Source organism: Rhinoraja longicauda, chromosome 39 (assembly GCF_053455715.1).
Source record: "Rhinoraja longicauda isolate Sanriku21f chromosome 39, sRhiLon1.1, whole genome shotgun sequence".
Classification (NCBI taxonomy): Eukaryota; Metazoa; Chordata; class Chondrichthyes; order Rajiformes; family Arhynchobatidae; genus Rhinoraja; species Rhinoraja longicauda.
Window position 1 is genome coordinate 4,018,980 of NC_135991.1, and position 72,089 is coordinate 4,091,068.

A 72,089-nucleotide genomic window follows, 5' to 3' on the forward strand; every position below is an offset into this window, starting at 1 on the left:
AACACTGACATTTCTGTCCGGGGCCTCCTCCATTGACAGAGTGAGGACCAGCGCAAATTGGAGTAACAGCACCTCATAGTTCGCTTGGGTAGTTTGCACACTAGCGGTATGAACATTGACTTATCTCACTTCAAGAAGCCCTTGCTTGCCCTATCTCTCCATTCCCTTCCCCTTCCCAGTTCTCCGACCCGTCATACTGTCTCCGACTACATTTTATCTCTGTCCCTCCCATTCCCCTGACATTAATCTGATGAAAGTTCTCGGCCCGAAATGTCACGCATTCCTTCTCTCTGGAAATGCTACCTGTCCCGCTGAGTAACTCCAGCATTTTGTGTCTATCTACGGCCATAAAATATGGGCGACTCCTGAATTTCTCCATAAGTATTGTAACATGAATGGTGTCCAAATTGTGTCCAAATTGCTTCCCTACTGACATTCAAGTCACTTACCCTACTTCGTTTCCAAAGGATTGGTTGAATGTTCACCAGTTCACAAGTTAACACATTATAGTAGAATGAGACCATCCACTCCGCCATTCAATATTGGCTTATCTCTGCCTCCGAATCCCATTTTCCGGCCATCTCTCCATAACCCTTGATATCGGTTCCAATCAATAATTTGTCTATTTCTGCTACAGGAATAACCACTAACTTGGCCTCCACAGCCTTCAGTGGAAAATAATTCCACAGTGGCCCCGCCCTTTCCACATCCACTGCATCTATGCCTTTCATTATTCTGCAAGACTCAATGAAGCCCCTCAAATTTCTAAACTCCAGCGGGTAGAGGGCCAGTGCTGTCAAAAGCACATCATATGCTAATCCATTCGTTCCAGGAATCATAGTTGTAAATCTCCCATGGACCTTCTCCTGAGCCAGCACATCTTTCCTCTGATGTGGTGAAATTTGCTTACAGTACTCCCAATGCGCCCTAACCATTGCCGTGCAGCCCCTCAGCAGTGTTGCGGCATCTCTAGTGGAAAATATTTTTTTATATTTTGAAAACGTTTTCTTTGACATATTAACACATTCCATTCCGTTCAATGCCTTTACACTGTGGAGAACCAGACAATATAATTTGAGTTTAGTTTAGCTTAGTGATACAGCACGGAAACAGGCATCAAGTACACGCCGACCATTGTTTAACTGTTCACACGAGTTATCCCTCTTTCCAATCTACTCTCCACACAGAGGAGGCAGTTTATAAAGAACAATTAACCTACTAATCCTTTGGGATGCCGGAGGAACCGCGAGTCGGAGGAAAACCTCCTTAGTCGCAGCGACATAGATTTTAGAAGATAGCTGCATTTCAAAAGTTTGCCTGAAAGCGGCCACGGTGAAATGTAAACTGAGTTGCTGTCTAGAATTTGCAATGGGAATATTTATCCTTGTAACATTCGATATGGATCGTTCATCCCCCTCAGAATACGTCTCTCCCTGCCTGGCCTACACAGGACTTTGGCCTGACCCCATTCGTTTGGTCTGAAATGCCTTCTGGATTGCCAGCGGAAGCGTATGACTTCCAGAATGTTTACCATTAATTTCTGCGGGTCACCGAGGATGGGATCTCATCTCTCATTGTCCTTCCTCTTGCCAGTTCAGCTAGAAGTCACTAACCGCTGAAATGCAGTCGCCTATTTGACTTTAAACATGATTGACCACATCGAATTTAACTGCATGTTGACAATTTTGAGCACTGGTGTTATAACGCGTTCTTCTCAAGAGTTCCATCTTTCAAAAGGTTCAATGGTAGCTTATTTATCATTTATGCGGAGGTACAGTGAAATTCATTTTTATGAATTATACATTTCAGGACAAGTATCACGATACATACGCACTGAGATACATTTCAAATAAGCATCGCAGATACAGTACCAGTGTATTGAAGTAGTACACTGAGACACGATACACATTCGGGAGTTTGGCGCCATTTTAAATTCCCAGTTGTTGTATGTACAGGCTTCTTGACCTGACCATGAAGGCCATTGTTGGTGCCTTCAACAAATGGCCTCCAGAGACACCACTCGATATCCCGTATTACAACTCCAAATCGTCTTCATAATTCAACTTATTTTAGGGCAATGTTGCCGATCCATGTCCTCCATCATTGGTCAGAGGTCTTTCTTTTCTTTTCACATCTTTTTATTACATTTCAAAAAATGATAAGCATAATAGTGACATTGATACATAGGGATCAGGATTACATTAACAACAAGTGTAACCTAAATATAAATCCAGTTTTAAAATACAAAATCCAGTCTCTATGTAATTATAGATAAGTTGATCATCAAAAGTTACAGAAAGGTGTTGATCAGCTGGCCAAGTCGACTGGGGAATGGTTTAGGGAATTTAATGCAGATAAATGCGAGGTTTAGCGCTTTGGCAATATGAATCTGGATAGTATTTTTGTACAGGGCATGACAGGACCCTGGGGGAGTGTTATAGAGCAGAAGAATCTAGGAATGCAGATGCATAGCTTCCTGAAAGTGGAGTCACAGATATACAGCGTGGTCAAAACGCTTTCTAGACATCTGCCTTCATCAATCAGACTATTGAGAAGAGAAGTTGTGTTATGATATTGCTGTTATACAACACGTTGTTGGGAAATTGTGCTCAGCTTTCTTTACTCTCCCAAAGGAAGGGTGTTGTTAGGATGGAACGAGTGCAATGTGGATTTTCGGTGATGCTGGCAGGACTTCTGGGCCTGAGCTTTAATGGGAAGTTAGACAGGCCAGCTCTTTATTCATTGTGACGCAGGGGGCTCGAAAGTGTTTGGAAAATGTGTACAAAATCATGAGAGTGAATGATAGGGTGAATGCACAGAGTCGTTTATCCAGAATAGGGGAATTAATACCCAGAGAACATGAGTTTAAGGTGAGAAGGGAAAGATTAGGGTGGTTAATTGTAAGAGTAGTGCAAGAGTCGATAGGTCAGATAGGTACGATAACCGCATTTCAAATACTTTTGGATGTGCAGGTGTATAGGAAACATTTAGATGGTTATGGGGCAATCGCGTGCAGGTGGACACCCAAAGCTGGTGTAACTCTGGAGGGGAAGGAATGGGTGCGAGTTGGGTCAAGACCCCTTTTCAAACTGACGTCATCGAAGAGGGATATATATATAGATAAGGAAGTGTGAAGGTGTGAAAACAGGTTAAAGGGAATGTGGATCAAGGAAATGTAGAATAGATCTTCGTTAGCTGGGAGAACGCAACAACATCGCAAACAGAGATAAAAATGTAGTTGGAGATAGGAAGACTGGTCGAAACACTGAGAAGGGGAGGGTTAGAGTGAGAGGGAAAGCAATGGTTACTTGAATTTAGAGAAGTCAATGTTCTTACCGCTGGGGTAGAGCCAAATATGAGGTGTTGTTCGTCCAATTTGCGCTAGGCCTCACTCTGACAATGGAGCGGGCCCAGGACAGAACGGTCAGTGCAGGAATGGGAGGGAGAGTTAATGCGTTTAGTAACCGTGAGATCAGGTCGGTTTAGGCGGACAGTGCGGAGGTGTTCAAAGAAACGATGACCGAGCGTGCGCTTGGTCTCGTCGATATTTATGAGTGTTTAGGCGGAATGAGCATTATGTAAATGGGTTATATTGAATGTCTCGTTGCCCACGGCTTCCTGGAGTGAATAAATGAAATAATGTCGAAACACACAGAGACACAATATTTCGCTTCAGCTTCACAATACCTCATTCTGACTCGATGCGCCTGCCACTACATACGCGCATTAGTTCTGACACGTGCATGTATCCTACCAGAGTGGAGCAACGTTTGAGGACCTTCGTCTGTGCGAACAAGATGCCAAGTTAAACTAATCTCGTCTCCCAGGAGATTTTCTGTATCCCTTAATTCTTCGTATATCCATTTGCCCATCACAATGTCCCTATGATATCTGATTCCGCCACTACCACCGCTGGCAGCGAGTCCCAGGCACATCTCCTTTAAACATTGCCCCTCTTGTCTCCAAGCGACGCCATTTAGTCCTTGACATTTCCTTCCGGGCGAAAGGAAGATTCTGACTGTCTATCATTTGCATGGTTCTGCAATGTAGCACCTATGCAAGTTATATAGAAACATAGAGTTCTACCAGGGATCATCTCCTGAACTCCTGAGTAAAACATCCACATTTATCCAAACTCTACTTATAAATAATAACCTCCAATGCAGGCAGCATTCTGGAAAACCTCTTCAGGACCCGCTCCAGAGACTCCTTATTCCATCTTTAATAGGGTGACAAGAACTGCGCACAATACTCAAAATTCGGCATAATCAAAGTATTATAAAGCTGCAGAATGATTTGCTCATTCTTCTACCTGTCATGGGAAAACCGTTCTAAATTCTAAAGTGTTGAAATAAAGGCAGAAGTTTATCAGGTCATGTGATCCGTGCATAGTTAGACCATTCGGCCCATCAAGTCTATTCCTCCATTCAATCATACCTGCTCTACCTCTCCCTCCTAACCCCATTCTCGTGCCTTCTCCCCATAACCCCTGACTCCCGTACTAATCATGAATCTATCTATCTATTTAAGTACGAGCGTTCTCAATTCCATATCAACATGTCGCCACAATGAACAATCTAATGTGCCTTTTCTGCACGGTTCGTGTATGTTGGGGCCCATCAGAACCTGGAAGGGATTGATGGCTGCGGGAATTGGTCATTACATGGCCGATGAAAATCGGATGTGGTGACGCAGTGAACGATGCCGGTCGAGCTGGCGCCAGAATTGCGACTGCAGCATTTATGCTGGTTGGTCAGAGATCGCAGAGGATACGCCGCCTGTTGAACATGCAGACGATAGGTGGCTCCAGGACAGATGCGGCGAATATCCGGGACAGAAATATGCACCTCATATATTGTAACTGCCTTTTGGTTTCGCATAGGACACGACTTTATTAATGAACCGAAACAACGAGGTGACAGGATATTTTACAGCGCTTTTCATCTGCTCCCGAAACTTGGACTGGGTGAGCACGTAAATAACAGTGTTCGTGCAGCAGCTAATATTCTTTAGCAAAGACCCAACTTGGTGAAAAATGTATTCATAATCGTTCCAATGTGTGTCTGTGAACTGAAAATAGAATAACTCCACACCGTTAGTCAACCACAGAAGGACGAAGCTGCCGGATAGCGTGAAGCAAAACTATTGACCTCCGCCTGCTCTCCATCACCGGGTCACTGCAGTTCTCGCCTTTGCTCCGACCTCTCAGTCCTTAACGGACCCGACTGGCTACTAAAATGTGCCGGACTGTCAGAGCGTTGAGAAGCAGGATTACCACGAAAGGGATGAGAGGAGTTTAAATCCTGTCGAAGTAGTTCAATCCCATCCAACCAGGCTCCGTATGATAAATCGGTTTATAGTAACAGAACCACGATACGTTATCGATCATCTGTCCCGCCTGAAATGCAAAGGAGAATGGAACATTTTTCAGACAGGACAGAATGACGGTGGTCGCGAGAACCGCAGCTGCTCTTTGCCGGGTGCAATATTTTGTTTTCAACTTCTGCCAACAAATAGCGACATAACGGTCGAAGGTGAAAGTGACGGTGAACCAAACGGAACAGTCCGTGGAGGCACGACGCAGCAGACGGCGTAGAATGCACACGGCGGTGAGGTCCAGGATATTCACCGGGAAGTAGTGATGGTGGATCTGGCGTAATATGACCACAGCGACAATCACTAACAGATCCGCTGCTGCCATGGCCACCAGGTAGCGAGTCGTGCAGGTGGAGAGACCACATTTTCCACGCGACAGGATCACGATCGCCATTAAATTGACTAGAAGGTATAAAAAGACAAGGCATATGGGAATAACTGTACCATATTCTGGCGGAAGACACAAAATGCTAGAGTAACTCAAGGGAACAGGCAGCATCTGTGGCGAGATGGGGGACGATTCCAGTCGAGACCCTTGTTCAGATCGATGTCAGGGGATTGGGCGGGAGAGTGATAGAATGATGTCGGAGACCAAGACTGGTGGAAGAACTGGGAAGCGGGAGGGGATGGAGGGAGAGGAACAACAAGGGCTATTTGAAATATATTACGGTTCTTTTTTCCCATCCAGTAATAAATTGCACAGTTGGTTGCCACTCAGTGGCGCCATAAATGATATTGTGAAAGGGTCTGCACCTATCCAGAATCTAGAGAATAGAAGCTAGAAAGGAACAGCGAAGAAACATGCCTTTCGCCGACAATGTGTGAGCCGAAGAACAATATTCCAGATGTGGGCTCACCAGGGCCCTATACAACTGCAGAAGGAGCTCTACTCCTGTACTCAAATCTTGTCGTTTTGAAGGCCCACATGCCTTTAGCTTTCTTCACTGCGTGTTGTACCTGCAGGCTTACTTTCACAGAGTTCCTTAATAGAAAGGAACACCGAAACTCTTGGAAGTTCCTTAAACACCACTATCCTATCCGCCTCGCCCATGAATCCTGGCAAAGCATTCTAGGAGACTCAGGTCCTTTGGAGTGCAGGGGCCACTCCTAAGGACCTTCTTCAACACGGTGGTGGCATCGGCCATTTTCTATGGAGTGGTCTGCTGGAGCAGCAGCATCTCAGCGGCGGAAGGGTAGAGACTCGACAAGCTGGTCAGGAAGGCCAGCTCTGTCCTGGGTTGCCCCCTCGACGGTGCAGGTGGTGGGAGAGAGGAGGATGATGGCAAAACTAACATCGCTGCTGGACAACGACTCCCACCCAATGCAGGACACTGTCACTGCACTGAGTAGCTCCTTCAGTGACAGAATCCTTCACCCCAAGTGCGTGAAGGAGAGATATAGGAGGTTCTTCCTTCCCGCTGCTATGAGACTGCACAACCAGCACTGCTTTCAGCAGACGAGTCAACAATAACAGCTAAGAACACAGAAAACTGATGACAATTTATGTATCTTTTATTTATAATGAATGATCTCTTGCTCTCTTGCTATCCATTTTGCTGCTGTAACACTCTAAATTTCCCCGGTGTGGGAAAAATAAAGGAATATATTATTATTCTTAGACAACAACAGTCTCTGTGCAAAAATATACTTCAAACGTTGTCCCGCTTACCTTAAAGCAATATCTACACCTTAATCAATGTGCACATTCTCCATGCCTGTCACAATGTCGTATCCCACTATCTTGTTCCACAGAAAAAACAGTCCAGGACTATTCAACGTCTCCTAAAAGCTGGTACCCTCCCGTAATGTAGGTGCGCTCACATTTATCCCACAATCTGCAAGTTTCCAACAGTCACCCCGTAATTCTCACCTTCTCCTAATTTTACTCTCCCATCACCTGCGTCTCATTCGCATTTTATCACGCCTTTCCCCTCCCTCTGTCCCCTTAGCCCTTCTCCTTTAAATGGTGGCGCTCTCATCTTAATGTTGTGCAGTCTAGTTGTTGATATTACAACCTTGGGTGGGAAATTCTGCCTATCCACTTTATCTGTGCCTGTCATCATTATGTACTCCCATCAGGTCTCCCCTCCCCGTCACTTCCGACACAACAATCCAATTTATTTGTCCATTTTCTCGTGAAAGAGAATTCCTTCTATTGGACAGAATTCTGGTAAACCGCCTCTGCACCATCTCCATTCTGCACCTCTTTCCCACACGAGGGGGACCAGAACTGCATAAAATACTCCAAAGTTTGAGGATGTTCTATTGCCATTCAGTTATGTAAAATCTAGATTTTTCTTTAATGTGCGCGTTACACAAATGTTTTTTATTTTATTTATTTTTTATTTTTAAATTTTTTGAAAAGCATATGTACAAATAGAAATAAAAAACACATTTGTTACAGAGTTCTTACATAGCTTCAATTTAAAAAAATTTAAAGAGAGAAAGTAAAAATTTAAAAAAACTATAAACTATTGGGAAGAGAGAATAAGAGGATTAAAAAAAAAAGATATAACCATAAAAATTAAAGGGAGACAATAACCACAGTTGTACATCCAACCCCTAACTCAAGTTTCAACTTTTAATTTAAAATGTTTATTTTAGTCCTGTGCCAAACCCATTTACTTTTCTAAAAATTCAATAAATGGAGACCATATTTTAAAAAATAACTCAGGTTTGTCAATTAAGGCAAATCTTATTTTTTCCAAATGCAGGGTCTCTGTCATTTCCGTAGTCCACATTTTAATTGTGGCGTTTATTGGTTTTTCCAAAATTTAAGTATTATTTTTTTCGCAGTTATTAGACTGTAATCAAGAAAATGTACCTGACTTGTTGTAAAATTTGCAGTATGTTCTGATAATCCTAATATAATTAATTTTGGATCCATATCCAATATTTTGTTAATAACTTTAGAAACTATTTTAAAAATCTCCAACCAGAAGTTTTGCATTTTTATACAAGTTACGAAAATATGAGTTAAATTAGCTTCTTGAAATTGACATTTATCACAAATAGGAGAGATGCTAGGAAAAATCCTATTTAATTTCGTCTTCGAATAATGTAATCTATGTATTATTTTAAATTGTATTAAGGAATGTCTAGTATTTAATGAACATTGGTGTATATGTTGTAAACTTTCATCCCATATATCTTGCATTATGAGTTGATTCAATTCGTCCTCCCATACTCGTCTATAAGATTCTGATGACGGAATGTCAGTGTCAAGGAGAGTATTATAAATAAAGGATATTAATTTATTTGAATTATAATGTCGATTCAGGCATACATCAAGTGTTTCTGGACCTCTAAACTTATATTCTTGCATGTGTAATTTTACATAATCTCTAAGTTGTAAATATCTAAAATAATTATTGACATGTAATCCGTACTTCTGCTGTAAATCCTGAAAAGAAAGAAAAGTTCCCTTATGATAAAGATCTCCCACCCTTTTAATTCCATAACCTTTCCATTGAGCAAATCCTCTATCTAAGACAGACGGTTTAAAAGAAGGGTTATTCGCAATAGGAAGGAAAACAGATAATTTACTCCATTTTAACGTAGGATTTAATTGTTTCCAGGTACGGATAACACTGTGTATAATGGGATTACCTCCATATGTTTTTTTATTTAAATTTATTGGAGCGAAGAGGATCGCACCAATATCAAATGGTAAACAATCCTCTTTCTCCATCTTTAACCAATCCGGTTGTTGATCAGAATCATCCAACCAGCAGGTTATATTTTTAATATTAACCGCCCAATAATAAAATAAGAAGTTAGGTAAGGCAATTCCTGCATTGGTTTTAGACTTACATAGATGTCTTTTATTTATTCTATGAGTCTTGTAGTCCCAAATAAAATTAGTAACAATTGAATCAATTTAAAAAAAAAACTTTTTTGGAAGATAGATCGGAATTGCTTGAAATAAGTATAGTAGCTGTGGAAGAAAGATCATCTTTATAGCATTACTACGACCAACTAATGATATAGGAAGTGTTTTCCAAAATTGGATATTTCTGTGTAATTTAGTGAGTAAAGGAGGAAATTTTAATTTAAATAAAGAAGTATATTTCCTAGTCACGTAAATTCCAAGATATTTAAACTTTTCATAGGCAATTTTAAAAGGAAATTGTTGAAGTATGGCCGGATTATGCTCCATTATTGGCATAATTTCACTTTTGTACCAGTTAATTCTATAACCTGAAAATGAACCAAATTGAGTTATGAGATTTAATAAATTCGGAATGCTAATTTCTGGCTTTGTAATATATATTAATACATCATCCGCATATAAAGAAATTTTATTGGTTGTATGTTTAGTGTTATAGCCATGAATATCTGAATTTGATCTAATACTCTCAGCAAGTGGTTCTATAATAAGGATAAACAGAAGCGGTGATAGTGGACATCCTTGTCTACAACCCCTAGATAAATGAAATTTGGATGACAGCATTTGATTAGTTAATATTCTAGCTGTTGGGGATGTATATAAAAGTTTCACCCATGAACAAAAATTTTCACCTAATTGAAATTTTTCCATCACTGAGAAAATATAGGGCCATTCTACTTGATCAAATGCTTTTTCAGCATCTAGCGAGATGATTGCTAAGTCTTCGTTTAATAGTCTGTTTGAATAAATTATATTGAACAAGCGTCTCAAGTTGAAAAATTAATATCGTTTGGCTATAAAGCCTGATTGATCGGGGTGTATCAATTTATCTATAACTAGACTTAATCTATGAGCTAAGATTTTCGCTAATATCTTCTGATCAGTATTTAAAAGAGCTATCGCTCTGTACGAACCAGGGTCTTCAGAATCCTTATCTTTTTTAGGAATGAGGATTATTGTTGATTCAGTCAGAGTTTGCGGTAATCTCTGATGTTCAAAGGCGTGACTATATACAGTTTGCAAACGTGGAGAGATCAAATCACTAATTTTTTTATAAAATTCATTATTTAAGCCATCAGGGCCAGGAGTCTTCCCATTTTTCATGGATTTAATGGTCTCTTCAACGTCTTTCATAGTTATTTCTGCGCCCAGTGAATTTCTATCACTCACATTCAAACCAGGAAGGTTACATTCCTGCAAAAGGTTTTGCATCTGCGCAGAGCTATCTGTTATTTTTGATGAATATAATCTATCTATATACTATTAAAACTCAGATCTTGTGTAAATTTTTGAGAATGACCTGAACCGTACGTAACATCGATTGCGGAAAAAAGGCGGACCGTAGCGCGACGGTTTTCGCACCGCCTCAATCGCCAATCTCGCGCTCGCTCGGCCGTGATATTTTCATTTACTTTGGTCGCGTGATTTTTAAGTTACAGAGGTTTTAAAGCGCTGCCCCCCCCTTTTCAGGGGGGCGCTGCAGTGCAGATTTGGTCTTCAGCTTGTGACGGCTACATTGTTTCGAACATTGTTTCGAAAGTTTCCAGGATTGTTTTAAAGTGCTGTTTTTTGTTATTGCAAGTCAAGTCAAGTCAAGTCAATTATATTTGTATAGCACAAATTATATTTGTATAGCACATTTAAAAACAACCCACGTTGACCAAAGTGCTGCACATCTGATTAGGAAATATAGTGGTCACTTGACATACACAGATCAGGAGGACGGGTCCAACGGGTAAGAGTGGGGCTGGGGGAGGAGAGAATGGGGGGTGTGGGGACGGGCCCAACGGGCCCGCTTTGAACGGGCACACTTGTTCTAGTATACTATTAAAACTCAGATCTTGTGAATATGTTTGTATCGGGGTTTCATTATGTATCAGTGATTTCGGCAAAACGGTAAACCGTCGCGCCACGGTTTTTGCACCGCCTTGATCACCAACCTCCCGTCTGACCGGCCGCGATATTTTCATTTCATTTGGTCGCATGTTTTTAAAGTTACAGTGGTTTTAAAGCACTGCCCCCCCTGATTTCTCGATTTTTTGACAGAAGGGGGGCGCTGCGGTGCAGATTAATCTTCATTGTGATGTCACAATGCCCCTGTGAGATGAGCTCGAGCTGACCCCCCTTCCCCCCCCCTTCAGCGTGTGATGTCACAATGGATAAGCAGCTGCTATTGGGTGTGTACTCTTTACAAATTTACATCTTTTTATTTTTAACCTTTTTTTTCCAAGGTCTTCAGCTTGTGACGTCACAATGCTTGTGTGAGATGGGTTCAACATTGTTGCGAAAAGCAGCTGATTGTTTTTTAAAGTTGTGTTTTTTATTGCAAGTCAATAGACAATAGACAATAGACAATAGGTGCAGGAGTAGGCCATTCAGCCCTTCGAGCCAGCACCGCCATTCAATGCGATCATGGCTGATCACTATCAATCAGTACCCCGTTCCTGCCTTCTCCCCATACCCCCTCACTCCGCTATCCTTAAGAGCTCTATCCAGCTCTCTCTTGAAAGCATCCAACGAACTGGCCTCCACTGCCTTCTGAGTCACTTAACATACACAGATCAGCATGGGGCCCCTATGCTCGTGGGCCACCGGGGCAAGTGTTTCGAAAAAAGAAAGGGGAGGTCCCCCTTCCCCCCTCAACCCCTTCCTCCCCACTCCATCCCCACTCCCTCCCCCCCTCCTCCCCAACTCCCTCCCCATCCCTCCCCACCTCCCTCACCCCTCGGGGACGGGCCCAACGGGGAAAGAGGGGTACTGGGAAAAGGGGAGGTCCCCCTCCCTCCCCCTTCCCTCCCCCCTTCCCCCTCCCTCCCCCCACCATCCCCGCCTCCCGGTTACAATGGAAACCCTACGAGGACGGGCCCAACGGGGAAAGAGGGCTACTGGGAAAATGGGAGGTCCCCCTCCCTCCCCCTTCCCCCCTCCCTCCCCCCTCCCTCCACCTCCCCCCATTTCCCCCTTCACCCCTCCCCTCCCCCCTTCCCTCCCCTCCTCCCTCCACACCTCCCTCCCTCCCCCACCCTCCCCGCCTCCCGGTTACAATGGAAACCCTACGAGGACGGGCCCAACGGGGAAGAGGGGTACTGGGAAAACGGGTGGTCCCCCTCCCTCCCCCCTTCCCCCTCCTTCCCCCCTCCCTACCCCTCCCTCCCCTCTCCCTCCCCCCTCCCCCCCTTCCCCCCCTCCCCCTCCCCCTTCCCTCCCCCCTCCACACCTCCCTCCTTCCTTCCCTCCCTCCCCTCCTCCCGGTTACAATGTAAACCCTACGAGGACGGGCCCAACGGAGAAAGAGGGGTACTGGGAAAAGGGGTCCCCCTCCCTCCGCCCTTCCCCTCCCCCTCCCTCCCCCCTCCCTCCCCCTCCCCCTCTCTCCCTCCCCCCCTCCCCCCCTTCCCCCCTCCCCTCCCCCTCCCCTCCCTCCCTCCCCCTCCGCTCCTCCCTCCACACCTCCCTCCTCCCTCCCTCCCCCTTCCCTCCCTCCCCTCCTCCCGGTTACAATGGAAACCCTACGATACGTGCCCAACGGGGAAAGAGGGGTACTGGGAAAAGGGGAGGTCCCCCTCCCTCCCCCTTCCACCCTCCCTCCCTCCCCCCTTCCCCCCACCCCTCCCCCTCTCCCTCCCCCCTCCCTCCCCCTTCCCCCCTTCCCCCCTCCTCCTCCCCTCCCCCCCTCCCTCCCCTCCCCTCCTCCCTCCACACCTCCCTCCTCCCTCCCTCCCCCCTCCCTCCCTGCCTCACGGTTACAATGGAAACCCTACGAGGACGGGCCCAACGGGGAAAGGGGTGTGCTGGGGAAAGGGGGGGGAGAGTAAGAGTGTATCTGGGGGAGAGAGAATGGGGGGGGTCTGAGAATGGGGACTGGGGAGGGGGACAACAGGGGGCTGGGTGGTTTGGGAAAGAAGAGTACTGGGAAAAGGGGAGGTCCCCCTCCCTCCCCACTCTCCTCCCTCCCTCATCCCTCCCTCCCTCCCGTCCCAGCAGCGCTGACCGCCGGGAGGTGTAGTCGCCGTCGCCTCTCCCGTTGTTTGATTTCATTTATAACAAAGACATTTATTTAAAATGAGGAATGTGATTTTCATTAAGTTTGATTTTATTTATTTTAAAAAAGCTGATGCACTATAGATAAGTTTATTTCCTTTTCAAAAAAGAACGCTGTTTATTTTAAAGTAAAATAGACCCTCCCTCCCACCCCCCTCCCTCCCCTCTCCCTCCCCATCCCCCTCCCCCCCTTCCCCCTCCTCTCCCCCCTCCACTCCACACTCCCCTCCCCCCCTCCCTCCCCATTCCCTCCCTCCCATCCTCCCGGTTACAATGGAAACCCTACGAGGACGGGCCCAACGGACACACCGGCCGCGATATTTTCATATAATTTGTTCGTATGTTTTTTAAGTTACAGAGGTTTTAAAGCACTGCCCCCCCTGATTTATCGATTTTTTGACAGAAGGGGGGCGCTGCGGTGCGGATTAATCTTCATTGTGATGTCACAATGCCCCTGTGAGATGAACTCGAGCTGACCCCCCTTCCCCCCCCCCCCCCCGCGGTATTCAGCGTGTGATGTCACAATGGACAAGCAGCTGCTATTGGGTGTCTGCTCTTTACAAATTTACATTTTTTTATGAGAAGCACTTGGTCAAGTCAAGTCAATTTTATTTGTAAAGCACATTTAAAAACAACCCACGTTGACCAAAGTGCTGTACATCTGATTAGGTACTAAGGAAAAAACATGAAACATACAATGGCAAGCAAACAGTTCACAGCACCTCCTCAATGAGCCTCAAACGCTAGGGAGTAGAAATGGGTTTTGAGCCTGGACTTAAAGGAGAGGAAGGAGGTGGCAGTTCTGATGGGGAGAGAGATGCTGTTCCACAGTCTAGAAGCTGCAACCGTAAAAGCTCGATCACCCCTGAGCTCGGTCCCCCATCCACGAAGGGGGACTGGGGAGGGGGACGACAGGGGTCGTTGCGGAGGGGGCTTGGTGGTGGGGGAAAGAGGAGTACTGGGAAAAGGGAAGGTCCCCCTTCCCTCCTCAACCCCTTCATCCCCCCTCCTTCCCACCTCCATCCCCACTCCCTCAACCCCTCCTCCCCCTCCCTCCCCAACTCCCTCCCCCCTCCCTCCACACCTCCCTCACCGCTCCCCCCTAACTCCCCCCTCCCTCCTTCCCTCCATCCCTCCCTCCCCCAATCCCTCCCCCCTCCCTCCACCTTCCATCCCTCTCCCCCTCCCCCCTCCTTCCACCCTCCCTCCCCCCTCCCGGTTACAATGGAAATCCTACGGGGACGGGCCCAAAGGGGAAAGAGGGGTACTGGGAAAAGGGGAGATCCCCCTCCCTCCCCCCTCCCTCCCCCTCCCCTACCCCCCTCCCTCCCCTCTCCCTCCCCCTCCCCCCCTTCCCCCTCCCTCCCCCTTCCCACCCTCCCCTCCTCCCGGTTACAATGGAAACCCTACGAGGACGGGCCCAACGGGGAAAGAGGGGTATTGGAAAAAGGGGAGGTCCCCCTCCCTCCCCCTCCCCTCCTCCCTCCACACCTCCCTCCTACCTCCCTCCCCTTCCCTCCCTCCACTCCTCCCGGTTACAATGGAAACCCTACGAGGACGGGCCCAACGGGGAAAGAGGGGTACTGGGAAAAGGGGAGGTTCCCCCTCCCTCCCCCCTTCCCCCCTCCCCTCCCCCTCCCTCCCCCCTCCCCTACCCCCCTCCCTCCCCTCTCCCTCCCCCCTCTCCCTCCCCCTCCCCTCTCCTCCCTCCCCTCTCCCTCCCCCTCCCCCCTTTCCCCCTCCCTCCCCCTCCCCTCCTCCCTCCCTCCCCCTTCCCTCCCCCCACCCTCCTCCTTCCCTCCCCCCCACTCCCCTCCCGGTTACAAAGGAAACCCTACGAGGACGGGCCCAACGGGGAAAGAGGAGTACTGGGAAAAGGGGAGGTCCCCCTCCCTCCCCCCTTCCCCTTCCCCCTTCCCCCTCCCTCCCCCCTCCCTCCCCCTCCCCCCCTACCCCCTCCCTCCCCTCTCCCTCCCCCTTCCCCCCCTTCCCCCCTCCCCCTCCCCCCCTCCCATCCTCCCTCCACACCTCCCTCCTCCCTCCCTCCCCCTTCCCTCCCTCCCCTCCTCCCGGTTACAATGGAAACCCTACGAGGACGGGCCCAACGGGCACACTTGTGCTAGTGACTGATAAAATTGCAAAAATCTCTGATTAATATCCTTAGGAAATTTAAGCAAATCTCCATTTTCTGATCTAATTTTATGAATTGTAGAATCATCTTCTAATTTACAGAGTTGACGTGGTAGCAATTTCTGTGGTTTATCTCCAAATTCAAAATGATTTTGTTTAGTATATTGAAAAAGCCTTAAAATATGAGCTGAGAGAATATAATTTAACTTATATTTGAGAGGTGCAATTTTATTATGTATTTCAATAGAGGGAGCGATGGCATTTGTTATGTCTAACTGTTTTATCTGACTTTCTAGGTCATGTTGTTCAGCCCGCTTCTTCTTGTTTTGAGACGCTTGAAAAGCAATAATACATCCTCTCACAAACGCTTTAAATGTTTCCCAAAGCAGGGACGCAGATGTTTCAGGGAGGTCATTTGCGTAAAAAAAAGTTTCAAATTGCGATTTAAGATAGTCATAACATGCTTTTTCATTTAAGATTTGCGGATTAAATCTCCAATTAGTCTGTTTCCCCGTTACTCCTTGGAGTTTTACCCTAAATGTTAAAGGGGCATGATCGGAAATAATAATATTATGATATTTTGAATTATACGTATAAGGAATAAGTTTGGAGTCCACCAAGAAATAGTCAATTCTTGAGTAAGTTACACAAAAATTAACAAAGTTTAAAACAAATTATATGAATTCAATTCGGCGGCCAAAGCCCCAAATAGTTTACGCAGCTCACAGGATGACAATGTGCCGCAGCCACCAACAACAAGGAATAATGTGTTTACTCGTCCACTTTCCTGTCAGGAAAAGCATATGCTCGGGGATTAGGTGAGTTGCAAACCGGGACACTGAACAGCACTGATTCTCAGTGGGGGCTTGCGGTGCAACAAGGCAAGACAGGTAGTAAGAGTCCCAAAGAAGGCATATTTCAAAGACGAGGGTGCATAGCTTTAACGTGAGGGTGGTAACATTTAAATGACAATTCGAGGAGGGGAGCATGCTTCTTTCGCAGAGAATAGTTGGTGCCTGGTACCTGAGTGAGTGCGTGAGTGAGAAAGCAATTAGGAAAAGGGGAGATGCAACGTGACCTGGGTGTCATGGTGCACCAGTCATTGAAAGGAAGCGTGCAGGTGCAGCAGGCAGTGAAGAAAGCGAATGGAATGTTGGCATTCATAGCAAGAGGATTTGAGTATAGGAGCAGGGAGGTTGTGCTGCCGTTGTACAGGGCCTTGGTGAGACCGCACCTGGAGTATTGTGTACAGTTTTGGTCTCCTAATCTGAGGAAAGACATTCCAGTCTTAGAGGGAGTACAGAGAAGGTTCACCGGATTGATCCCTGGGATGGCAGGTCTTTCATATGAAGAAAGGCTGGATAGACTGGGCTTGTACTCGCTGGAATTCAGAAGACTGAGGGGGGATCTTATTGAAACATATAAAATTCAAGGGGTTGGAGAGGCTAGATGCGGGAAGATTGTTCCCGATGTTGGGGAAGTCCAGAACCAGGGGTCACAGCTTAAGGATAAGCGGGAAGTCTTTTAGAACCGAGATGATAAAACATTTCTTCACACAGAGAGTGGTGAGTCTGTGGAATTCTCTGCCACAGAAGGTAGTTGAGGCCAGTTCATTGGCTATATTTAAGATGGAGTTAGATGTGGCCCTTGTGGCTAAAGGGATCAGGGGGTATGGAGAGAAGGCACGTACAGGTTACTGAGCTGGATGATCAGCCATGATCATATTGAATGGCGGTGCAGGCTCGAAGGGCCGAATGGGCTACTCCTGCACCTATTTTCTATGTTTCTATGTTTCTATACGACAAGGGGTATTAGTAAACTTTTAGATGGGCAAATGAATCAACAGAACATGGAGGGATATAGATCACATGGTGGCAGAGCAGATCAATTTAACCGTCTCACATATATTGTAAACCTAGGGAATCCACCTTTTTACAGTTCCATCTTCTAAACAGTGGTGGACATTGAACAAAGCGCCGGAACGAAGGGAGGCTGACAGTGCCTCTTGTAAACCGTTCATTCATGAACAATACGGCAGATTATTATGTAAATGGTGTCAGGTTAGGTAAAGGATAGGTTCAACGAGACTTGGATGCCCTTGTACATCAGTCACTGAAAGTAAGCATACAGGCACAACAGGCAGTGAGGAAAGCAAATGGCACGTTGGCCTTCATAGCGAGTGGATTTCAGTATAGAAGCAAGGAGGTCCTACTGCAGATGTAGGGCCGTGACGAGAGCATAACTCGAGTATTATGTGCAGTTTTTGTCTCCGAATTCGAAGAAGGACATTCTTCCCATTGAAGAAGTTCAAGGTAAGTTCATCAGGTTAAATCACGGGATGGCGGGATGATGAAATAATGGATCGATTGTGTTTGTATTCACTGGAACTTAGAAGGATGAGAGGGTTCATGCGGAAATATAAAATTCTTAGGACAGGCTAGACGCAGGAACGTGTTCCCTATGTTGGGGTGTCCAGAACCAGGAGTCACAAATTAGGAATAAGGCGTCGGCCGTATGGACTGGGATGAAGGACATCGTTTTCACCCACAGAGTTTTGAGCCTGTGGAATTCTCTGCCACACAAGGCAATGGATACTAATTCACTGGATGTATTCAAATGAGAGTTACATATAGCTATTAGTGCTAACGGAATCAAGGAATATGGGGAGAAAGCATCAATGGGATATTGAATTTGGATGATCATCCATGATCATATTGAATGTCGGTGTGGCTCGAATTGCCGAATGGCCTATTTTCGATGTTTCTATTTTTCTATGTTTCTCTGCCACAAGGTGAACAACGCCATCTCTTACAGGGAGTGGGCACATTTGAAATGTCGCCGTCACTTACCGGGTACTCCAATTATCGCAATGATCAGGTACAGTATCTTCTCCACGCTATAATATCTCTCCCGCATTGTCTGTGCCAAACGGAGTGCGCACCCGGGTTGAGGTGTTTCACACTATGCCCTCATACTTCAGGAAACGGGGCTTCCCCTAATCCATTATAGATGAGGATCTCAATAGGGTCTCTTCTACATCCGGCAGCTCCGCTCTTGCTCCCCGTCCTGCCATTCGTAATAAGGACAGAATCCCCCTCGTTCTCACCTTCCACCCCAACAGCCAGCGTATCCAACAAATCATCCGCCATCATTTCCGTCACCTACAACGGGACCCCACCACTGGCCATATCTTCCCATCCCCTCCCCTTTCTGCGTTCCGCAGAGACCAATCCCTCCGTAACTCCCTGGTCCACTCGTCCCTTCCTACCCAAACCACACAACCCCGGGCTCCTTCCCCTGCAACCGCACGAGATGCAACACCTGTCCCTTTACCTCCCCCCTCAACTCCATCCAAGGACCCAAACAGTCTTTCCAGATATGACAGAGGTTCACCTGCACCTCCTCCAACCTCACCTATTGCATCTGCTGCTCCAGATGTCAACTTATTTACATCGGCGAAACCAAACGGAGGCTCGGCGATCGCTTCGCTGAACACCTGCGCTCAGTCAGCATTAACCAATCTGATCTCCCGGTGGCTGAGCACTTCTACTCCCCCTCCCATTCCCAGTCTGACCTTTCTGTCATGGGCCTCCTCCAGCGCCATAGTGAGTCCCACCAGAAATTGTAGGGACAGCACCTCATATTTCGCCTGGGCTGCTTGCAGCCCAGTGGTATGAACATTGACTTCTCCAACTTTAGATAGTTCCTCTGTCCCTCTCTTCCCCTCCCCGTTCCCAGATCTCCCACTGTCCTCTTGTCTCCACCTACATCCTTCCTTTGTCCCGCCCGCCTTGACATCAGTCTGAAGAAGGGTCTCGACCCGAAACGTCGCCCATTCCTTCTCTCCTGAGATGCTGCCTGAACTGCTGAGTTACCCCAGCATTTTGTGAATAAATACCTTCAATTTGTACCAGCATCTGCAGTTATTTTCTTACAAAATGAATTAAACATCAGATCACATTCCCAAGTGGAAATTATGTGCAGATGAAACACACGGTACTGTAGTGTGCGAAAAGAGATAGACATTCCCCAATCAATCAGTTTGGTTTGCCCACCTGCTGGCATGTCATGCATAATCTTTTCTTTCACTGGAGAACACAAACAAAAGTGTTTCGCTTTGCCTCGGTAGAATTGACAATATAACGATAGCCAAACTTCACCCGGCTTGTGTAAAGTGGGAATTATAATCAAGTGTACTTCATCCCGGTTACAATAAAATACAATACAATACAATATATTTTATTGTCATTGTACAAGTACAACGAGAATTTTGAATGTTGCTTCCATATCTATGTTATCAAACATATAAATAAATCACGGCGAAAATGAAAATAACATGGGGGGGAGGGGGAACAAGGTAAAGTGGAAAAAAAGTTTCAAGCAGGGGTCAGTTGTGCCAGATGACCGTGGGGGCAGAGACAGATCATGGGGGGTCTCAGCACGTCCGATTCAGAGCAGCTATAGCTCGAGGGATAAAGATGTTTCTTAGTCCGGAGGTGCGTGTGTAGAAGGCTTTGTAACGTCTGCCGGATGGAAGTAGTTCAAACAGACGATGGCATGGGTGTGTGGAGTCTTTGTAGATGCTGGTGGCTTTCCTGAGGCAATGTGCCTTGTAGATGTCCTCCAGGGCTGGCAGCTGTGTCCCAATGATCCTCTGTGCTCTGCAGACGACCTGCTGAAGATCTCCTGTCTGCTGCCGTGCAGCTGAGATACCACCCATAGATGCCGTATGTCAGTATGCTCTCTGTGGTGCAACGGTAGAAAGTCATCAGTAGCTGTTGTGGCAGACCGACCGTTTTTAGCGTTCTCAGGGAAAAAAAGCCGTTGCTGTGCATTTTTTTTACTAATGCAGCAGTGTTGGTGGACCATGTGATGTCCTCTGAAATGTGTGTGCCCAGATACCTGAAGACCCTCAGGTTCCCATTACACATTGTTCCTCCCATCTAATGCTGAAGATAGACACAACATTCTGGCGGAACTCAGGGGTTCAGGCAGCATCTCGGGGGGAAATGAATCGGAGACGTTTCGGATCGGAACTTTTACTTAGAATGATTGTCGGAAGGGATTGGAAGCACGAAAATAAAAGCAGAACAAATCAGGGCCGACGGCAGAAAAGGAGATAGACACAAAATGTTAGCGTAACTCAGCGGGACACGCAACATCTCTGGATAGAAGGAATGGGTGAAGTTTCTTCACAAGAAGTGTCGCGGCCTGAAAATTCACAAATCCCTTCTATTCAGAGATGACGCTTGTCCCGCTGAATTACTCCAACACTTTTCCTCTAACTTCAGTGTAAACCAGCATCTGCATTCCTTCCTACAGCAGTCAATAAGTTTCCCTGATTGGCCGAATTTTGACTCCAGCCAGATGTGAGCCCAAGTGGGATATATATTTGTAATCTTTGGAACTGGTTGTCGGATTTTAGTGAAGGATGTGGGTGGGGGGGGGGGGTGAGGAGTGATGGACGCCCGAGGGCAGGGGGAAGGGAGGTGTTTGTAGATTAGCTGGGAGAAATAAACGTTCATCCCACTGTGCTATAAGATACCCCAGCTAAATATGAGGGGCTGTGCCTGCAATTAGCGTGCTGCCTCAATTTGGTAATGGAAGAGGCGCAAGACAGAAAGTCAGAAGGGGATGGGGAAAGGGAGCTAATGTGCGCAGCCAACCGGGAGATTAAGTAGGCCTTTTTCAGACCGAGCTCACGTGTGTCGGGGAATGGTCCACGACTATACGCTGTGCCATAGACGCTGGAGATATACACTAAAGACTGGAGGAACTCAGGGGCAAAGGCAGCATTTCTGGAGAAAGATGAGGAAGACAATACATGAGCGCGAAGACAATGCATGATTACAATTACAGGGTATAGATACCACATGCTGCACCGCCGCTCCAGCGACCGTCAGAACCGTGTCTTTATCCTCAAAACACTCACGAAACATATCGGCGAGGGATATGTCGGGAATGATCTACCGCCAGAATCATCATGAGAGCTGCCTGCGGGACCCCGCTGCCCACCGAGCGGCCTCGGCCCCCGCGCCGACTGCGGCCCCGCCACGCCTCACCGCCCGCTCCGAAACCTCGGAGGGGTCTCGTCAACGTCTGCTGCTCGACGGGCCGCGCGAACCCGACCTCCCGCTCCCTCCCACCTCCACCTCCATCTCCTCCGCGTGGAATCGGAGCCGGGAGCCGGAGCCCAACCTCTCTGCTCCTTGCCCGCGGCTCCAGGGCGGCGACGGCAGCAGCGGGCATGAGTACAGCCCAAGCCCGAGCTCGAGTCGGCAGCCGACTGACAGTCAGAACAAGCCGCCATACAACAAGCCGTGAACGGCAACCTCCACCCCGGCAACTCCCTGGAAGCGAGTCCGCGGCAGAGCGCACCCGACCAGCTGGAGGGCGGGCTGGAGCAGCCGCCCACTACAACCATAACTACTACTGCTACTGCACTACCCAACGGCGAGACGGCCAAGCCCAAGAAATTGGCCATCGCGGACTACATCGGTTGGAGGGTATCCTACATCAGGGACGGCAATTACTCCGATTCCGAGGATGAACGAGAGGAGCGAAGCCGGAGGCCGAACTCAAGACGGAGCCAGTCTGGGAAATTCTTGGCCATGTCGGGCACGGTTGGTAGCAGACATTCGCCATATCCACAGCAACAGTGTGTGTCTGAACACGTCTATAATCAAAAGAAGCGTGGCGCAGTGCACAGAGCAATCAAAATGAACTGGATGTGGGAAGTCTTCCCAACGTTAAACAACATCGAAAATTCTTTGGGTTCCAAAAGCAAAGCCAAAGGATGTTATTAGGTGGACACCTAAATATACGAATTTTAAAATAAAAAAGTAATCAGATAAATCATATATTATTGGAGACTAATTTAGATTTCCTTTTGTGCATCAGAAACTTGGCTTAATTATAATTCTCTATCCTCTGCTCTAACAGTTCCGGGTTATGACATGTACAGGAAGGACCGAACTAGTGCGAAAGGAGGCGGTGTTATGATGAACTAATGCGAAAGGGGGTGGTGTTATGATTCACGTGAGAAGCACCTTCCGTTGTAATCAGATTCAATGAGAAAATACAATAGACAATAGACAATAGACAATAGGTGCAGGAGGAGGCCATTCAGCCCTTCGAGCCAGCACCGTCATTCAATGCGATCATGGCTGATCACTCTCAATCAGTACCCCGTTCCTGCCTTCTCCCCATACCCCCTCGCTCCGCTATCCTTAAGAGCTCTATCCAGCTCTCTCTTGAAAGCATCCAACGAACTGGCCTCCACTGCCTTCTGAGGCAGAGAATTCCACACCTTCACCACTCTCTGACTGAAAAAGTTCTTCCACATCTCCGTTCTAAATGGCCTACCCCTTATTCTTAAACTGTGGCCCCTTGTTCTGGACTCCCCCAACATTGGGAACATGTTCCCTGCCTCTAATGTGTCCAATACCCTAATACCCAATACCCTAATTATCTTATATGTTTCAATAAGGACGCCCGTTGGCTGAGCAGAAAAGTAAGTGCTAATTACAGTTGAACAGGCAGTTTAAAAAGAGCGCCAAGAGGAAGCTAGTAGTCAATCTGAAAAGTCCGGGAGCAGAGCAAGGACGCCCGTTGGCTGAGCAGAAAAGTAAGTGCTAATTACAGTTGAACAGGCAGTTTAAAAAGAGCGCCAAGAGGAAGCTAGTAGTCAATTTGAAAAGTCCGGGAGCAGAGCAAGGACGCCCGTTGGCTGAGCAGAAATGTAAGTGCTAATTACAATTGAACAGGCAGTTTAAAAAGAGCGCCAAGAGGAAGCTAGTAGTCAATTTGAAAAGTCCGGGAGCAGAGCAAGGACGCCCGTTGGCTGAGCAGAAAAGTAAGTGCTAATTACAGTTGAACAGGCAGTTTAAAAAGAGCGCCAAGAGGAAGCTAGTAGTCAATTCGAAAAGTCCGGGAGCAGAGCAAGGACGCCCGTTGGCTGAGCAGAAAAGTAAGTGCTAACTACAGTTGAACAGGCAGTTTAAAAAGAGCGCCAAGAGGAAGCTAGTAGTCAATTTGAAAAGTCCGGGAGCAGAGCAAGGACGCTGAGAAGAAAAGTAAGTGCTATTTTAAGTGAGAAGTCAGGTCAATTGGACAATCAGGCAATTTAATTGGTGATATAAGCAAGACTTGCAAAAGGGTGCAGCCCTGTTCAGGTGCAGCCCAGTGAGGGAAGTGCCCAGTGAGAAAAGTGCGAGTCTTTGGCTGCGAGTCTTCGGCGAGGAGGCTGAGGTGAGGAGGATACAATTGTTTTAAGCCAGAGCTGGTTATAGGCACAAGGTGATGGCGGAAAAGTTGGTGCAGTGTGTTTCCTGCAGGATGTGGGAAGACAGGGACGTCGCTGGAGCTTCTGGGAGCTACACCTGCAAGAACTGTGTCCAGGTGCAGCTCCTGAAGGGATGTGTGGTGGAGTTGGAGAGGCAGTTGGATGACCTCAGGGCCATCAGGGAATGCGAGAGTTTCCTCGACAGGACCTATTGTGAGGCTGTCACGCCAAGGGTCCAGGTCGAGCGAAGGTGGGAGACTGTTTCAGGGGGGAGTGGACGAGGACTACAGGAGACCCCAGTGGCTGTGCCTATTGCAAATAGGTATACCCTCTTGGGAACTGTCGGGGCAGAAGACGTTTCCAGTCCGAGTGGCGGACCTGTTGGCAAGGATACTCGACAGGGGAGACCGAAGTCTGGAAGAGCCGTAGTGGTCGGTGACTCCATAGTCCGAGGGACGGACAGAAGATTCTGTGGCAGCAGGAGGGACTTGAGGATGGTCTGTTGCCTCCCTGGTGCCAGGGTTCAGCACATCACAGACCGGCTTCAGAAAATCCTAGTGAGGGAAGGCGATCAACCGAAGTCGTTGTGCACGTGGGCACGAATGACGTCGGGCGGAAGAGGAAGGAGGTGCTACAGCGGGAGTTAAGAGAGTTGGGAAAAACACTGAGAAGTAGGACGTCGAAGGTGGTTATCTCTGGACTGCTACCGGTACCTCGTGCTGGTGAGGCCAGGAACAGAGAGATAGAGGGTATGAATTTATGGCTGAGGGACTGGTGCAGAGAGCAGCGATTTAGATTTCTGGACCACTGGGATCTCTTCTGGGCTAGGGGTGACTTGTACAAAAGGGACGGGTTGCATCTTAATAGCAGGGGGACAAACATTCTGGCAGGCAGGTTTGCTAGTGTGACACCTGTGGCTTTAAACTAAGTAGTGGGGGGGGGGGGGAGGGGTTAACAAATTGTGAATATGAAGATGAGGTAAAATGGAATACAGGAGATATTGCAAAAGACTCTCGGAAGAATGGGAACAGAAGTTCTAGAGGGGAAAAGAAATTAAGGGCAGGGCCAATTGTGACCGATCTGCGAGGGAGGTAAATACAGAAGTTAAAGTGTTGTACTTAAATGCGCGTAGTATAAAAAATAAAGTGGATGAGCTTGAGGCTCAGTTAGTCATGGGCAAGTATGATGTTGTAGGGATCACTGAGACATGGCTACAAGAGGACCAGGGCTGGGAACTGAATATTCAGGGGTACACAACGTATAGAAAAGACAGACAGGTGGGCAGAGGGGGTGGGGTTGCTCTGATGGTAAGGAATGATATTCATTCCCTTGCAAGGGGTGACATAGAATCAGGAGATGTTGAATCAGTATGGATAGAAATGAGAAATTGTAAGGATAAAAATACCCTAATGGGAGTTATCTATAGGCCCCCAAACAGTAGCCTCGACATAGGGTGCAAGTTGAATCAGGAGATAAAATTGGCGTGTCAAAAATGTAATGCTACGGTGGTTATGGGAGATTTCAACATGTAGGTAGACTGGGAAAATCAGGTTGGAAATGGACCCCAGGAAAGAGAGTTTGTAGAGTGCCTTCGAGATGGATTCTTAGAACAGCTTGTGCTGGAGCCTACCAGGGAGAAGGCAATTCTGGATTTAGTGTTGTGTAATGATCCTGATCTGATAAGGGGACTAGAGGTAAAAGAGCCATTAGGAGGCAGTGATCACAACATGATAAGTTTTACTCTGCAAATGGAAAGGCAGAAGGGAAAATCGGAAGTGTCGGTATTACAGTATAGCAAAGGGGATTACAGAGGCATGAGGCGGGAGCTGGCCAAAATTGACTGGAAGGAGGCCCTAGCAGGGAAGACGGTAGAACAGCAATGGCAGGTATTCCTGGGAGTAATGCAGAGGTTGCAGGATTAATTTATTCCAAAGAGGTGGAAAGACTCTAAGGGGAGTAAGAGACATCTGTGTCTGACAAGGGAAGTCAGGGACAGCATAAAAATTAAGGAGAGGAAGTATAACATAGCAAAGAAGAGTGGGAAGGCAGAGGATTGGGACTCTTTTAAAGAGCAACAAAAGTTAACTAAAAAGGCAATACGGGGAGAAAAGATGAGGTACGAGGGTAAACTAGCCAATAATATAAAGGAGGATAGCAAAAGATTTTTTAGGTACGTGAAGAGGAAAAAAATAGTCAAGGCAAATGTGGGTCCCTTGAAGACAGAAGCAGGGGGATTTATTTTTGGGAACAAAGAAATGGCAGACGAGTTAAACCGTTACTTTGGATCTGTCTTCACTGAGGAAGATACACACAATCTCCCAAATGTTCTAGGGGCCGGAGAACCTAGGGTGATGGAGGAACTGAAGGAAATCCACATTAGGCAGGAAATGGATTTGGTAGACTGATGGGACTGAAGGCTGATAAATCCCCAGGGCCTGATGGTCTGCATCCCAGAGTACTTAAGGAGGTGGCTCTAGAAATAGTGGAAGCATTGGAGATCATTTTTCAATGTTCTATAGATTCAGGATCAGTTCCTGTGGATTGGAGGATAGCAAATGTTATCCCACTTTTTAAGAAAGGAGGGAGAGAGAAAACGGGTAATTATAGAATTCAAAACTACATTCAAAACTCCGCTGCCCGTCTACTCACACGCACCTCGATCCGTGACCATATCACCCCCGTCCTTTATAAACTCCACTGGCTCCCCATCCCCCAGAGAATCCAGTACAAAATCCTCCTCATAACCTACAAAGCCCTCCATAACCTGGCCCCATCCTACCTGACCGACCTCCTCCACAGGCACACTCCCACCTGCACCCTCCGCTCTGCCGCTGCCAATCTCCTATCCCCCCACATCCGGACTAAACTCAGATCCTGGGGGGACAGGGCTTTCTCCATCGCTGCTCCCACCCTATGGAACTCACTACCCCAAACCGTTAGAGACTCCCCCACACTCACCACATTCAAAACATTGCTGAAGTCTCACCTGTTCAGTACTGCCTTCAACCACTGAAGGTCACCTCACCTTCTGTCTCCTTTATCTGTTCATTTATTTATTTACTTATTTATCTATTTATTCATTTCCCTATGTTCTCAAAATCTCTGTAAAGCGTCTTTGAGTATATGAAAAGCGCTATATAAATAAAATGTATTATTATTATTATTATTATAGACCAGTTAGTCTGACATCAGTGGTGGGGAAGATGCTGGAGTCAATTATAAAAGACGAAATTGCTGAGCATTTGGATAGCAGTAACGGGATCATTCCGAGTCAGCATGGATTTACGAAGGGGAAATCATGCTTGACAAATCTACTGGGATTTTTTGAGGATGTAACTAGGAAAATTGACAAGGGAGAGTCAGTGGATGTGGTGTACCTCGACTTTCAGAAAGCCTTCGACAAGGTCCCACATAGGAGATTAGTGGGCAAAATTAGGGCACATGGTATTGGGGGTAGGGTACTGACATGGATAGGAAATTGGTTGACAGACAGAAAGCAAAGAGTGGGGATAAATGGGTCCCTTTCGGAATGGCAGGCAGTGACCAGTGGGGTACCGCAAGGTTCCGTGCTGGGACCCCAGCTATTTACGATATGCATTAATGACTTAGACGAAGGGATTAAAAGTACCATTAGCAAATTTGCAGATGATACTAAGTTGGGGGGTAGTGTGAATTGTGAGGAAGATGCAATAAGGCTGCAGGGTGACTTGGACAGGTTGTGTGAGTGGGCGGATACATGGCAGATGCAGTTTAATGTAGATAAGTGTAAGGTTATTCACTTTGGAAGTAAGAATAGAAAGGCAGATTATTATCTGAATGGTGTCAAGTTAGGAGGAGGGGGAGTTCAACGAGATCTGGGTGTCCTAGTGCATCAGTCATTGAAAGGAAGCATGCAGGTACAGCAGGCAGTGAAGAAAGCCAATGGAATGTTGGCCTTCGTAACAAGAGGAGTTGAGTATAGGAGCAAAGAGGTCCTTCTACAGTTGTACCGGGCCCTGGTGAGACCGCACCTGGAGTACTGTGTGCAGTTTTGGTCTCCAAATTTGAGGAAGGATATTCTTGCTATGGAGGGCGTGCAGCGTAGGTTCACTAGGTAAATTCCCGGAATGTCAGGATTGTCGTATGTTGAAAGGCTGGAGCGATTGGGCTTGTATACACTGGAATTTAGAAGGATGAGGGGGGATCTTATTGACACATATAAGATAATTAGGGGATTGGACACATTAGAGGCAGATAACATGTTCCCAATGTTGGGGGAGTCCAGAACAAGGGGCCACAGTTTAAGAATAAGGGGTAGGCCATTTAGAACGGAGATGAGGAAGAACTTGTTCAGTCAGAGAGTGGTGAAGGTGTGGAATTCTCTGCCTCAGAAGGCAGTGGAGGCCATTTCGTTGGATGCTTTCAAGAGAGAGCTGGATAGAGCTCTTAAGGATAGCGGAGTGAGGGGTTATGGGGAGAAGGCAGGAACGGGGTACTGATTGAGAGTGATCAGCCATGATCGCATTGAATGGCGGTGCTGGCTCGAAGGGCTGAATGGCCTACTCCTGCACCTATTGTCTATTGTATATTGTCTATTGTCATCCTTCCAAATTCCAGTGTATTCAAGCCCAATCGCTCCAGCCTTTCTACATACGACAGTCCCGCCATTCCGGGAATCAACCTAGTGAACCTACGCTGCACGCCCTCCATAGCAAGAATATCCTTCCTCAAATTTGGAGACCAAAACTGCACACAGTACTCCAGGTGCGGTCTCACCAGGGCCCGGTACAACTGTAGAAGGACCTCTTTGCTCCTATACTCAACTCCTCTTGTTACGAAGGCCAACATTCCATTGGCTTTCTTCACTGCCTGCTGTACCTGCATGCGTACTTTCATTGACTGATGCACTAGGACACCTAGATCTTGAATGTGTAGGCTTAAATATGCGTACAGTTTTGGTCTCCTAATCTGAGGAAAGACATTCTTGCCATAGAGGGAGTACAGAGAAGGTTCGCCAGATTGATTCCTGGGATGGCACGACTTTCATATGAAGAAAGACTGGATAGACTCGGCTTGTACTCGCTGGAATTTAGAAGATTGAGCGGGGGATCTTATAGAAACTTACAAAATTCTTAAGGGGTTGGACAGGCTAGATGCAGGAAGATTGTTCCCGATGTTGGGGAAGTCCAGAACAAGGGGCCACAGTTTAAGGATGAAGGAAAAGTCTTTTAGGACCGAGTTGAGAAAGTTTTTTTTTCACACAGAGAGTGGGGAATCTGTGAAATTCTCTGCCACAGAAGGTAGTTGAGGCCAGTTCATTGGCTATATTTAAGAGGGAGTTAGATGTGGCCCTTGTGGCTAAAGGGACCAGGGGGTATTGAGAGAAGGCAGGTACAGGATACTGAGTTGCATGATCAGCCATGATCATATTGAATGGCGGTGCAGGCTCGAAGGGCCGAATGGCCTACTCCTGCACCTATTTTCTATGTTTCTATGTTTCTATGATTCTATCGCCTCAGTTGTCCGATACACGTATAGTCATTTACCGGCTACCGTCTTCAAACGTGAGCTTCTTTGATAAATTTAAGAAGGTGCTACATTAATGTGATTTCAAGAAAGAGTTCATTGTAATGGGTGACAAGTCCTCAAGGAAAAAGCACAAGCAATTTACTAATGGTTTTAATTTGGCTCAAATGGTTAAAGGTCCAACACGAATAACAAACAGCACCACGACACAAATTGATCTAATATTTAGTAGTAGACCTGAAAGGAGTACAAAATCAAATATCATGATAACTGGGCTGTCAGACCACAATATGGCGAGCATATCAAGAAAATTAACACGCAGGCGGTTTCGCACTCTTTCCGGCAAAAAGGATTTATTTTGGCATCCCAAAAAACAAGCAAGCGGACTTCAAAGTAGCCATAAAAAAACATAAACTACGATGATCTACTCCTTGAAAATTATTTAGTAATAACTAGCCAAACTTTTACTGAAAATTTACCATCTTCAACCAATGAATTTTCAATTAAAATGAAACGTATTAATGAGAAACAGACTCTCCCTTGGTTGAACGAAAACGTCCACAAAATAATGAAGGAGCGGGACAATTCTTTAAAAAGAGACATAAAATCAAAACGGTCCTATAATAGGCACACACTTACAATGCTAACAAACAGGGTAATAAGAGAACTGAGAAAAGCAAAGGCGGACATCTTCATTACAATCATTGAAAACTCTCACGGCAACTCAAAAGCTATATGGAGTCAGATTAAAAAAACTAACTGGTCAAAATAATACCATGACAAAGACAATTGAATTAAACGTCAATGATACAATCATACAGAGTCCGGCTGATGTGGCACAGACCCTCAATCAATATTTTGTTGAATCAGTGACCACCATAGCCCAGAGTTTCCCAGTTCAACAAAGTATTGCATGTACTAGGTCAGGGAGAATGGTCGGCGTGGACTGGTAGGGCCTGACAGGCCTGTTTCCATGCTGTAGTTGTTATATGTTATATATGTTATATGTACTGTCAATACTAGTGAGCCAGCACAAGTACAAACACAGGTATCTGAGACAGTGGTTTCAAAAATAGTCGCATCTCTCAAGTCCTCAAGGGCTAAGGTCGTGTATGATGTGGACACACTCATGCTGAAAGAGATCAATTCCTCAACAGTTAACTCACTAATACATATCATTAATGCTTCATTGGTTCAAATGAGGTTTCCCAACACATGGAAGCCGGCTGTTGTGGCCCTCCTACTCAAAGACGGTGACCCTCTTCTGACCTCCAACTACAGGCCCATCAGTATCTTACCCATAGTGTCAAAGGTACTTGAAAAACTTGCTGCCAAACAAATCACTGACCATCTCAACTATAGCCCCTTCCCACTGCATCCAATGCAATTTGGATTCAGGGCTAATCACTCATGTTACATTGTAGAAAAAAGTTAAGGCATCAATGGACAAAGGCAGAATAGTGGGGGCCTTGTTCCTGGATTTACGGAAAGCAAGATATTCTCATCTCAGGAGAGAGACTGAAAGTTGTACCGGACAAGTCAAAAACTTGACTTGACTTGACTTGGAATACAAATATCTAGGAGTACACATAGACTCAAACCTCATTTTCAAAACCAGCATAAAAAAGGTTTGCAATACAGTAAAGTTCAGTTTGGCGAATTTCAGGTTTACCAGAAACTTCCTATCTACCGCGGCAGCTAAGATATACTTCCACTCAATGGTTCTCTCCCACATCACCTATTTTCTGATAAGTTGGTCTAATACAACCTTAAAACCACTGGAATGATTATTTAAACAAGTACTTAAAACTTCGGACAAGAAGCCATTCAGTTTTCATCATTGCCACATTCTAAAGAAATATAATCTGCTCAGCTGGGAAAACCTCATCAAATACAAAAATGCCTGCTTGGTTTATATGATTCTGCATAGGTTTAGCTCCTCTTCCTCTGTCTGGTTTAATCAACTTCAAATCTACTGTACACAGAACTACTGGAAGTGCAGTTCGGGGGGACTGCACTATCCCATTCAGGAAAACTCCATTTAGCCAGGCTGTCTTTTCGTTCAGAGCATCACATCAATGGAATTCAGTACCACAATCAGTTAGAGATTCCCCATCATATTATTCATTTAAGCATAACGTCAAGAAATGGCGTATTGATAACCAACAACGTGAACACTGATGCTAGTTTTATCCAACTTGAATGTGACTTATAAAATTTAAACTTAAAAAATGTAAACTTTAAGTTAAGACTGTACTGTCACTGTATTTTTACATCTGCTGGTTGGGTTTTGTCTGCTCATTTTAATTAACTATATTGTTTTTTATGATAATGTACTACGTTTTAAACTATTGTACATATGTTATTGTATTTCTTTTCTAGTATGCCTAACAACATAACGCTAAGGGACTGTCGATGAAAACTAGTTTATCGGCTAACTCGAGTACATTTACATTTGTTTAAATGTCAATTAATGTACATTGTCCCTTTTACAAATAAATTATTCATATTATTAAAAAGAAGAGGTATAGGTGACGTTTCGGGTCGGGACCATTCTTCAGACAGAGAGTCAAAGGAGGGGAAAACTGGAGGTATGAAGTGGAGCAAAGATCAAAAGAATGAAAGGTATGACGCGAACAAATCAAGGCCAGCAAAGATGATCAAATATAGTAGGAGCCCACAATGGTCCTGGACGACGTGACAACGAGAGGGGTGCGAACAGTGAAACTAAGCAGGACGACTCATATAAATATACCTGTCCAAATGTCTCAAAAATCTTGTGACACTACGCACCTCAACGTCCTTCTCGGGCAGTTTGTCCCATTTACCCACCACCCTTTGTGTGAAAATGTTGCCCCTCAGCTTCCTACAAACCCTTTCACTCTCATCTTAACCCTATGTTCTCTGGTTCTTGAATCCTCTACTCTGGGTAAAAGACTCTGTGCATGTACCCTGCTTATTCTCCTCTTGATCTTATATACTCCAGCAACAGCGCCCCTCGTCCTCCTGATCTCCAAGGAATAACGTCAGAGCCTGCTCGACCTCGCCTTACAGCCCAGGTCCTCGAATCCTGGCACGGTCCTCGTAAAATAATTTGGAAGTGTACTTTCTTGTTTGGATCTCTCCCAACAGTGGAAACAGTGGTAAATTCGGTCATTGGTTCTTCTCAAGTGCAGAAAATATAGTTCCACCTGCAGAAGACGCTAGTAACAGAATTATTACTCCCTCCTATTAGTGAGTCTAATAATTCCCTCCAACACCATTTTAAAATTTGTTCATTAAGGGGAGCAAAACCGCACAGCACTCCAGCCGTGATGACACCAGTGCACTGCTAGGTTGGAACATCTTACCATTTGCGGTAAATCTACGTCTAACATTTACAATACACATGTTGGGGGAAATATGTGTTGTAATCTACGACCTTCTATGCAGCACATAGTTTTGAACATCTGTCAGCAACAGCTTCCTCAGCCTCACAGACAAAAGCAAATATGTTTTCCTGTCAATTGACATAAAATTGGCCAAAGTAGACCAACCTACAGGTCGAATAGACCGACTTATGTTTGCTGTCGAGCAGTTAACAACTAGAGTCAACCAGCTCCTGGTACACCTCGCACCGCCGCCAATTCCTCCTTTCTCCGCTGATGCGTATCCGTCTCCGACCACGTACAGCCGTATCTAGCCCATTCCGAAACCAGTTCTTCATACCCCGCAGCGGTACCATGGCGATCCTTCTCCCTGCAGTTCAATCCCACACCAGTGCACTTTGGTTTTTGATCATCAGCGCTGAACAGTCCAAAGTAGCCTAGGCCATCTCCCCGCTGTCAGGACATGCTTCAGCCTGGAGTACAGCTGCCTGGGAGAGAGAGAGAGCTAGACTTCTGCCAGGACATTGCCCGGTTTTTGGCACCAGCTGAGAAAGATTTTCGATTTTTGATCGGAAGAGAGGCAGCCCAGAGGATGCTTCATCCCCGCCAGGGGGTACGCTCTGTTGCCGATTACGCTAGTGCTTTTCCACCACTGCTTTAGCGAGCGGTTGGTGTGATACCGCTCCGCTCAGTATCTTCACCCATGGCCTCAGTAAGAACCTGAAGGGTCAGTTGGCCTCTCGGGATCTTCCCTTGTATCTGGACGCGCTGATTGAGTTAACAATCCGCAACGATAGCCGGCTTCGAGAGCGAAAGCGAGACAAGCTATCAGCACCTCTCAAACAGTGTTCTTACCCATCACACCCCTCTCGGCAAAGTGAGCCGCTTGTCTCACGTCCCGCCGGAAGATGACGTCCCACGTAACCGGGTCCCGATCCAGTGAAGGGGGAGCCTATGCATATTGGCCGCAACAGTCTGAACGAGGCCGAGCGCCAGAGATTCATGCGGGAGAGGTGTTGTCCTTACTGTGGAGGTCGCAGACACTTCATCGCTACTGGCCCGGTAAATGGCAACGCTCCCCAGAAAGAGATGGATTGTGGGTGAGGAAGGATCATTTCTCTCCTCTTTGCTGCTTTGGAGACACACTATTGAAACTATTCTCTGATTGTCTCGGGGATATCACTGTTGCTCGGGAATTTCTGATTGGCACCGCTAAAGTAGAGGAGCCCCTCCAAACCAATGCACTTAATAGACCAATTGGGATGTATTCACTCTCTACTCTCCCTCGAGAACTTTGTGTGAATGGAAACCACCGGGAGAGCATTCAGTTGCTCCTGCTAAATTCACCTCATGTGCTTGTCGTTCTGGGTCGGCCTTGGCTGACTACTCACAACCCTACCGTTAACTGGTCCACTGGCAATATCTCCACTTGGGGGAGGATTGTCACGTTAATTGTCTTCACTCCGCTTGTCTTCCCCTCACCTCTGTGTCTGTTCCTCTCAGTAACAATCCTGACCTGTCCCAAGTACCATCCGAGTGTCATGACCTGAAAGAGGTCTTCTGTGAGTTCCGAGCCAGCTCTTTACCTCCTCACCGCCCCAATGATTGTGCCATTGACTTACTATCCGCTACTTCTCCGCGACAAGTCGGATTTCACAGGTGGACACGAAGATGTTGTCCATTTCATAATTCGTCTTAGTCGGAGAGAGGCGGCGAAAGCAGAAGTCACAGTAGTGCATCTTTTGGTCCATGGAGGAGCTTTGGGAAAGCACCGCCCGAACTTCAACGCCCGAACCACCACCACAAACTGACGGGCCGGTCAAGAAATGAATCATTCCCTCCTCCTTGATGTTCAACTGCCCAAACATATTACTATATTCAACACTGGTCTCATTATACACTGTACTATTGACAACGCAGGTAGATATATAAATAATCGATGTCGTTGTTCTTGATGAATGTAAATGCGAATTAGTACCTCCCCTACGACTCCTGTCTCTAAGTATATTTTATATCTTGATTGATCCTGCCTTCTCAGTGGATAACTTCTTGCTTTTAATGTACGTATAAAAATCCATGTGACTTTATTTTATCCAACTTACTGCAGCACTTCTTCACCCTATCAGTCTTTTGCGAAACATGCGTGTCATTTTATGCTTTTATTTTATTTAAACTTCCCAATTCTCATATACGCTTCCTTTTATTTTTTAAACAATTTTTTCACTCTCCTATTCATCCTGTCCACTTATAGAGTCATTCTTACCCACCCCCCCCCCCCCCCCACCTTAGTTGAACACGACTGTTCTAGTCTCTGGTCGGTTGCTCCTTGAACGAATCCCTCACATATGATGTGAATTTCCACAATACGCAACGTTTACTCTCCTTAGCGACTGCCTGATCTAACTTACATACATTTATTATTTTACCGGAGGTTCAGATTGATTCTTATTGATAACTCACATGACATTTGTACATGCTTCTTCCTGATATCTGGAAATATGTCGACGCAAATGTCTCCGCCATTTTCACCACCTCCAACGGGATCCCACAACTACCCCCAACTTCCCATCTCCACCTCTTTCCGCTTTCCGCAGAGACCGTTCCGTCCGCAACTCTGTGGACATCTCGTCCCTTCCAATCCAAACCACCCCTTCCCCACGTACTTTCCTTTGCAACCACAGGAGATGCAACGCATGTTCCTATATCTCCCTCCTTGACTACGTCCGAGAATCCCGACAGTCTTTTCAGGTAAGGCAGAAGTTCACTTGCACATCCTCCAAACTCATCTATTATATCCACTGCTCTAGCTGTGGTCTCCTGTACATCGGCAAGACTAAGGGCCGCCTCGGCGTTCGTTTCGCTGTACACCTCCGCTCATTCCGCCCAAACCTTACTGAGATCCCGGTTTCTCAACACTTTTACCCCCTTTCCCATTCCCACACTGACCATTCTGTCCTGGACCTCGTCCATTATCAGAGTGATGCCCAGCGCAAATTGGAGGAACAGCTCTTCATATTTCGCTTGGGTAGTTTGCACCCCAGCGGTATGAACATTGACTTCTACAACTTCAATTTGCCCTTGCTTGCCCTAAATCCCCATTCCCTCCCCCTTCCCAGTTCACTAACTCTCATACTGTCTCAGACTACATTTTATCTCTGTACCGCCCACTCTCATGACATTAGTCTGATGAAGGTTCTCGGCCCGAAATGTCACCCATTCCTTCTCTCTAGAGATGCTACATGTCCCGCTGAGTTATTCCAGCATTTTATGTCTATCTACGGCTATAAGGTATGGACCACTCCTGTTTTTCTCCTTAACTATTGTAATATGAATTGTGTTCCAAACTGCTTCCCTACTGACACACAATTACATACCCCACCTCGTTTCCTAAGAATTAGTCGAATGGTCAGAAGATCACAAGTTAACAAATTAAAGTACAATTAGGCCCTTCGGCCCATCGAGTCCTCTCCGCAATTCAATCATGACTTATCTCTCCCTCATAATCTCATTTTGCGGCCATCTCCCAATAACCTTTGATAAATGTTCCGATGAATAATTTGTCTATCTCTGCTTTAGTAATATCCACTAACTTGGCCTCCACAGCCGTTCATTATTCTGTAAGTCTCAATGAAGCCCCCCCCCCCCACCTCAATCTTCTAAACTACAGCGATTTGAGGGCCAGTGCTCATCATTTGCCAATCCACTCATTCCTGGCATCATACTTATAAACCTTCTCTGGACCATCTCCAGAGTCAGCACATCCTTCCTCGTGTATGGGGAAATTTGCTCACAGTACTCCAAATGCGCCCTAACCATTGCCGTGTAGACCCTTAGCAGTGTTGCGCCATATCTAGTAGGAAATAATGTTTCTCTTTTGAGGACGCTTTCCTTGACATATTTAGCACATTCCGTTCCGTTCAATGCCTTTGCAACTTGGAGAACCAGTGAATATTATTTTCGTTTAGTTTAGTTTAGCTTAGAGATACAACACGGAATCAGGCTCTGCGGCCCATTCAGTACACGCCGACCATTCTTTAACTATTCGCACCATTTATCCCTCTTTCATATTCACTCCCTATACATTAGCGGCAGTTTACAGAGATCAAATAACCGAGTAATCCTTTGGGATGCGTGAGGAACCGCGAGCCGGAGGAAAACCTCCCTTGTCGCAGCGACAGAGATTTTAAAAGATCGCTGCATTTTAAAAGATTGCCTGACAACGGCCACTGTGAAATGTAAAATGAGTTGCTTTCTAGAATTTGGAATGACAACATCTCTCCTTGCAACATTCAATCTGGATCGTTCATCTCCATCAGAAGACGTCTCGTGCTGTCTGACCTACCCGGGACTTCGGCCTGACCCCGTGCCTTCTGACTTGCGGGATGTTTACTATTACTTTATGCGAGACACAGATGAATCTGTCTCTGTCACTGTTCTTCCTCTTACCGGTTCAGCTAGAAGTCAAAAACCGCTCAAATACGGGTCGCCTATTTGACTTTAAATATGATTGGCCGTATCGACGTTAACTGAGCTCTCGATTGCATGTGGACAATTTCGAGTACTGATGTAGTAACGCGTTCTTCTCAACAGTTCCACGTTTCAAAGGTTCAATGGTAGTTTATTTGTCACTTGTACCGAGGTACAGTGAAATTCATTTTTATGAATTGTACACTTCAGAACAAGAATCACTATACATAGGCACTGAGATACATCTCAGAGAAGCATCGCAGGTGCAGTACAAGTGTATTGCAGTAGTACACTGAGACACTATACACGTTCCGGTGTTTGGCGCCATTTTTAAGTCCCAGTTGTTGTAAGTACAGGGTTCATGAAGGCCATCGCGCCTTGTTTTTGCCTTCAACAAACGGCCTCCATAGACACCACTCGATATCCCGTATTTCCACTCCAAATCCACTCCGGAATTCACCTTATTCCACAGCAATGTTCTGCATCATTGGTCAGAGGTATTTTCCTTGGAGATTATTGCCCTACCTCCAGTGAGATATAATCCATTTTCCTTGAGACCCTGGCAAGTTATGTGTTAATTCCCATCCATCTGTAGGTACAGTGAAATTCGTTTTTATGAATTATACATCTCAGAACAAGTATACATACGCAATGAGATACATTGCAGATTACCATCGCAGGTACAGTACAAATCTATGCACATTCGCGCCTTTAAGTCCCAGTTGTTGTAAGTACAGGGTTCTTGACATGACCATGAAAGCCATGGCGCGTTGTTTTTGCCTTCAACAAACGGCCTCCATGGACACCACTCGATATCCCGTATTCCAATTACAAATGCAATCCGTAATTCAACTTATTTCAAAGCAATGTTGCCGATCCATGTCCTCCATCATTGGTCAGAGGTCGTTTCCTTGGAGATTCTTGGCCAACCTCCAGTGAGATGTAACCCCTTGTCCTTAAGACTCTTGCAAGTTACGTGTTAATTCCCAACCATCTGTCGACCTAAACCGAGAATGGTGAAAGCAGAGAATGTAGAAAGAAATGAAAAGGGAGTTGCAGTACCATTGACATCGTCAGGTCGAGAAGCACCGGTGAAGGGGAGGGCACGATTTATCGACGTTTGGGATACGGATTACGTGTGAAGAGGAAAGATGGCAAAAACTCTTGGGCAGTTTTGCTTGCCCCAATACACGAATTAAGTGACGGCTGTTGACGAGGTTTACCAGAATGTTTCCTCATCATATGCTAATCGTATACCAATCATTCCAGGGGTCATTCTCGTAAACGTCATCTGGACCCTCTCCAACGCTAACACATTATTGCTTCAATATGGGGCCGAAAACTGCGCCAAATACACCAAACGCCGCCTCGCCAGTGCTTTATCGCATCCATGATTTTATAGTCTCCTCATTTTGAATTAAATGCTTGCATTGCGTTTGCCTTTCTTCCTAACCGACTCGATTTGTAAATCAACTTTTTGGGAAGAGCGCCCCAGCAGTCCAAAGAAACACTGCACCTCCGATTTCCGAATTCTCTCCCCATTTAGAAAATAATCTATGCCTTAATCCGAAGACCCAAATACGCGACTCCACACTTTGCTACGCTGTATTGTATTTGCAACTTCATTGCCACTCTTCCTATCTGTCCAAGTTCTTCTACAGAGTACCTGCTTTCTCTACAGTACCTGTCCCTCCATCTATCTTCGTATTACTTGCAAGTTTAGCCACGAAGTCTTCGATTCTCCCATCCAAATGATTGATATACAGCCTGAAAAGTAGCGGCCCAGCACGGACCCCTGTGGAACACCACTAGCATCTGGCGGCCAAACAGAAAGAGCCCACTTTAAAGCCACTATTTGCCTTCTCCACCATTCAAACTGCTCTCCATGCTAATATCTTCGCTCTAATACCATGGACACTCATCTTCTACCGCAGCCTCCGTGCGGGATCAAAGGCCATCTCAAAATTCATGTAAATATGCACTGACTCTCCTTTTCTATCCTGCTATTTAATTCCGCAAATAATTGCAACAGGTTCGTCGGACAAGATCTCCCATTCACATAACCAGCCAAACCTTTGACTATTTTATCACGAGCTTCGAAGTACTCAGAAACCTCATCCTTTATAATTAGCTCGAAAATCTTACCAGCCATTGAAATCAGGATAACCGACCCATAGTTTCCACTCATCTGCTTTGCACCCTTCTTGAACAGCGGGGTGATATTTGCAATGGGCCAATTGTCTGGAACCACTCCTGACTCGAGTGATTCTTGAAAAATCACTACTGATGCCTCCATTATCTCAAAAGACACCTCTTTGAGAATCATGGCGTGAAATCCATCTTGTCCAGGTGACCTATCCATCTTCAAACCTTTCACGTTGCCGAGCACCTCTTCTTTAGTAATAACCACTCCACTAACTCCTGAATCTCGCAATTCACGAACGTTGCTGGTATCTTCCACTGTGCAGACTAATGCAAAAAGCAGATTGAAATCCTCTGTCATTTTTTAATTCCACATTTTCGATTCTCCTGTAAGATTTCCCAACGGTCCAATGTCCACTCATGCCTCTTTCTTACTCCTTATATATGCGAATAATCTTTTGCTATCCTCTTTTATAGTATTAGCTGGCATATATTCATATTTATCTTTCCTACCCATAATGCCTTTTTAGTTACCTTCCATTGTTTTTAAAAAACTTACCAATCCTCCAGCTGCTAATTAATTTTTGCATTGTTATGTGCCAACACCATTCGTTTTATGCTTTCTTTGGCTTCCCTTGCTAGTCACCGTCACCTCACTCTCCCGTTAGAATATTTCTTCCCCTTTGTAATAAAAAGATCCTACGTCTTCCGAATTGTTCCCAGAAATCCCTGCCATTGCTCTTTCCCGTCATTCTTGCTGAGATGCTCTTCCAATCAACTTCAGCCAGCTCCTCCCACATGCCTACATCGGCACCTTTGCTCACAGATATACGGACACAAACCGATTTCATTTTAACCCTCTCAAATTGCTGGTTGAATGTTATCATATTGTGGACACTACCTCCTGGTTGGTCTTTAACTTAAGCACCCTAATCAAATCCGTTTGATTACATAACACCAAATCTAGAATTGCCTTCTCCCTGGTAATCTCAACTACAGGCTGCTCAAAGAAACCATCTCATGATCAATGATCATTGTCGTAATAGTAATTTATTAGCCAAGCTTTTTTTTTTATAACATACGAAGAATTTGATTCGCCAAACAGTCATAACAATAAAGAGCAGCAAGACCCCAAAATAATATTTTAACATCCGCATCCACCACAGCGACTCCCCCACATTCCTCACTGTGGTAGAAGGCAAAAACAGTTCAAGCTTCTTCCCTTCTTTGTTCTCCCGCGGTCGGGGCAATCGAACCTTCCGTTATCGGGGCGATCTTGGCTCCCGCAGTCGGCCAAACTCCCGTTTCATGGGGATGGGAGGAGATCACAGCTCCCCCGCGCCGGGCGATCGGACCCCGGGTCGGGGCTGGTCCAATTTGTGTGGCTTCGAGCTTCCTGACATCGGTCTCTATTTTGAAATCCGCAGGCCGCAGTTGGAGCGCGGATCCCAGGCAAGAGAAGCGGGAAGTTCACGGCCCCGCGGTGGGGTCAAAGTCAGTCTCGAGCAAGGCCGCCAGCTCCATGATGTTAGGCCGCAGAGCGACTGGGGACACGATCCGGAAAACTATCGCATCTCCGGTAAGGTAAGAGATTGAATAAAGCTTCCCCGACCACCTCCCCATCCCCCATATAAAACAAATCAGCGAACATTAACACATACTTTTAAAACACACTAAAAATAAGAAAAAAGAGGAAAAGGCAGACAGACTGTTGGCGAGGCAGCCCTCGCTGACGGCACCAACCGGTGACGCTCATGGGCACACTAGAAATTGTCTATCCTGGGGTCCAGCACCAACCTAATTTTCCCAGTCTACCAGCACATTGAAATCGCTCATCACCGTAACATTGCATTTCTTTCATGCCGGACGTATGTCTTGATGTAATTTGTACCATATGTTACTGTTCGGAAGCCTGTCAGTGTATGTTTCTTCGCTCAACCTCGAGGGTTTCTACATCTTCTGATCCTATGTCTTCCCTTGCTAAGGGCCGAATATCATTCCTTACCAGCAGAGCTACATCATCGCCTCTGCCTACCTTTTCGATCGGACGTGTAACCATACATATTCAGATCCAGCTCCGATGCTCTTTCAACCACGCCTCTGAAAGCTCACAACGTCGTACCTACCAATTTCTAAATGCGCTGCAAATTAATCCAAAATGTTTCCTTATCCGACAGGCATTGTAAAATAACATTAGTTCGGCATTCACCACCCGGTCGGTCAGATTGGTCCCGATTTTACCTGACCTTCCACTTTTATTCCTTTTCGTTCATCCTATTAATTCTAGAGACTTCAGTAACCTCTCCTGCACTCTCCAGCCCTTTATCTTAATGGTTACATTTCCAATCTGCTGGGAACGTGTGCTGGCTTTGGGTCAGTACTCGTTGGAGTTTAGAAGGGAGAGGAAGGTTCCCGTTGAAATCTACTGCTTTGGGAAACATTTAAAGCGTTTGTGAGAGGATGTATTATTGCTTTTCAAGCGTCTCAAAACAAGAAGAACCGAGCTGAACAGAATGACCTGGAAAGTCAGATAAGACAGTTAGACATAACAAATGCCATCGCTCCCTCTATTGAAATACATAATAAAATTGCAGTTCTCAAATATAAGTTAAATTATATCCTTTCAGCTCATATTTTAAGGCTTTTTCAATATACTAAACAAAAACATTTTGAATTTGGAGAAAAACCACAGAAATTGCTAGCACGTCAACTCCGTAAATTAGAAGATGATTCTACAATTCATAAAATTAGACCAGAAAATGGAGATTTGCTTAAACTACCTAAGGATATTAATCAGAGATTTTTGCAATTTTATCAGTCATTATATTCATCAAAAATAACAGATACTTCTGCGCAGATGCAAAAGTTTTTGCAGGAATGTAACCTTCCTGGTTTGAATGTGAGTGATAGAAATTTACTGGGCGCAGAAATAACTATGAAAGACGTTGAAGAGACTATTAAATCCATGAAAAATGGGAAGACTCCTGGCCCTGATGGCTTAAATAATGAATTTTATAAAAAATTCAGTGGTTTGATCTCTCCACGTTTGCAAACTGTATATAGTCACGCCTTTAAACAACAGAGATTGCCAAAAACTCTGACTGAATCAACAATAATCCTCATTCCTAAAAAAGATAAGGATTCTGAAGACCCTGGTTCGTATAGGGCGATAGCTCTTTTAAATACTGATCAGAAGATATTAGCGAAAATCTTAGCTCAGATATTAAGTCTAGTTATAGACAAATTGATACACCCCGATCAATCAGGCTTTATAGCCAAACGATATTCATTTTTCAACTTGAGACGCTTGTTTAATATAATTTATTCAAATAGACTATTAAATGAAGATTTAGCAATCATCTCGCTAGATGCTGAAAAAGCATTTGATCAAGTAGAATGGCCCTATCTTTTCTCAGTGATGGAAAAATTTCAACTAGGTGAAATTTTTTGTGCATGGGTGAAACTTTTATATACATCCCCAACAGCTAGAATATTAACTAATCAAATGCTGTCATCTAAATTTCATTTAGCTAGGGGTTGTAGACAAGGATGTCCACTATCACCACTTTTATTTGCCCTTATTATAGAACCACTTGCTGAGAGTATTAGATCAAATTCAGATATTTATGGCTACAACACTAAACATACAACCAATAAAATTTCTTTATATGCGGATGATGTATTAATATATATTACAAAGCCAGAAATTAGCATTCCGAATTTATTAAATCTCATAACTCAATTTGGTTCATTTTCAGGTTATAGAATTAACTGGTATAAAAGTGAAATTATGCCAATAATGGAGCATAATCCGGCCATACTTCAACAATTTCCTTTTAAAATTGCCTATGAAAAGTTTAAATATCTTGGAATTTACGTGACTAGGAAATATACTTCTTTATTTAAATCAAATTTTCCTCCTTTACTTGCTAAATTACACAGAAATATCCAATTTTGGAAAACACTTCCTATATCATTAGTTGGTCGTAGTAATGCTATAAAGATGATCTTTCTTCCACAGCTATTATACTTATTTCAAGCAATTCCGATCTACCTTCCAAAAAAGTTTTTTTTTTAAATTGATTCAATTGTTACTAATTTTATTTGGGACTACAAGACTCATAGAATAAATAAAAGACACTTATGTAAGTCTAAAATTAATGGAGGAATTGCTTTACCTAACTTTTTATTTTATTATTGGGCGGTTAATTATAAAAATATAACCTGCTGGTTGGATGATTCTGATCAACAATCGGATTGGTTAAAGATGGAGAAAGAGGATTGTTTACCATTCGATATTGGTGCGATCCTCTTAGCTCCAATAAATTTAAATAAAAAAACATATGGAGGTAATCCCATTATACATAGTGTTATCCGTACCTGGAAACAATTAAAGCTTACGTTAAAATTGAGTAAATTATCTGTTTTCCTTCCTATTGCGAATAATCCTTCTTTTAAACCGTCTGTCTTAGATAGAGGCTTTGCTCAATGGAAAAGTTATGGAATCAAAAGGGTGGGAGATCTTTATCATAAGGGAACTTTTCTTTCGTTTCAGGAGTTACAGCAGAAGTACGGATTACATGTTAATAATTATTTTAGATATTTACAACTTACTGATTATGTAAAATCACACATGCAAGAATATAAGTTTAGAGGTCCAGAAACACTTGATGTATGCCTGAATCGACATTATAACTCAAATAAATTAATATCTTTTATTTACAATATTCTCCTTGACATTGACATTCCGTCATCAGAATCTTATAGACGAGCATGGGAGGACGAATTGAATCAATTTATAATGCAAGATATATGGGATGAAAGTTTACAACATATACATCAATGTTCATTGAATACTAGACATTCCTTAATACAATTTAAAATAATACATAGATTACATTATTCGAAGACGAAATTAAATAGGATTTTTCCTAGTATCTCTCCTATGTGTGATAAATGTCAATTTCAAGAAGCTAATTTAACTCATATTTTCGTAACTTGTATAAATATGCAAAACTTCTGGTTGGAGATTTTTAAAATAGTTTCTAAAGTTATTAATAAAAAATTAGATATGGACCCAAAATTAATTATATTAGGATTATCAGAACATACTACAAATTTTACAGTAAGTCAGGTACAGTCTAATAACTGCGAAAAAACTAATACTTAAATTTTGGAAAAAACCAATAACCCCCACAATTAAAATGTGGACTATGGAAATGACAGAGACCCTGCATTTGGAAAAAATAAGGTTTGCCTTAATCGACAAACCTGAGTTGTTTTTAAAAATATGGTCTCCATTTATTGAATTTTTAGAAAAGTAAATGGGTTTGGCACAGGACTAAAATAAAAAAAATTAAAATTTAAATAAAAAGTTGAAACTTGAGTTGGGGGTTGGATGTACAGCTGTGGTTTTTGTCTCCCGGATCTACTCCCGTTAATTTTTATTGTTAGATCCTTTTTTTTTTTTTAACCCTCTTACTCTCTCTTCCCAAGTTTATAGTTTTATATTTTTATTTTTACTCTCTCTCTTCAAAAATTTAAAAATTGAAGCTATGTAAGAACTTTGTAACAAATGTGTTTTTTTTTAAATTTCGATTTGTACACATGCTTTTCAAAAAAAAAAATATATATATATAAAAAATAATAAAATAAAAAAAAAGAAATCTACTTAATTACCGAAGGCCTAGAGAGAGAGAATGTGGTGACCGTTTCTAACGATGGGAGAGTGTAGAACCAGAGGACACAGCATCGGAATAAACGAACGTATCTTCAGAATGCAGACGAGGAGTCCGAGGGTGGGGAATCTGTAATTATTTGCCACAGAAGGCGGTGGAGGCCGAGTCATTGGGTATTTTTAAATTAGAGATTGCAAAATGCTTGATTCGTAGGGGCACAGATATTTATGGGGATAATGCATGAGAATGTCGTTGAGAGAGAAAGATGTTTAGCCATGATCGCATGGTGGAGCAGAATCGGTTGACCGAAGGGCCTCATTCTGCTCCTGTTTAAAACTACCATGATCAATGATTAGTGTAGAAGAGCTGGAATCTAGAACATAAACTAGGGGAGTACAGGAACAAGTCGTTCGCTGCACAATGATGCCAAATTAAACTGGTCTCTTCTACCTGCATATGATCCATATGTGTCAAACATGCATATCAATCAAAATGGCTCCTACGTGACATTCGTGCACCTGCTTCCAATAGTAGCCGTTATACTCACAACTATCTGCGTAAAAAAAGTCTACCCGACGCATCTCTTTTAACCTTGCCCCTCTCAAATTAAAATTTTGCCCACTCGTCTGGGGAAAAGTCTCTGACCGCCTACACCACGTAATTTGAGGATAGCTGGAATGGTGACAAACAGTTGGTCTCAGCATATGTGGCGTGATATCATTGTTGTCGGGAATTTTGAGAATTATAAGAAAGATGGGTAAGTTATAATATGGTTAACCGCAGAGCTCATATACTGGGTTAGAATGATGGGGGAAATGGCCACGAATGTAGTCAAAATAGCAAAGCTGAAACATTCTGCTGAAAAGCAAGCTTTCATATCTATTGGTGAGAGGATAGATATTCGTCGTTCTGTGTAGAGTCGTATCTGTGGCATTCCAGCGATTACAACTGTTCTTAGTCACGGCCTTTTAATAAACCGACTTGTTAATGGACAGCACTGATTTAGTTGTTTTAGTTTGTTTCTGTGTCTCCCTGAGTAAAGTCAGGTATGGGCTACGGGTAAAGAACAACATTCCCTCCGACATGATGATCGGATTATATAGGCTAGTCGGGAGATGCCAAGATCGATCTTAATATATAGCTATTGGAAGTTTCTCGAATAAAAAGCAAACGTGCCCTGTTAATTTAATGAGTGTCACGAATGCTGAATTGATTTCTTCCCCGTTTCTGCTGCGGAATGCTGTTCTGGAACGTCAGAGTCTGCTGCTTTGGAAGATTAAACCGCTTGGCACACAGGGGGAACAAGGTGACAGGATAGAGAATTGGCTTATTGAAAGGAAGCAAACTTTGATGGTGGAAGGTTGTTTATCAGACTGGATGCCAATGACCTAGGTGTACAGTGGCGGTCGCTGTTCGGCTCGCTGTTGTTTGCGGTTACATCAACGATTTGGATGAGAATGTACAAGACAAGATTAGTAAATCTGTAGATGACACGAGGGTGGCTCGTACTGCAGAAATGTTGATTATCAGAAATTTCAGAAAGGTCTTAGTCAGCTGGCCAGGTCGACTGGGGAATGGTTAAGGGAGTTTAATGCAGATTAGTGCGAAATTTAGCACTTTGGCAAGCTACATTTGTGTAGTATTTTTGTACAGGGCATGACAGGGCCGTTAGGGAGTGTTGTAGAGCAGAAGAATCTGGGAGTGCAGATGCATAGTTTCCTGAAAGTGGAATCACAGATAGACATCGTGGACAAAACGCATTCGGTACATCTGTAATCATCAATCAGAGTATTGAGAATAGAGTTATTATATTGAAGTTGCAGAAAACATTTTGGAAAATTGTGCTCAGCTTTCTTCACTGCCATAGGAAGGGTGTTGTTGGGCTGCAACGAGTGCAATGAGGATTTTCGGGGAAGTTGGCAGGACTAAGCTATAATCAGAAGTTCGACAGGCTAGCACATTATTCATTGGGACGCAGGAGGCTCGAAAGTGGTCGTATAAATGTGTATAAATCATGAGGGTGAATGCATAGAGTCGTTTATCCAGAATAGGGAAATTAAGACCCAGAGGACATGAGTTTAAGGAGAGAAGGGAAAGATGCAATAGCAACCTGCGGTCAATTGTTCTGACAGGGGGTCAAGGTATAGCCAGAGTCGATAGCTCAGACAGGTACGATAACGGCATTTCAAATACATTTGGATGTGCAGGTGGAGAGGAAACATTTAGATGGTTAGGGGGCAATCGCGTGCAGGTGGACACAGAATGCTGGAGTAACTCTGGAGGGGAAGGAATGGGTGTTGTTTCGGGTCGACACCCTTCTTCAGACTACCGTCAGTGGAGAGGGATATACATAGATAAGGAAGTGTGAAGGTGTGAAAACAGGTCAAAGGGAATGGAGATCAAGGAAATGTAGAATAGATCATTGTTAGCTGGGAGAACGCAACAACATTGCAAACAGAGATAAAATGTAGTCGGAGATAGTAAGACTGGTCGACGAACTGGGAAGGGGAGGGAGACTGACTGCATCTCGTATATTGTAACTGGCTTTTGGCTTCGTTTAGGACACGACTTTATTAATGAACCGAAACAACGAGGTGACAAGATATTGTACAGCGCTTTTCATCTGCTCCCTAAACTTGGACTGGGTGACCACGTAAATAACAGTGTTGGTGCAGCAGCTGAGGTTCTTTAGCAAAGATGCAACTTGGTGAGCAATGTACTCATGATCGTTGAACTCTGAGCCTGTGATCTGATAATAGAAAAACTGTACAAAGTTAGTCAGCCACAGGAGAATGAAGCTGCCGGAGAGCGTGAGAAGTAAAACTATTGACCTCCGCCTGCTCTCCATTTCCGGGTCACTGCAGTTCTCCCCCTTGCTCTGACCCCTCAGTCGTTTACGGGCCCGACTGGCTACTATAATATGCCGGACTGTCAGAGCGTTGAGAAGCAGGATTACAACGAAAGGAATGAGAGGATTTAAAATCCTGTCGAAGCAGTCCAATCCCACCCAACCAGGCGCCGTGAAATAAGTTCGTTTATAGTAACAAAACCACGATACGTTATCGATTATCTGTCCCGCCTGTAATGCGAAGGAGAATGGAACGTTTTTAAGACAGAACAGAACGACGGTGGTTGCGAGAACCGCAGCCGCTGTTTGCCGGGTGCAATATTTTGTTTTCAACTTCTGGCAACAAATAGCGACATAACGGTCGAAGGTGAAAGTGACGGTGAACCAAACGGAGCAGTCCGTGGAGACACGGCGGAGCAGACGGCGTAGAATGCACACGGCGGTGAGGTCCAGGATATTCACCGGGAAGTAGTGATGGTGGATCTGGCGTAATATGACCTCAACGACAATAACTAGCAGATCCGCCACTGCCATGGCCACCAGGTAGCGAGTCGTGCAGGTGGAGAGACCACATTTCCCCCGCGATAGGATCACGATCGCCATTACATTGACTAGAAGGTAAAAAAAAGATAAGGCATATGGGGATAACTGAACCTAAATTCTGGCGGTAGACACAAATGCTGGAGTAAGTCAGCGGAACAGGCAACATCCTATAGAAAGGAGAGGCAGGTGGGCTGAAGAGGTGGGGTAGCTCTGTTCGTGAGGGACGAAATTCATTCCCTTGCCAGGGGTGCCCTAGGGACTGACGAGGTTGAGTTCCTGTGGATAGAGTTGAGGAATTGTAAGGGGAAGAATACATCAACTGGAGTTATCTACAGACCCCCAAATAGTAGCCCGGATGTAGGGTGCAAGTTCCAGCAGGACTTAAAACTGGCATGTATGTAGGTTAATTGACTGGGTAAATGTAAAAATTGTCCCTAGTGGGTGTAGGATCGTGTTAATGTGCGGGGATCGCTGGGCGGCGCGGACTTGGTTGGACGAAAGGGCCTGTTTCCGCGCTGTATATATATGATATGATGATATGATATGATAAAGGTAATGCCACTGTGGTGATAGGGGATTTCAATATACAGGTAGACTGGGAATATCAGGCTGGACCCCAAGAAAGAGAGTTTGTAGAGTTCCTCCGAGATGGATTCTTAGTGCAGCTTGTAATGGAGCATACCAGAGAAAAAGCAATTGTGAATGTAGTGTTGTCCAATGAACCAGATTTGATAAAGAGAACTCGTGGTTCTTGGAGGTAGTGATCATAACATGATTAATTTTAATGTTCAATTTGAGAGGGAGAAGGTTAAATAGGAAGTGTCAATGTTGCAGTTGAATAAATGGGACTATGGAGACATGAGAGAGGAGCTGGCCAAGGTCGACTGGAAAGGGATCCTAGCAGGAATGACAGTGGAACAGCAATGGCAGGAATTGCTGGATATAATCCGAAAGATGTAGGATCATTTCATTCCAAAGCGGAAGAAAGATTTTAAGGGGACTAGGGGGCAACCGTGCTGAAAAGGGAAGTTAGGGATGGAATGAAACTAAAAGGAAAGATGTATAATGCGGCAAAGAGTTGCAGGAAGCCAGAGGATTGGAAAACGTTCATAGGACAACAGAAGGTAACAAAACGGGCATTACGAGCTGAAAAAATGAAGTACGAGGGGAAGTTGGCTAACCATATAAAGAAGGACAGTAAAAGCTTCTTTAGATATGTTGAGGGATAAAGATTAGCAAAGACAAATGCGGGTCCCTTGAAGGCAGACACGGGAGAAATTATTATGGTAACAAGGAAATGGCAGAAAAGTTGAACAGGTACTTCCGATCTGTCTTCACTAAGGAAGACACAAACAATTTCCCAGATGAATTAGAGGACGGGGATATAGGAGATAGAGAAACTGAAAGAAATTTGCATTAGGCGAGAAATAGTATTGGGTAGCCTGATGGGACTGAAGGTTGATAAATCCCGAGGGCCTGATGGTCTGCATCCCAGGGTACACAGGGAGGTGGATCTAGAATTATTGGACACATTAGTGATCATTATCCAGTGTTCAATAGATTCAGGACCAGTTCCTGTGGATTGGAGGATAAATAATGTTATCCCACTTTTCAAGAAAGGAGCGAGAGAGAAAACAGGGAATTATAGACCAGTTAGCCTGACATCGGTGGTGGGAAAGATGCCGGAGTCAATTATTAAAGAGGTAATAACGGTGCATTTGGATAGCAGTAAAAGGATAAGTCCAAGTCAGCATGTATTTATGAATGGGAAATCATGCTTGACTAATCTTCTGGAATTTTTTTGTGGGTGTGACAAGTAAAATGGATGAAGGGAAGCCAGTGGATGTGGTGTATCTTGACTTTCAGAAAGCCTTTGATAAGGTCCCGCGCGGGAGATTGTTGACTAAAATTAGAGCACATAGTATTGGGGGTAGGTTGACATTGATATAGAATTGTTGGCAGACAGGATTAGGAATAAACGGGTCATTTTCAGAATGGCAGACAGTGGCGAGTGGAGTGCCGCAAGGCTCGGTGTTGTGGCGCAACTATTTACCATATATATTATTGATTTAAATGAAGGAATTAGAAGTAACACTAGCATCTTTGCAGATGACACAAAGCTGGATGGCAGTGTGAACTGCGAAGAGGATATTAGGAGGTTGCAGGGTAACGTGAACATGTTGAGTGAGTGGGCAGATTCATGGCAGATGCAGTACAATATAGATAATTGTGAGGTTACCCACTTTTGCGGCAAAAACAAGGAGGCAGATTATTATATCAATGGTGTCAGGTTAGGTAAGGGGGAGGTTCAGCGAGACCTGGGTGTCCTTGTACACCAGTCACAGAAAGTTGACGTGCAGGTACAGCAGGCAGTGAAGAACGCTAATGGCACGTTGGCCTTCATAACGAGAGGATTTCTGTACAGGAGTAAATAGGTTCTTCTGCAGTTGTGTAGGACCCTGGTAAGACCACATCTGGAGTATTGTTCACAGTTTTGGTCTCCTAATTTGAGGAAGGACATCCTTGTAATTCAGGCAGTGCAGCGTAGGTTCACAAGATTGATCCCTGAGATGGCTGGGCTGTCATATGAGGAAAGATTGAAAATACTAGTCTTGTATTCACTGGAGTTTAGAAGTATGAGAGGGGATCTTATAGAGACATTGAAAATGATAACGGGACTGGACATCTAGGATTAGGGTTAGGGTTAGGGTTAGGGTTAGGGTTAGGGTTAGGGTTAGGGTTAGGGTTAGGGTTAGGGTTAGGGTTAGGGTTAGGGTTAGGGTTAGGGTTAGGGTTAGGGTTAGGGTTAGGGTTAGGGTTAGGGTTAGGGTTAGGGTTAGGGTTAGGGTTAGGGGCAAGAAATTTTTTCCCAATGTTGGGGATCCCAGAACCAGGGGCCATAGTCTTAGAATAAAGGGGAGGCCATTTAAAACTGATGTGATAAATAACCTTTTCACCCAGACAGTTGTGAATTTGTGGAATTCTCTGCCACAGAGTGCAGTGGAGACCAAATCACTGGATGAATTTAAGAGAGAGTTAGATAGAGCTCTGGGGGCTAGTGGATTCAAGGGATATGGGGAGAAGTTGGGCACAGGTTACTGATTGTGGAGGATCAGCCATGATCACAATGAATGGCGGTGCTGGCTCGAAGGGCCGAATGGCCTCCTCCTGCACCTATTTTCTGTTTCTATGTTTCGAGATCTGGAGAGAAGGAATGGTTGACGTTTCCGGTCGAGACCCTTCTTCAGATTGATGTCAGGGGAGCGGACGGGTCAGAGGTAGATTGTAGTCGGAGACAGTAAGACTGGTGGGAGAACTGGGAAGGGGAGGGGATGGAGAGAGAGGTCCACCAAGGGCTATTAGAAGTATATTCCTGTTCCACAGAGAGGCTCCTTTTTCTCATCTATAAAATCATTGCAGAGTTGGTTGTCACCAGACGGGCGGCGCCATTAGCGATATTATAAAAGGGGCCCCACATCTCCAGCACCTGGAGGATAGAACTTAGAAAGGAGCAGCGCAGAAGCACGCCTTTAGGCGACAATGTGTTTGCCGAAGACAACGGTGTTACAGTTACCTCATCTCCCTACAGGTCTTACATATCTATCCATTCCTTAATAGAAAGGAAGAGCGAAACTCTTCGAAGTTTCGTAAACACCACTATCATATCCGCCTCACCCATTAATACTGGAAGAGCGTTCTAGACCACAACAGTCTGTGTGCAAAAAGATATTTCAGCGTTGCCCCGTTCACCTTAAAGCAATGTCTACACCTCAACCAATGTGTGCATTCTCCATGCCTCTCACAATGTCGTATTCCTCTATCTTGTCCCACAGAAAATCATTGCAAGGCTATGCAACGTCTCCGAAAAGCTGCTACCCTCCCTTAACGCAGGTGCACTCCCATTTGTCCCACAATTCACCACTTTCCAACAGCCACCCCGTAATTCTCCACTTCTCCTAATTGTCCTCTTCATTATCTGCGTCAGATTTGTATTTTAGCACGTCTTCCCCCCCCCCCCCCTGTCCTCTTCGCCCTTCCCCTTCAAATGTTGGCACTCTCAACTTAATGTTGTACCGGCTAGTTGTAGATATTACAACCGTGGGAGAATAAATTCTGCCTATCCACTTTATCTGTGCCTGCCATCAATTTATGTACTTCCATCAGGCCTCCCCCTCAGCCCCCGTCACTTCAGACACAACAATACCATTTATTTGTCCCATTTCGCATGAAAGAAAATTCCTTGTATCGGATAGCATTCTGGTAACCAGCCTCTGCACCCTCTGCACTCCCCATCTCCTTCCCGTAGGAGAGAGACCTGAACGGCATAAAATGTGCCAAAGGTAGACAATGTTCTATTGCCAGTCAGTTCTGCAAAATCTACATATTTTTTAATGATACCCTGACACAAAAATTAACAATAATTAAATCTAAAATATATGAATTGAATTAGGCGGCCAAAGCCCCAAATAGTTAAAGGAAGACAATACGCCGTAGCCACCAACATCAAGGAATAACTTGTATACTCGTCCACGTTTCTGTCAAGAAACGTATATAGTCGGGGATTCGGTGAGTTGAAAAAAGGGACCCTGAACAGCACTGATTCTCAGTGGGGGGTTGCGGTCCAACAAGGCGAGACAGGTAGAGAGAGTCGGAAAGAAGGCATATTTCAAAGACTAGGGTGCATAGCCTTTACGTGAGGGTGGTAACATCTAAATGAAAGGTTGAGGAGGGGGCATGCTTCTTACTCAGAGAATAGTAGGTACCTGCTGCACGGTGGTGGTAAAGGCCGATACGACAAGGAGCAATAAGAAACTTTTAGATGGGCAAATGAATCAACAGGGCATGGAGGGATGTAGGTCACATGGTGGGAGAGCAGATCAATTTAACCGCCTCACGTACATTGTGGATGCAAGGGAATCCACCTTTGAGTACAGTTCCATCTTTTAAAGAGTAGTGGGCAGTGAACAAAGTCGACGTATGGATCGGGAGGCCGACAGGGCCTATTGTAAACCGTTCATTCAAGAACAATGAGAAGGATTATTATCTAAATGGTGTAACGTTAAGTAAAGGGGAGTTGCAACGAGACCTGGGTTTCCTTGTACATCAGTCACTGAAAGTAAGCATATAGGTACAGCAGGCAGTGATGAAAGTAAATTGCGCGTTGGCCTTCATAGCGAGAGGATTTGAGTACAGGAGTAAGGACGTCCTACTGCAGGTGCACAGGGCCCTGACGAGACCATACTTGGAGTATTGTGAACAGTTTTGATCTCCTAATTTGAGGAAGGACATTGTTGCAATCGAGGGAGTGCGGCGTAAGTTCATCAGGTGAATTCCCGGGACGGCGGGACTAACATGTGATGAAATAATGGATCGACTGGGTTTGTCTTCACTGGAATTTAGAAGGATGAGAGGTGATCGTGTAGAAACATAGCATTCTTAAAGGATTGGACAGGCAAGATGCAGGAAAATGTTCCCGATGTTGGGGCAGTCCAGAACCAACGAGGTTCCTTTGTCCCGCCCCTCTGACATCAGTCTGAAGAAGGGTCTCGACCCGAAACGTCACCCATTCCTTCTCTCCCGAGATGCTGCCCGACCTGCTGAGTTACTCCAGCATTTTGTGAATAAATCGATTTGTACCAGCATCTGCAGTTATTTTCTTATACCAACGAGGAGCCACGGTTTCAGAATCAGGGGTAGGCCATGATGGCTGGGATGAAGGAAAACTTTTCAACCAAAGAGTTGTGAAACTGTGGAATTCTCTGCACTGAAGTCAATGGAGACCAATTCACTGGATGTATTCAAATGAGAGTTAGATATAGCTCTTAGGGCAAATGGAGTCAAGGGATAGGGGAGAAAGCACCAGCTGGTACTGATTTTGGATGATCCTCCAAGATCATATCGAATGGCGGTATGGCTCGAATGGCCGAATGGCGCACTGCTGCTCCTATTTTGGAGGTTTCTATTTTTAGTTGTTACTTTAGCACAAAATGAACAACACCAACTCTTACAAATTTGAAACGTCGCCGTCACTTACCGGGTACTCCAATTACCGCAATGATCATGTACAGTATCTTCTCCACGCTATAATATCTCTCCCGCATTGTCTGTGCCAAACGGAGTACGCACCCGTGTTGCAGGCAAGTGAGCGACATGTTCTGGCGCTCATTCACAATCCCATACTTTTTGTACCTTGCCATATCTTGACAGGGATAATGAGTTTGCAACATCTTACAAAATTGCGACATGGAAAGAAAATGACCGAATCTCCAGAGGGAGTGATATTGCATAACAGTGGAAAGATACATTTTGAAATTTGCAAATAAAACAAGTGACTACAGTCTCCCGTAGTCTCTGCTTGGCAAATTACTTTTAACTCTCAGATTTCATTGAGGGACTCAAATGAATGAAATATAGGGCCACACACCCAATTGGAAATCGTGTGCAGATTGTACACAGATGGATCAAAGATACTTCATCGCGGCCATTCACTCTTGGAGTCATAGAGTAATCGGGTGATACAGCGTGGAAACATACCCTTCGGCCCCACTTTCCAACACCGGTCAACATGTCCCAGCTATGCTAGTCCCACTTGTTCGCGGTACATATCCCTTCCAAACCTGCCTCACTGTTGCTTAAAAGTCGCGATAGTGTCTGCCTCCGCAACATCGTCGGGCAACTAGTTCCACACACCCACCATCCTTTGTGGGAAAAAGTAGCCCCACTGGTTCCTATTCCCCTTCTCCTTAAACCTATCGTTCTCGATTGGACAAGAGACTCCCTGCACCTACCCGATCTATTCATCTCATGGCACATACAGTACAGTAGTATCCGGAATGCGAAAGACATTCCCCAATCCATCATCCTATTTTGATGTGCCCACCTGCTAGCATGCCATGCATAATCTTTCATTCCATTGGAGAGCACACAAACGAAAGATTTTCGCTTTACCTCGGTACATTTGACAATACAAAAATATCCAAGCTTCATCCTGCTTGTGTAAAGCAGCCAACATTGCCAAGTGTAATTCATCCCGGTTATGCCCTCTCAGAATCATAGAGTCATAAAGTGATGCAGCGTGGAAAAGGCCCCTCAGCCCAACGTCCCCACACCGGCCAAAATGTCCCAGCTATGCTAGACTCACCTGCGCGCGTTTGGCCAAAATACCTCCAAACCTATCCTATCCATGTACCTGTCCAACTGTTTCTTTAATGTTGGGATAGTCCCTGCCTTATCTACCTCTTCTGGCAGCTTGTTCCATACACCCACCATCTTTTGTGTGAAAAAGTTACTTCTCAGATTCCTACTAAATCCTTTCCCCTGCACCTTAAATCTATGTCAATAGACAATAGACAATAGGTGCAGGAGTAGGCCATTCGGCCCTTCGAGCCAGCACCACCATTCAATGTGATCATGGCTGATCATTCTCAATCAGTACCCCGTTCATGCTTTCTCTCCATACCCCCTGACTCCGCTATCCTTAAGAGCTCTATCTAGCTCTCTCTTGAATGTATTCAGAGAATTGGCCTCCACTGCCCTCTGAGGCAGAGAATTCCACAGATTCACAACTCTCTGACTGAAAAAGTTTTTCCTCATCTCTGTTCTAAATGCCCTACCCCTTATTCTTAAACTGTGGCCCCTGGTTCTGGACTCCCCCAACATTGGGAACATGTTTCCTGCCTCTAATGTGTCCAACCCCTTAATAATCTTATACGTTTCGATAAGATCCCCTCTCATCCTTCTAAATTCCAGTGAATACAAGCCTAGTCGCTCCATGTCCTCTGGTATTCCCTACTATGGGCAAGAGACTCTGTGCATCTAACCGATCTATTTGTTGAAACTTGGTTGACAGACAGAAAGCCAAGAGTGGGGATAAATGGGTCCCTTTCAGAATGGCAGGCAGTGACTAGTGGGGTACCGCAAGGCTCGGTGCTGGGACCGCAGCTATTTAAAATATGCATTAATGACTTGGATGAAGGGATTAAAAGTAACATTAGTAGATTTGCAGATGATACAAAGCTGAGAGGAAGCTGCTATGAGGTTGCAGGGTGACTTGGACTGGTTGTGTGCGTGGGCGGATGCATGGCAGATGCAGTTTAATGTGGATAAGTGTGAGGTTATCCACTTTGGTGGTATGAATAAGAAGGCAGATTATTATCTGAATGGTGTCAAGTTAGGAAACTGGGACGTACAACGAGATCTTGGTCCTAGTGCATCAGTCACTGAAAGGAAGCTTGCGGGTACAGCAGGCAGTGAAGAAAGCCAATGGAATGTTGGCCTTCATAACAAGAGGAGTTGAGAATAGGAGCAAATAAGTCCTTCTGCAGTTGTATAGGGCCCTAGTGAGACCGCACCTGGAATACGGTGTGCAGTTTTGGTCTCCAAATTTGAGGAATGATGTTCTTGCTATTGAGGGCGTGCAGCGTAGGTTTACTAGGTTAATTCCCGGAATGGCGGGACTGTCGTATGTTGAAAGACTGGAGCGGCTAGGTTTGTATACACTGGAATTTAGAAGGATGAGAGTGGATCTTATCGAAACATATAAGATTATTAAGGGGTTTGACACGTTAATAATAATAATAATAATAATGTATTTTATTTATATAGCGCTTTTCATATACTCAAAGACGCTTTACAGAGATTTAGAGAACATAGGGAAATTGATAAATAGATAAATAAGTAAATAAATAGACGAACAGAGAAAGGAGACAGAAGGTGAGGTGACCTTCAGTGGTTGAAGGCAGTACTGGACAGGTGAGACTTCAGCGATGTTTTGAATGTGGTGAGTGTGGAGGAGTGTAGAGGCAGAAAACATGTTCCCAATGTTGGGGGAGTCCAGAACCAGGGGCCACAGTTTAATAATGAGGGGTAGGCAATTTAGAACGGAGGAGGAAAAACCTTTTCAGTCAGAGAGTTGTGAATCTGTGGAATTCTCTGCCTCAGAGGGCAGTGGAGGCCAATTCTCTGAATGCATTCAAGAGAGAGCTGGATAGAGCTCTTAAGGATTGCGGAGTCAGGGGGTATGGGGAGAAGGCAGGAACGGGATACTGATTGAGAATGATCAGCCATGATCACATTGAATGGTGGTGCCGAGTGGCCTACTCCTGCAAGAACTTTGGCGGCAAGAACAGGAAAGCAGAGTATTACCTGAACGGTGTCCAATTAGGAAAAGGAGAGATGCAACGTGACCTGATATCAAATGATCATAAGTGGTATTCAAATGATCATAAGTGGTATTCGCAGAATTAGGCCATTCGGGCCATCAAATCTACTTCGCCATCCAATCATGGCTAGACACCAAATGCTGGAGATCGACGCAGCGACACAGGCAGCATCACTGGAGTGAAGGAATGGGTGAGGTTTCGGGTCGAGGCACTTCTTCAGAAGAACTTCTGAAGAATGGTGTCGAGCAGCAACGTCACCCATTATTTCTCCTCCGAGATGCTGCCTGTCCCGCTGACTTCCTCCAGCATTTTCTGCCTACCTTCAATTGAAACCAGCAGCTGTAGTTCTTTCCTACACATTCAATCATGGTTGTTCATCTCTCCTTCCGAATCCCACTCTCCTGCTTTCGGCCCATAACTTCTGACCCTTGTACTAACCAAGAATCTATTATTTTTCTCCCTTGAATATATCCACTGGTTTGGCCTCCACTGCCATTTGTGGCAAAAAAAAACACCGATTCACCACCTTCTGACTAAAGAAATTCCTCCTCATCTCCTTCCTAAAAGAACGCCCTTTAATTCTGAAGCTATGAAATTTCGTCCAGAACTCTCCCACTAGAGGAAACATCCCATCTACATCTGCTCTATCCAAGCCTTTCATTGTTCTGCACGTTTAAATGTGGTCCCCTTCATCGTTTTCACTACAGCGGGTACAGGCGCAGTCCCATCAAACGCTCATCATATGTTCCCACTGTCAGATGATTGTGAGACCATTGTCCCCTTGGTCATAAGTACTTGAGGCTTTTTTCGGAGACTGATGAACATTATTTATAATCCAGTCTATCGTTGGCAACTCTCACGCCAGATGTTTGTCGTCATTCATTGTTTAATTGTTGGTGCTCGACCATTATGAATAACATAACGTGGTAGGTCAGAAGAGTAACACCATCTCCCACCCAGAGATGTGTGGAAAGGATGCTGGTTTACACCAAAGATACTCCGAAAATTTCTCCATCCAAGGTCCCCGACAGTGTTTTAGACAATAGACAATAGGTGCAGGAGGAGGCCATTCGGTCCTTCAAGCCAGCACCGCCATTCAATTGCTCTAAGTTACTCAAGCAAAATACGAGCTGCTGTGCCTGTAATTTGCGTGTTGCATCAATTTGGTAATGAAAGAGGCCCAGGACAGAAAGGTCCGAAGGGGAAGGGGAAGGGGAGCTTATGTGCGTAGCCAACCGGGAGATCCAGAAGGCATCTTTCAGACCGAGCGCACGTGTGTCATGAAATGGTCCCCGAGCATATGCTGCATCATAGACGGATCTCTCACTCTGGAGATTTACACTTACTGCTGGAGTTTCTCAGTGGTCCAGGCAGCATCTCTGGAGAAACCGTATAGGTGACGCTTTGGTTCGCGTCCCTTCTTCATCATCATCATCATCATATATATACAGCCGGAAACAGGCCTTTTCGGCCCTCCAAGTCCGTGCCGCCCAGCGATCCCCGTACATTAACACTATCCTACACCCACAGGGACAATTTTTCACATTTACCCAGCCAATTAACCTACATACCTGTACGTCTTTGGAGTGTGGGAGGAAACCGAAGATCTCGGAGAAAACCCACGCAGGTCACGGGGAGAACGTACAAACTCCTTACAGTGCAGCACCCGTAGTCAGGATCGAACCTGAGTCTCCGGCGCTGCATTCGCTGTAAAGCAGCAACTCTACCGCTGCGCTACCGTTACTCCAGCACTTTGTGTCCATCCTCTCCAGAGATGCTGCCCAACCCGCCGAGCCACTCCAGCACTGTGTCCATGTTCTCCAGAGACGCCGCCCGCCCCGCCGAGCCACTCCAGCACTCCGCGTCCATGCTCTCCAGAGATGCTGCCCGAGCCGCCGAGCCAATCCAGCACTCTGTGTCCACTAGTAATCTCAACTTGCTTGTATCCAGAATACTCCAATGCTCAAAGGGCCCCAGAATGAGCAGCAACTCTGAATGGCCATGCACCTCACCTGCCCACCCCATGGTCCACATAAACAACAGCTCAAAATCACTAGCGATGGTTAGAGAAAAAGTCAACTTCAGGCAATCAAAAAAAAAGACAACTGGCAATGAATGTCTTTTACAAGCGAAAACAGAAAAATCAATGGAGGGGCAAACCGGAGATATGAAGTCGAGCAAGTAACAAAATAATGAAAGGTATCACGCGAACAAATTAAAGCCAGCAAAGATGATCAAGGATAGCTGGAGCCCACAATGGTTCATTGTTGGCTTTGGACGATGTGATAACGAGGGAGGTGCGAACAGTTAAACTAAGCAGGACAACAGTGAAACAAGTAGGAAGACTCAAATAAATATACCTGTCCAAATGTCTCATAAAATGTTGTGATAGTACGCACCTCAACGACCTTCTCTGGCAGTTTGTGCTATCGACCCACCAACCTTTGTGTGAAAACGTGAAAACGCGCTTCCTGCAAAACCTTGCCTTCTCACCTTAAACCCATGTGTGTCTCCTAATTTGAGGAATGGCATCCTTTTTAATTAATTTTATTTAAATTTTAACAAAACAAATACATGTATGAACTCATAGTACGCGATGGTACCTACATTATAAATTCGATTATACATTTTAAATTCAATTATACTTGTATTGTTCTGTATTATCTCCCCACCCACAACCCCTCTCCCCCCCCCCACCCCCCGGTTAGAAAAAAGAGGAAAAAGGAGAAGTAGAAAGATAAAAAAATAAATGTAATAAAAAAGAAAAGAAAGAAAGAAAGAAGAAAGAAGGAAACCTGGAGACAAGAAGGAAACACTTCCGGCTAATTTCTTATTAAATTCTTTTTAGGGGTATCAAAACAATCCTAGAATTAAATGTTACATATTTCCAATTCTTAATCCTAGTTTTAAAGTGAATGGGTTCCAAAGTTTCAAAAAGAAATCATATTTATTTCTCAGATTATAAGTAGCTTTTTCTAATGGGATACAACTACGAATTTCTGCATACCATCTTGCCATTCTTATTTCATTGTGATCTTTCCAAGTGACCGCCACACATGTTTTTGCTATTGCTATTTTGAGAAATCTTTCCTGATATTTATCTAAAATTAATCTTGGTAATATTCCTTTAGTATCTCCCAATAAAAACAACCTAGAATCCAATGATATGGTCTTATTCATCAATTGTTCCAAAAGGTTTTTTAGGTCTTTCCAAAAAGGAGTTACCTTCGGACATGCCCATGTGGAGTGTAAGAAAGTTCCCACATCCTGGTTGCATCTAAAACAAATTTCAGGTAAATTTGGATTTAAATTGTTTAATTTTTTCGGAGTTAAATATAATTTATGTAAAAAATTGTATTGTACTAAACTATATCTCACATTAATAGTATTTTCATACTTTCCAAACATAATCTTTCCCAACTTGGTTCATCAATGCTAATATTCAGATCTGTTTCCCATCTTTGTCTTGATTTTTGAATTCCTGTCTTTGGACTAGATTTTTGTAACAATTTATACATTGAAGATATAATTTTTTTAGTTCCCTTGCCCTGAATCAGGGATTCATTTCCTTTAATTTGAAATAAAAACATTGAATTACCTAATTTTTCCCCTCAGAAAGATTGTAATTGATAATAGAAAAACATACTATTCCCTGGAATTTGATATTTGTTTCTCAATTGAGAAAATGTCAAAAAATTATTTCCTTCGTAGCAATCTCCTATATGTTTAATACCCTTCTGTTCCCAGACTTGTAATGTTTCATTATTCCAAGCAACCGGCAGTAATCCATTTTTTACTAATGGAGTTTTAGCTGTTAGAAAAAATCTTTTATCATTAGCTTTAACTGTTTTCAACAATATATTAATTAAATGTTTTAGCAAAGGTGACTCTTGATCCTTAACTAATAGCTTCGCTTCCCATTTATAGATAAATTCTTCTGGGCATAGTTTTTTATTTTATCCATTTCAATTTTAACCCATGCTGTTTTTCCACCCTCTTCATAAAAGGATGAAATAAAACTCATTTGTGCTGCCAGATAGTCATTTTTAAAATTTGGTAATTGCAGTCCACCTAATTCAAATTTCCATGTTAATTTTTCCATAGACACTCTTGGCAATTTACCTTTCCAAAGAAAATTTCTCACAATTTTATTCAATTCTTGAAAAAAATTATTTGGTAAAGGTATAGGCAGTGTTTAGAATAAATACTGTAACCTCGGAAAAATATTCATCTTAATACAGTTCACTCTCCCTAGCAATGTAATTGGAAGATTCATCCATTTCTTCAAGTTTTCCTCAATTTTTTAAATTAGTGGTTTATAATTTAGTTTATACAGATTATTTAACTTATTAATAATAATAATAATAATAATATATTTATTTTATATAGCGCCTTAACACATGCACAAAGCGCTTTACAAATACAATTAACATAGAAACAAACAGACAAACAGACAAACTATCCTGACGGAAAAGCGGCGAATAATCAACGCCAGCGTCCTCTCACGTCAGGGTCCGGCAGTAGACATTAAAGAACACAAGACACACAGATACAATTTTTTACACAAAACAGCCATCACAGTGATTGCTCTAGGCATACCCTCACTGTGATGGAAGGCAAAGTCTTATCTCCTCCTCGTTCTTCTCCCGTGGCGCCACGGGAGAAGAACGAGGAGGAGATAAGACTTTGCCTTCCATACTTTAAACCCCCTAGGAACTTCATGCCTTCTTTTTGCCATTTAAACTGACTTTCTCTTTTACATTGACCATAATTACCTTCAGAAAGAGGCATTATTTCAGTTTTATCTTTATTAATTTTGTATCCTGATACTTTCCCATATTCTTCCAGTCTGAAATATATTTTTCTTAAGGATTCCAGTGGTCTAGTAAGACAAATTAAAACATCATCTGCAAATAAAGTAATTTTGTGATTTTCCTGATGAACTTTAAATCCTTCAATGTCTAAATCTGATCTTATTAGCTCTGCCAGAGGTTCAATGGCCAATACAAATAAAGCCGGTGACAAGGGACATTCCTGTCTACTAGATCTTTCCAAATTAAATGATTGAGAAGATTGGCCATTTGTCACCACTTTGGCTTTAGGTTGTTTATAAAGAGCTTTTACCCAGTTAATGAAACCATTTTCCAATCCGTACTTCTCTAATACTTTAAATAAAAAATCCCATTCTAACCTGTCAAACGCCTTTTCAGCATCTAAAGCAACTGCTACGCTCAATTCCTTTCTTTTCTGTGCTAAATGTAAAATACCTATAAATCTTGCTACATTATCAGATATTTTCCTTTTTTTGACAAATCCAGTTTGGTCCTCTTTAACCAGCTTCGGTAAATATTCTGTCAATCTCCTTGCCAAAGGTTTAGCAACTATTTTATAATCTGCATTCAAAACGGATATTGGCCTATAAGAAGATGCATTTAAAGGGTCTTTCCCTTTTTTTGAATTACGGTTATAATTGCCAGTGAGAAGGATTCTGGTAATGTAGAAGTTTTTTCCGCTTGATGTATCACTTCCATAAATACTGGTAACAACAAATCTTTAAATTTTTATAGAACTCAGGCGGGAAACCATCTTCCCCTGGAGATTTATTACTTGGTAAAGAATATAATACTTCCTCCACTTCTCTCAAAGTAAAGGAGGCATTTAGTCCCATCTGCTCCTCATTACTGATTGTTGGTAATTGTATCTTGGATAAAAAAATATTTATCTCAATTGCATCCTTTTCAGATTCAGAATGGTACAGATTAGTGTAGAATTGCTTAAATACCTAATTGATTTATCTAGGTTTATAAGTAATAATGTTTTGATCTGTTCTAATTGAGTTTATTGTTCTTGATATCTGTTCTTCTTTCAGTTGCCATACCAATACCTTGTGCGCTCTTTCTCCTAATTCATAATATATTTGGTTAGTTCGTAATATTAGTTTTTCTGTTCTGTAAGTATGTAAAGTATTGTATTGAATTTTTTTATTTGCAAGTTGTATTTTTTTCGTATCTGAAGAAGTTTTCTGTAAGTCTTTTTCTAATACGGTGATTTATTTTTCTAATCTTTCAGATTCCTTCCTATAGTCTTTCTTTATCTTAGATGAGTAGCTTATAATTTGGCTTCTCAAATAAGCCTTCATTGCATCCCATTCAATAAATTTATCATATCATATATATACAGCCGGAAACAGGCCTTTTCGGCCCTCCAAGTCCGTGCCGCCCAGCGATCCCCGTACATTAACACTATCCTACACCCACTAGGGACAATTTTCACATTTACCCAACCAATTAACCTACATACCTGTACGTCTTTGGAGTGTGGGAGGAAACCGAAGATCTCGGAGAAAACCCACGCAGGTCACGGGGAGAACGTACAAACTCCTTACAGTGCAACACCCGTAGTCAGGATCGAACCTGAGTCTCCGGCGCTGCATTCGCTGTAAAGCAGCAACTCTACCGCTGCGCTACCGTGCCGCTGAAATTCAACTGAATTTAAATTTGTTTCCAAAAATAATTCAAATTGTCCTCGAATAACGTCACAAAAGTCTTGCCTTTTCAATAGTAAAGAGTTGAGTCTCCTTCTATACACTGACTGTTCTTTATCTGGCATCGTAATTTTCATTAATAATGGTGAGTGATCCGATAACAATCTAGCCTTGTAATCTATTTGTATTATTCTACCCCTTAATTGAGCTGAAATCAAAAATAGATCTATTCTAGAATATGTATCATGTCTATTGGAATAAAATGAGTAGTCTCTTTCCCTGGGATGGCTTTTCCTCCAAACATCTATTAAATTTAAATTTTCCATTAAATTCAAGGTTGTCTTCGCTGCTCTTGTCCTTGTCGTTGTCCTTGATGATCTATCCATTACTGGATCTAAACAAAAATTGAAATCTTCCCCTATCAATATATTTTCATGTGCTTCCGCCAGATTTAAAAAGGTACCCTGCACAAATTCTCATCATCTATATTTGGTGCATATATATTCATTAAGGTCCACAATTCTGAGAAAATTTGACAATGTACCGTTACAAATCTACCTACTGGGTCACTTACAATCTTTTGTATCTTAATTGGTAGCGTTTTCTTAAATAGGATAGCCACCCCTCTTGCTTTTGAGTTAAAAGAAGATGCGACCATACTTCCTACCCAATCTCTCTTTAACTTTTGATGCTCTTTTTTCATTAGATGTGTTTCTTGCAAGAAAGCTATATCTACTTCCAATTTTTTTATCTGTGTTAAAATTCTCTTCCTTTTTATCGGTCCATTTAACCCATTCACATTATAGCTTAAAAAATTTAATGAGTTATCCATTCATTCATCCCTTTTTTTCCCCCCCTTTTTTTTTTTTTTCTTTTTCCTTTTTCCTTACCTTGATACCTCTTCCGGTATTTACATTGTGCCGTATTTCAGTGTGCTCCCCTCCATAGTCCAGGTATGAAAACAGAAAATAAATAAGAGAGATAGAGACCGTCCCTCTAATGTTGTTAATAAATAGCTTAGCAACATTACCCCCCTCTATTATACGAGGTGTGGTCCGCACCACACTTGTGCCCCCCCCCCCATATATCAAGTACTTCTAAAAATTAACAATCCTTAATACAGTTAATCCCCTCTATAGTATAAAGATCTTATTAATAATCATTCATTCATGAATCTTCTTAAGCATATCTCGATGGCAATTCTTCCGCATACTCTTCTGCTTTGACAAAGTCTTTAAAAAAATTGTTTTCTCCAGTGTTGATCATAATCTTCAAAGTAGCCGGATGCAGTAAAATAAACTTATTGTGGCGGCTCCCAAGGGTCGGGCCATACTACTACCGACCCCTCGGCACGGGAATGGACCAGTCCCGGGAGGCGGTCCTGGACTCAGGTATATAAGGACAAGGTTTGGGCGCCAAGCCATTCCGGCAGACTAGACCCGTCTGAGACCCACGATACAATAAAATATACCTTCCCGAAGTACCTGGCTCCTTGCCTTTATCGACGCGCTACATTGGTGACCCCGACGTGAAGCCGGCCCACTTAGACATCGACCAACCGGTGCGGGTGGCCCAGCCTCGGCCACGAGGTCGCCCCCCTTTGCGGGTCCCACCGCCTGTCTCTCCAACTGTGCCTCCGCCGGCCCCTCTGTCGACCGATTACCGTACGCGGTCCGGTCGGGTTGTGCGACCACCAGTGCGTTTCGTGCCTCCGGATCTGGGGGGGGGGGGTACTGTGGCGGCTCCCAAGGGTCGGGCCATACTACTACCGACCCCTCTGCACGGGAATGGACCAGTCCCGGGAGGCGGTCCTGGACTCAGGTATATAAGGACAAGGTTTGGGCGCCAAGCCATTCCGGCAGACTAGACCCGTCTGAGACACACGATACAATAAAATATACCTTCCCGAAATACCTGGCTCCTTGCCTTTATCGACGCGCTACATTATAGCCTTTCTTCCATAGAATATTTTTTGCCTTATTAAATTCTTTTTTTCTGCTCAACAAGGCTTTACTGATGTCTGGGTAAAAGATTATTTTAGTGCCTTCATGTTCTATTGGTTTTCCCTCTCTTATATTATTCCCGACTATTTTGAAAACCAATTCTCGATCTTGGTATCTTAAAAATTTAATCAACACAGATCTTGGCTTTTGATTAGCCGAGGGTTTCGGTCTTAGAGCCCTATGTGCTGCTTCTAATTCCATCCGACCTTGTTTATCTCTTCCCAGAGTGGTCACTATCCAATCTTGAAAAAAAGTTAATTGGGTCTTCCCCCTCCACTCCCTCTGGCAAACCAACAATTTTAACATTATTTCTCCTGCTATAGTTTTCCAAGGCATCCAACTTATCCACCATCTTTTTGCTTTCAATTGCTGCAGCAGTAATACTGTCTTCATTTTTTTCCACTCTAGATTTTAACATTTCATTTTCCATTTGTATATTATCCACTTTATTTGTCACTGTTTGAAATTTCTCCTCCATTTTTTTCAAAGTCTATTGAAATTTCTTGTTATCTCTCCTCATTAATTTGTTATCTCCTTCAATTTTCTTAAGCCTGTTAATAATTTCTTGAAGCATCGTTTTCATATTAGTCTCTGTATCTTCTTGCTTTTCTTCTTCTTCCTCATTTCCACTTCCACTGCTAGTGGAATCTCCCATTACCTCATCGTCACTCGAGTCCGAAACTCCAGACACAACATCAGCAGCCTCTCGGCAAACAGTGGGCCTTTTTGGTAACTCACGGCGACTCCCTCTTATTTTGACCCGAGTCAAAGAGCGCTTGCTGGGAGTCGTAGACTCCAGCTTCGTACCGGAGCCCTCCCCAGACTCACCCCCTGCCGTGGGTCACCAAATCTAGTCCCCTGCTCCATCAGAGCTTTGGGCCTACCTTCGATTTTTTTTCTTGATTCCTTTGCTTGCTTCTGTGGCAGTTGTACTCCTCCTTTTACTTTCTTGGAAGGCATCCGTGCGTTCTGTATACTTTCTGTATACTTTGTGATTTAATTTAAAGTATTTGATTCCTTAAGTTCGTCTTTTTTTTAGCAGTTTAGTGCTTTGTTTTCGGGAGTGCTGAAAAGTTATGTCTACTCAGCCAAGCATTGGACACGCCCCCCGATGAATGGCATCCTTGTAACTGAGGCAGTGGAGCGTATGTTCACGGGATTAATCCCTAGGTTCGCGGGACTGTCATATTAGGAAAGATTGAAAAAACTAGTCTTGCATTCACTTGAGTTTCGAAGGATGAGAGGGGATCTTATAGAAACATATAGAATTATAAAAGGACTGGACAAGCTAGATGCAGGCAAAATGTTCCCAATATTGGGCGAGTCCAGAACCAGGGGCCACAGTCTTAGAATAAAGGGGAGGACATTTAAAATTGAGGTGAGAAGGAACTTTTTCACTCAGAGAGTTGTGAATTTGTGGAATTTTCTGCCACAGAGGGCAGTGGAGGCCAAATTACTGGATGGATTTAAGAGAGACTTATATAGAGCTCTAGTGGCTTGTGGAATCAAGGGATATGGAGAGAAGCAGGCAAGGGTTATTGATTGCGGATGATCAGCCATGATCACAATGAATGGCGGTGCTGGGTCGAAGGGCCGAATGGCCTCTACCTGCATCTATTTTCCATGTTTCTATGTTTCTATGTCCTCTGGTTCTTGATTCCTCTACTCTGGGTAAAAGTCTGTGCATGCACCCTGCCTATTCTCCTCATGATCTTATAGACTTCTGCAACAGCGCTCCACGTCTCCCTGCGCTCCAAGAAATAAAGTCCGATCCTGCTCAGGCTGTGGAGCGTATGAAAAAAATGGAAGTGGCCTATCTTGTTTGGATCTCTGCCAACAGTTGGAAACATCCAGACGTCAATTCGATCATTGGTTCTTTTCAACTGCAGAGAATATAGTTCCACCTGCTAAGGTCGCTAGTGACAAAACGATTACTTCTTCCTACTGGTGAGTCCAATAAATGCCCCAACACCACTTTAAATTTTGTTAATTAAGGGTAGCAATACCGCACAGCAATCCAGCCGTGAGCACGCCAAGGCACTGCTATATTGTAACATCTTACCATTTAACGTCAATTTACGCCTAAGATTTACGACACACATGTTGTTGGAAATATTTATTATCCTCTGCCACTTTCTATGCACATATAGTTTTACACATCTATCAGCAACGGCTTCCACTGCCTCAAAGACCAAAACAACTATGTTTTCTTGTTAATTGGCATAAAACGGGCCACATCTCAGTGAATCTCCTCTCAACCAGCACCAGTACAATTAGATATTTCATTTCGTATGATATCCAGAACAGATTACAGATGTTGGAATATTGGCCCGAAGAAACTGTTGGTAGAACTGGTGTGGTCAGGCAGCAATTGTAAACGACGATTTCTTATTGTGTTGCCGTCCCCCTTGGTAATGACGCTCCCGATGGCGGAAACATCTGAACAGCTGCCGTGGCAATGCCTTAAATATATTCTATAAAATAACATAAACATGTCCTATTTGCTGGAGGAAGAGTGGAATTTGCTTATCAGATTGCAGACCTTTAACCAATGGTGTGCCTCAAGGATCGATGCATTGTGCTTAATTGTTTATTACGAATAGTATTGATTTGGAGAGGCAAAAGGGTAGCACGATAAGCAAGTTATGATTGCCGAATGGCCTACTGATGCACCTATTGTCTATTGCCTATTGTCTAATGCTCTCTGTCTGCAATGTCAAAATGGCAGTCTGTTGTTTAACGTGTTATTCTAAGTTGCTGATCCCAATAGATGTATTATCCTAGCAGCGTCTGACGCAAATTGTTTGTTCAGTAAGTGTAACATAAATCAATGATCAGGAGACTGGTGTCGCTCGGGACCTCTGTCCTCTATATTATCATATCATATCATCATATATATACAGCGCGGAAACAGGCCTTTTCGGCCCACCAAGTCCGCGCCGCCCAGCGATCCCCGCACATTAACACTATCCTACACACACTAGGGACAATTTTTTACATTTACCCAGTCAAATTAACCTACATACCTGTACGTCTTTGGAGTACAGGTATATTAAGACATGTGTGGACATATCATCACTGGTTTCACACGGGGCTGCTGTGCCACATCAAGCGCCGAATCGTCGCATTTGCGCAAAATGGGAACCTGGATATTGGGTCAAATAATGGCCATTTACTATCCCGTTCTGGCGGCTATTGGAGTTCCCGGTGTGTCAACATTCACTTATGCTCATTGTCTTCATCTTGTTGAGCACAACGATGCCGACGTTTGCTGTCTGACACACATATGTAAACCCAAGTATCTGTAGGTTCTGCTACCTTGAGCACAACGTCCTAGAGGAAATCGGCGGCTCAGGCATTCTTTGGGGAGGGAAAGGAGGTTGTGAACCGAAATGTCGCCTGCCCATCCCCTTCTGAGATGCTGCCTAACCCGCTGAGTTTCTTAGCTAACAAATCAGTGGTAGGAATATTGATTCCTCTAATTTCAAGTTACCCCCCAATTCCCCCACCTCCCCCATCCACGTCGCACCTGCTTCGAAAGGTCCTGTTCAGTCATTATGTACTCGTTCTCACCTAACGATCGATTAACAATGAGCTGTTTGCTTTCTCATCGTGTGTACGAAGGAACTGCAGATGCTGGCTTAAATTGACGGTAGACACAAAATGCTGGAATATTTCAGTGGGACAGGCAGCATCTCTGGGGAGAAGCAATGGGTGACGTTCCGGGTCTTTATCATTTATTTAATATTATTTATTAGGGTGCTTTATCATCGTTCCTTTAATGAATATCTTTCTTTCATTTGCTATTATTCCCAATATATCACCGTCTATTGTCCCCTTCCTCTGTCTCTTGACTCTCAGTCTGAAGAAAGGTCTCGACCCTAAACGTCACCTATTCCTTTTCTCCAGAGATGTCATCTGATCAGCTGAGTTACTCCAGTTGTGACTATCTTCCGACTTAAACCACTATCTGCAGTTCCTTCCAGCACAGAATACCTTTAACGGTTTAGACACTGGTGGTTTTGCTTTACTCTCTCTTTACATTGTGATACAGTATTTATTCAATCCTAACATTGCCTTCGAGTTAACCCCGTGTCACGATATTAAATATAATCTCAGTATTTTGTTGCAAATGTGAATGTGCGAACGAATGTTGGTGCCATGTCGGCAATGACTTTTCGATTTTATGCGGTAAGTTCGGGCAGATTGAGAAGAGCAGAATAGCACGGTGCATATATAGTCCGTGAGGTAACCACTAAATTAAAACAGCAATTGAGTTCCTCGATGTCCCGCCTCCTGTCTGAACACTGACGTGAAATTAGCTTGCTGTACAAGGACAAACCTTCCGTTTCAGGAAAAGTAGACCAGGTCACAAATCTGACCTTCGGATCATGGTTGCATGTGCGCTATCAGCCACGTGCTGGACATTCACATTTGTTCACTTGTTTATGTCTGCGCGATGTTGAAACGTTCCGCATTCGGGAAATAAATCCCAAACTGCTTATTTGGCTATGAAGCTCTGCTTCAATAAAAGGAATATTATTTTCTCTGCTCTGGTTGGCACTGTTTTGTTCATCTATTGAAGAAATGGCATTCACTCTTTAAGCAAATTGCATTATGGTCTCAACCGAGACTACATCAGGAATCCACAGAATATATTCAAATCTCTATTGAGATAAGCTTCCAGCCGAAGAATCATATGTTTTCCGAGCCTGTCTATGGGTTATGGCTGAAACCTGAATTGACCGGTTCACAGTAGATTACGCCTTATTCATGGTTAATTTCACCATCCGGGCACCACTGTTGAAGGCTGCAGGTTGACATCACTTTCAATAAACGGTGAGGTGCATTGGTCGATTGACGTCTACAATAACTGTCGTTCTTCCTAGTGATATGTTCGATTCTCTCCTCAACTTCTCTCTGCCCCACCATTCAGCGATCGAGCTGAGTTGGCCATCGAAAATCATACTACACTTGCCAGGCAATGTCTTCACGAATCGTCGCAAACACCAAACTAGGACTCAACGCCGCCATAGCCGCTCAACCCACTTCTGTCAGTCATTCGTCCAGCCCAGTGGATCCAGTGGATTCTTGATCAATGCGGGTGTCGGGGATTATGGGGATTAGGGGGCGATATGTCAGCCATAATGGTACAGTAGCCTAATTCTGCTCATGAACTCCTGAACCTATCTTCGACTTGCTCATAACCCGTCAGAGTCGTTTCTACTGCAGTTTCAACCGACCAACTTCGAATTTCACCCAGTACACTTTCAGCTTGCCAGGATTATACTGCGCCTTCACTCTGCCCATTCCCCAGTGCATCTTAACCCTGCCTAACCCTCATTTCGCCTTCGCCCTGCCCAATCCCCACCGCAGTTTCATCCGGAACTGTCTCCACTACTGCTTCACACTGCGCAAACCCCACTGCATCTACACCTTGCCCAGATCGCGTCGTACGTCCTCCTTGTCTAAGTCCCACTGCACATACACATTGCCCACCTGCTGCACCTTAAGTTATCCAGACCAACTTTGTCTCTCCCTCCATAGCTTGTGCAGCAGATACATCACAACCAGTCCTCACACCAACTACACACTGCCTGAAACCCATTTGAATTCGCAATGACACGGTCCTTCTTTACCTCCCTTATGCACTCTGCCCTTAATCCCTTATGCCTCTCAACACCATCAGAAAATTAGCTTGCCCATTTAACATCGCGCAACTATTCCGTGGAGTCCTAATGATTTTTTCTTCAAGCATTTAGTTTATTCGCGTTGAAATAATATCGTGGATGGATTTTTATTTTACATGCATTATGTTGATAAAGAAAACAGTTCTATCAGGCGTGTTTTCCAAGCTATAGCGTATACCCCTTGTATCACAACTGACTCCAATGTCTTACCAACAACAGTTATTTTTTTGTATAAAGACACACAACGTGCAGGAGTAACGCAGCGGGTCAACCAACATCCTTGCAGAACACGGATAGACGACGATGAAGTCAAGGCGTCTCCAGCGCCTCACGTGGATTCACTTCTTCTTGTACCCTCACAATTCCCCATCCACATAACCTCCACCCTCTGGCCTTATCCTCTAGCAACTCTTCAATCCCCTTCTGCCAGTGTCAGCTCTCTTTTTTTCAAGAATCAGCCGATCGATCCCCCTCCCTCCC

General features: G+C 44.2%; 1 protein-coding gene across 1 annotated transcript; it reads right to left on the reverse strand.

The window, feature by feature from the left end:
* Window positions 1-47,437: 47,437 nt before the first annotated feature.
* On the reverse strand, window positions 47,438-48,331 carry LOC144611106 (putative G-protein coupled receptor 139). Its single transcript, XM_078430177.1, has one exon. The coding sequence runs from the start codon at window positions 48,329-48,331 to the stop codon at window positions 47,438-47,440; it is 894 nt and encodes a 297-aa protein (XP_078286303.1).
* Window positions 48,332-72,089: the final 23,758 nt, after the last annotated feature.

Bases quoted from the DNA above. Each gene is read 5' to 3' on its own strand.
- LOC144611106 (XM_078430177.1), bottom strand. From the start codon at position 48,331: ATGGCGATCGTGATCCTATCGCGGGGGAAATGTGGTCTCTCCACCTGC.